This window comes from Panulirus ornatus, chromosome 12, assembly GCF_036320965.1.
Source record: "Panulirus ornatus isolate Po-2019 chromosome 12, ASM3632096v1, whole genome shotgun sequence".
In the NCBI taxonomy this organism is placed as follows: Eukaryota; Metazoa; Arthropoda; class Malacostraca; order Decapoda; family Palinuridae; genus Panulirus; species Panulirus ornatus.
Genome location: NC_092235.1, coordinates 18,759,897 through 18,831,985, shown reverse-complemented (window position 1 = coordinate 18,831,985; position 72,089 = coordinate 18,759,897).

Below are 72,089 nucleotides of genomic sequence, written 5' to 3'. Positions count from 1 at the left end.
ATAGAGGTAGTATTAGCAGTAGTACTACTACCAACAATGATAAATAATAATAATAATAACTGTTATTACTACTAACATTATTATCATAATTATCATTATCATCATTATTATCATTATTATCATTATTATTATTCTTATTATCATTATTAGTATTATTACTATTATTATTATTATTATTATTATTATTATTATTATTATTATTATTATTATCATTACTATTATCATTAGTATTACAATTATTATCATCGATATTATTATTATCATTACTGTCTTCATGGGTCGGCCTTGAACCTTCCAAGCGTCCAACATTTTGGCCACTTTCGTGTCCACACCACAACATTTCCTCCACAATATGACCCCGACCCCCGAAGCGGCCCTATTCCCCCCACCCACACCGACCTCCCTTCCTCGTACTGCCCTCCTCCCCCTCCCCAGACCCCTGCAAGGTCCTCCCCTACCCAGATCCCCCCTACTTAGCGGTGGCCTATCCGGTCGCTGTGTGCGTGGTGGCCCGTGTGGTCTCTTGACTGTGGTGGTCCGTGCCGGTCATATCACATACAGACCAAAACAAAAAAAGTAGTTTTATTGGAAGCCATGCTCGAACTGTACAACTCTAGCTATAACAATCATTTGTAACAAGTTCAAAACCCTTTCTGTAACAGTACACTCCAGTTACATCAATCATTTGTAACAAGTTCAAAACCCTTTCTGTAACTGTATACTCCAGTTATAACAATCATTGGTAACAAGTTCAAAACCCTTCCTGTAACAGTACACTCCAGTTATATCAATCATTGGTAACAAGTTCAAAACCCTTCCTGTAACAGTACACTCCAGTTATATCAATCATTGGTAACAAGTTCAAAACCCTTCCTGTAACAGTACACTCCAGTTATATCAATCATTCGTAACAAGTTGAAAACCCTTTCTGTAATGCCATTTCGTAACATTCGTAACAAGGTTAAAACCCTTTCTGTAATGCCATTTCGTAACATTCGTAACAAGGTTAAAACCCTTTCTGTAATGCCATTTCGTAACATTCGTAACAAGGTTAAAACCCTTTCTGTAATGCCATTTCGTAACATTCGTAACAAGGTTAAAACCCTTTCTGTAATGCCATTTCGTAACATTCGTAACAAGGTTAAAACCCTTTCTGTAATGCCATTTCGTAACATTCGTAACAAGGTTAAAACCCTTTCTGTAATGCCATTTCGTAACATTCGTAACAAGGTTAAAACCCTTTCTGTAATGCCATTTCGTAACATTCGTAACAAGGTTAAAACCCTTTCTGTAATGCCATTTCGTAACATTCGTAACAAGGTTAAAACCCTTTCTGTAATGCCATTTCGTAACATTCGTAACAAGGTTAAAACCCTTTCTGTAATGCCATTTCGTAACATTCGTAACAAGGTTAAAACCCTTTCTGTAATGCCATTTCGTAACATTCGTAACAAGGTTAAAACCCTTTCTGTAATGCCATTTCGTAACATTCGTAACAAGGTTAAAACCCTTTCTGTAATGCCATTTCGTAACATTCGTAACAAGGTTAAAACCCTTTCTGTAATGCCATTTCGTAACAAAGAAACTTCGAAAAAGAACATTGCACACAAGGCGGGAAGAAAGGGCGAGACCTTCCCATCAGTTGACCAGGAGTCAGTCGGTTGCCAATCAACGAGCAGCTGAGGAAACAACGATGGGACTGTAACGATGGGACTCAAGAGGATGGGACTGCTGAGGATGAGGTGAGGATAGGCGAGGGACTGAGTAAACTCGTTCATACAGTGTTTCCACAGTGGAAGACGCCATAGCCCCAACACCAGTGGGGTGGGATCGGGAGAAGGGATTTTCTTCTTTTCTTTTTTAGCAAACATTAAGGTACGTACAAAAGGCTTTTAAGAAAATTACTTACAAGGTCTTGACCCATATGAGGCTCGAAGACCATATGAAATGCCACCTCACGTGCTGAGAAAGTGTGCAGGGATGCGCTGGACTAACCTCTCCAAATACTGTTCAAGATGTCGCCTGAGAGAGGCCGAGTGCCAGGGGGACGGCAAAAACGCAAACGTCGAGCCCATTTATGACAAAGGAGACGTGGGAGAGGCGCTGAACCTACAGACCGGCGTCACTGATGTGTATGACGATGTGTATGACGATGTTTATGACTCGTAAGGTTATATATGATCAAGACAGCGAATAATGGAATGACAAATTACCTGGGAAACTGTACGGGTTTAGGGTAAAGAGAAGCTGTGAGCTTTGTCTTAGACGCAATGGAAAGCTGGATGGATGGCCTGGCAGCAGAAGTAAGTGGGCTAAGTTATGGGATAAGGCGAAAAGCTTTAAAGTGGAACCCCCTCTGAAGACAGAAGAGTAAAGTGGTGACCTGATCACAACCTTTAATCAAAGTTTTTTAAAAGAGTTCGATGACGTAGACAGTATAATCAGGTCTTCGAAAGCTGTTGGGATACAGCAACCAGAGGACACGAACACGAAATTACGTACGAAATTTGTTACAGAAGATGTGTAGAAGTAACTCTATAGTACAAGACAAGGGACGGATGTAACATAGACCGACACAGAACATGGTTAACACAGACACCGGACATAAACAATGATGTATGACAGCAGAGAATGTGCAACAGACAGGGACCCTACGAGTGTACAACTCCCTCCCCGAACAGTACAAATAGGGGAAAAGAATATAACAAATAGGCAATTTACACACACACACACACACACACACACACACACACACACACACACGCTTTCCATCCCAGGCCTGACAGACAGACAGACAGACAGACAGACAATGGCCCATCGCGTCCACGGTGTTGGGGAGAGACGAGTGTCATTTAGAGCTGTAGGAGCGGGTGCTAACTGCTGGGCTGGCGCGACATATTGCACTGAGGCAGGGGCGCACACAGGCTGGGTGGAGGGGAGAGAGAGAGAGTGGGTGGATGGGTTGACGGGAGAAAGAGTGGGTGGATGGGTGGAAGGCACACACAGTAGGTTGGCGGGTGGACGGAGGCTAGACAGAGTAGACAGGAGGTGGATGGGGTGATGACGGTCAGTGGTAAGACGGCCAGTGGGTGGAGGGCCAGACAGAGTTGGAGGTGAGATGAGAGAGTGGGTATGGTGGGGAGACATAGTGGGTGGGGGCGGGGAGACAGAATGGGCGGAGGGGAGAGATAGTGGGTGGGGAGGGGAAGAAAAGATGGTAAAATATTCCCCACCCCCCCTCCACACACACACACATACACACACACACACACATATAAATGAATGAATAAATAAATAAATGCATGCATACATACAAACATACATACATACATACATACATACATACATACATACATACATACATACATACAATACATACATATGCACATACATTCTCAATAATGTAATTATAAATACATCACATACAAATTCATCCCTATAAACATGCATATATATACATTCACACAATCACACACACCTTCTACAGCATCACAAAACAAAATGACAACCACAAATAATCAGGAATGATTCCATGTCCTTTGAAGAAGAAAACAGCTCAGAACTATGACTGTGTGAGACGTGGGGACGCCAGCCTTCCGTGTGTGTGTGTGTGTGTGTGTGTGTGTGTGTGTGTGTGTGTGTGCGTGTGTGTGTCTTACATCCTACAATCCACCTGCGCCGCCAGCCACTTTCCCTCACGCTGCTATAAACCAGTTACAAAAGATGAAATGAACGTCCCAGAGACGGGAGCACCGCCTCGCCCCCAGCTACCGTACTGCGCCCGGACCTTCTGCTGCGCCACACACACACACACACACACACCACACACACGGTCTATGACCTCCCGTCTGTGTGTGTGGGAAGGCAATTCAATCACCCCACGAAGATGACCCAAGGTTACAACACCCAAGGCTCAGCGAAACTCTAAGTGACGGACGGTGGGGAGGTGGTAAGCTGGCCACAGATATACAGACGAGTCGAGTGCAAAGTTAATATACCTCATCATGACCAGGTATGAACAGGTCATATAACCTTTTCATAACTTGCGCGATCACCGACGGACATACATATACAGCGACATCCGTCCAACGACGTATAGACACGATTTGTTTATATCCTGACCTCTTGAGCGGGACGGTACGACAAATACGACCCTTGTGCCTGACGTACGACCTTTGTGCCTGACGTACGATCCTTTAGACGTGTGTGGCCTGCCGTCTGACCTGACCCTCCAGGGGTTACGTCAAGGGCCTCGGGCCATCGCAAGCGAGGGATCGTACCGTGGTGCTCTGGAGGGTCGAGGGTCGTACCGTCGTGCTCACCGTTTCGCATCGGTCGTGCTCAAGGGGCCGTACTGACGCCGAGGTGTTGGGTCGTACCGTTGAATGATGCTGAAAAGGTATTAACAGACACCATCCCCCGCTGGTTACGTCCACCCTCCACGTGTGGGGGTGAGGCGCCCCTGGCGAACCACAAGCTCGACCCACTCCTCACCTCAAGGCTAGGGGGCAACAGACGACTCCACACCTCCATCCCCTCAACATGACGACCACCTCTGTCTTGGCAACACAGCAGCCCACGCGGGGCATCGCTTGCGTGCACAACGCCAAAAATAAAAGCTATAACATCGCCTATTACATATTATCAGATCCGGAGTGAGGGTGTCGTGTGTGTGGCACGGTTGCAGGCCCTCGCGCCCCTACAGTGGGGGGTCATACGGACCCTCTCTGGCCGTCGCCTCACGGACCACGGTGAGGTCTTCACGGGAGGAAGGGGGGCAGAAGGAGGACCTGAGGAGGGAACGGCAAAGGAATTTAGCTCGCGTCTGTGGTGGGTGATAAGGGCGAGGGGCATGGTGGCCGGGGATGTAGATACTGCACGGTCCACCCACACCAGCACCCTGCCAACCACAGTCCTTCCACCCTCCCTCCTACCTCTACCTGCAGGGGGTCGTGTATAGCTACCACCCTCCCTCTTACCTCTACCTACAGGGGGTCGTGTATAGCTACCACCCTCCCTCTTACCTCTACCTACAGGGGGTCGTGTATAGCTACCACCCTCCCTCCTACCTCTACCTACAGAGGGGTCGTGTATAGCTACCACCCACCCTCTTACCTCTACCTACAGGGGGTCGTGTATAGCTACCACCCTCCCTCTTACCTCTACCTACAGAGGGTCGTGTATAGCTACTACCCTCCCTCTTACCTCTACCTACAGGGGGTCGTGTATAGCTACTACCCTCCCTCCTACCTCTACCTACAGGGGGTCGTGTATAGCTACTACCCTCCCTCTTACCTCTACCTACAGGGGGTCGTGTATAGCTACCACCCTCCCTCTTACCTCTACCTACAGGGGGTCGTGTATAATGATATCTGTGACCCAGCCTCAGAAGACTTTAAGAAGCACTTTGCACTGCTAATCACACTTGAGGTTGACCCTACGAGTCTCCACCAGGCGTGTGAAGCATACATATGGAGTCCCCCAGGTACAGATGTCCCTCCCTGGACTGTAGATATAAGGTAATTCAATACTGTACGTGGCAAGGAAGTAAGGTAATCACATACAGTACGTGGCAAGGAAGTAAGGTAATCACATACAGTACGTGGCAAGGAAGTAAGGTAATCACATACATCACGTGGCAGGTAAGGTAATCACATACAGCACGTGGCAGGTAAGGTAATCACATACAGTACGTGGCAGGTAAGTAAGGTAATTACACATAGTACGTGGCAGGTAAATAAGGTAATCACATACAGTACGTGGCAGAAAGGTAAGGTAATTACACATAGTACGTGGTAGATAAGGTAATTACATACAGTATGTGTCTGATAAAGTAATCACATACAGCACGTGGCACGTAAGTAATCACATAATGCACGTGGCAGGTAAGTAAAGTAATCCCATACAGCACGTGGCAAGTAAGTAAAGTAATCCCACACAGCACGTGGCAGGTAAGTAAAGTAATCCCATACAGCACGTGGCAGGTAAGTAAAGTAATCCCATACAGCACGTGGCAGGTAAGTAAAGTAATCCCATACAGCACGTGGCAGGTAAGTAAAGTAATCCCATACAGCACGTGGCAGGTAAGTAAAGTAATCCCATACAGCACGTGGCAGGTAAGTAAAGTAATCCCATACAGCACGTGGCAGGTAAGTAAAGTAATCCCACACAGCACGTGGCAGGTAAGTAAAGTAATCCCATACAGCATGTGGCAGGTAAGTAAAGTAATCCCATACAGCAAGTGACAGGTAAGTAAAGTAATCCCATACAGCACGTGGCAGGTAAGTAAAGTCATCCCATACAGCACGTGGCAGGTAAGTAAAGTAATCCCATACAGCACGTGGCAGGTAAGTAAAGTAATCCCATACAGCACGTGGCAGGTAAGTAAAGTAATCCCACACAGCACGTGGCAGGTAAGTAAAGTAATCCCATACAGCACGTGGCAGGTAAGTAAAGTAATCCCATACAGCAAGTGACAGGTAAGTAAAGTAATCCCATACAGCACGTGGCAGGTAAGTAAAGTCATCCCATACAGCACGTGGCAGGTAAGTAAAGTAATCCCATACAGCACGTGGCAGGTAAGTAAAGTCATCCCATACAGCACGTGGCAGGTAAGTAAAGTAATCCCATACAGCACGTGGCAGGTAAGTAAAGTAATCCCATACAGCACGTGGCAGGTAAGTAATCCCATACAGCACGTGGCAGGTAAGTAATCCCATAGCACGTGGCAGGTTCCACGCTAACCACGTCCCCTGGTGACTACGTACACATGACGTAAACTTAGCCAGAGGGACACGTGGTTTCATACGTGGTCGGGAGGCGAATGCGAGATACGGCAGCGTGACACACGACACATTTCCTGGTCGCCTTCGTGCACAGCGGCCCCGAAGGAGGGACCCAGCGCTCCTCCTGCTGGTCGCATTCCCCTATGCTCCGTTGTACACCCTCACGTCCCCCATCCAACTTGATGCAGTCTACCCAGAAATACATGAAAGAAAACGAAGGTAATAACATTCGATGACGTCAGTATGTGACCCTCCTGCCGCGCACCCTGTACGTTTCCCTCGCTTAATCCTTTCGCTTTATTGACAATTCGGCAATACACGATATCTTAATGTACTGATACATAATCGCTGTTTCCCCGGTCAGCGAGGTAGCGCAAGGAAACAGACGAAGAATGGCCCGTCCACTGATGTACACATAGATATTTACATAAACGCCCATACACATAACATATACATGTACACACACGCAGACATATATATATATATATATATATATATATATATATATATATATATATATATATAATATATATATATATATATATATATATATATATATATATATATATATATATATATATATATATATAAAAGAAAGAGACAGGAGGTCAAGAGAAAGGTGCAAGAGGTGAAAAAAAGGGCAAATGAGAGTTGGGGTGAGAGACTATCAGTAAATTTTAGGGAGAATAAAAAGATGTTCTGGAAGGAGGTAAATAGGGTGCGTAAGACAAGGGAGCAAATGGGAACTTCAGTAAAGGGCGTAAATGGGGAGGTGATAACAAGTAGTGGTGATGTGAGAAGGAGATGGAATGAGTATTTTGAAGGTTTGTTGAATGTGTCTGATGACAGAGTGGCAGATATAGGGTGTTTGGGTCGAGGTGGTGTGCAAAGTGAGAGGTTAGGGAAAATGATTTGGTAAACAGAGAAGAGGTAGTAAAAGCTTTGCGGAAGATGAAAGCCGGCAAGGCAGCAGGTTTGGATGGTATTGCAGTGGAATTTATTAAAAAAGGGGGTGACTGTATTGTTGACTGGTTGGTAAGGTTATTTAATGTATGTATGACTCATGGTGAGGTGCCTGAGGATTGGCGGAATGCTTGCATAGTGCCATTGTACAAAGGCAAAGGGGATAAGAGTGAGTGCTCAAATTACAGAGGTATAAGTTTGTTGAGTATTCCTGGTAAATTATATGGGAGGGTATTGATTGAGAGGGTGAAGGCATGTACAGAGCATCAGATTGGGGAAGAGCAGTGTGGTTTCAGAAGTGGTAGAGGATGTGTGGATCAGGTGTTTGCTTTGAAGAATGTATGTGAGAAATACTTAGAAAAGCAAATGGATTTGTATGTAGCATTTATGGATCTGGAGAAGGCATATGATAGAGTTGATAGAGATGCTCTGTGGAAGGTATTAAGAATATATGGTGTGGGAGGCAAGTTGTTAGAAGCAGTGAAAAGTTTTTATCGAGGATGTAAGGCATGTGTACGTGTAGGAAGAGAGGAAAGTGATTGGTTCTCAGTGAATGTAGGTTTGCGGCAGGGGTGTGTGATGTCTCCATGGTTGTTTAATTTGTTTATGGATGGGGTTGTTAGGGAGGTAAATGCAAGAGTTTTGGAAAGAGGGGCAAGTATGAAGTCTGTTGGGGATGAGAGAGCTTGGGAAGTGAGTCAGTTGTTGTTCGCTGATGATACAGCGCTGGTGGCGGATTCATGTGAGAAACTGCAGAAGCTGGTGACGGAGTTTGGTAAAGTGTGTGGAAGAAGAAAGTTAAGAGTAAATGTCAATAAGAGCAAGGTTATTAGGTACAGTAGGGTTGAGGGTCAAGTCAATTGGGAGGTGAGTTTGAATGGTGAGAGGCTGGAGGAAGTGAAGTGTTTTAGATATCTGAGAGTGGATCTGTCAGCGGATGGAACCATGGAAGCGGAAGTGGATCATAGGGTGGGGGAGGGGGCGAAAATTTTGGGAGCCTTGAAAAATGTGTGGAAGTCGAGAACATTATCCCGGAAAGCAAAAATGGGTATGTTTGAAGGAATAGTGGTTCCAACAATGTTGTATGGTTGCGAGGCGTGGGCTATGGATAGAGTTGTGCGCAGGAGGATGGATGTGCTGGAAATGAGATGTTTGAGGACAATGTGTGGTGTGAGGTGGTTTGATCGAGTAAGTAACGTAAGGGTAAGAGGGATGTGTGGAAATAAAAAGAGCGTGGTTGAGAGAGCAGAAGAGGGTGTTTTGAAGTGGTTTGGGCACATGGAGAGAATGAGTGAGGAAAGATTGACCAAGAGGATATATGTGTCGGAGGTGGAGGGAACGAGGAGAAGAGGGAGACCAAATTGGAGGTGGAAAGATGGAGTGAAAAGGATTTTGTGTGATCGGGGCCTGAACATGCAGGAGGGTGAAAGGAGGGCAAGGAATAGAGTGAATTGGAGCGATGTGGTATACAGGGGTTGACGTGCTGTCAGTGGATTGAATCAAGGCATGTGAAGCGTCTGGGGTAAACCATGGAAAGCTGTGTAGGTATGTATATTTGCGTGTCTGGACGTGTGTATGTACATGGGTATGGGGGATGGGGGGTTGGGCCATTTCTTTCGTCTGTTTCCTTGCGCTACCTCGCAAACGCGGGAGACAGCGACAAAGTATAAAAAAAAAAAAAAAAAAAAAAAAAAAAAAAAAAAAAATATATATATATATATATATATATATATATATATATATATATATATATATATATATCCTCTGGGACTGCTTCTCTCTAAGGATCCTCCTTAACAAGTCTCCCCTGTAAACCACAGATGAAGAAAAATGGGAGTAAACCATACCTTCCCCTTCCTTCCTCCCATCTCGAAAGCCCTGGCCGCAAGGGAAGGGGGGGGGGAGGTAAAGCTCCCTCCACCAAACAACATATACAGACGTATTGGAAAATATATTCCATTTGCGTCACTTTTAAGAGACGCGTCGGACGTCGGAGGGTAAAAATAGATGGCCAGGGCGCGTGCCAGGGTTCGAGGCCCCCAATACCAGCATCAGAGGAAAGGGCGAGTTCTGCAGCTGGCCAAGCTGACCCACCACAAAAACCTCCTGGATATATACATATAAATATATTAATATATATATATATATGTATATTTTTTTTTTTTTTTGCCGCTGTCTCCCGCGTTTGCGAGGTAGCGCAAGGAAACAGACGAAAGAAATGGCCCAACCCACCCCCATACACATGTATATACATACGTCCACACACGCAAATATACATACATATATATATATATATATATATATATATATATATATATATATATATATATATTTTTTTTTTTTTATACCTCGTCGCTGTCTCCCGCGGTTGCGAGGTAGCGCAAGGAAACAGACGAAAGAAATGGCCCAAACCCCCCCCCATACACATGTACATACACACGTCCACACACGCAAAATACATACCTACACAGCTTTCCATGGTTTACCCCAGACGCTTCACATGCCTTGATTCAATCCACTGACAGCACGTCAACCCCTGTATACCACATCGCTCCAATTCACTCTATTCCTTGCCCTCCTTTCACCCTCCTGCATGTTCAGGCCCCGATCACACAAAATCCTTTTCACTCCATCTTTCCACCTCCAATTTGGTCTCCCTCTTCTCCTCGTTCCCTCCACCTCCGACACATATATCCTCTTGGTCAATCTTTCCTCACTCATTCTCTCCATGTGCCCAAACCATTTCAAAACACCCTCTTCTGCTCTCTCAACCACGCTCTTTTTATTTCCACACATCTCTCTTACCGTTACGTTACTTACTCGATCAAACCACCTCACACCACACATTGTCCTCAAACATCTCATTTCCAGCACATCCATCCTCCTGCGCACAACTCTATCCATAGCCCACGCCTCGCAACCATACAACATTGTTGGAACCACTATTCCTTCAAACATACCCATTTTTGCTTTCCGAGATAATGTTCTCGACTTCCACACATTTTTCAAGGCTCCCAAAATTTTCGCCCCCTCCCCCACCCTATGATCCACTTCCGCTTCCATGGTTCCATCCGCTGACAGATCCACTCCCAGATATCTAAAACACTTCACTTCCTCCAGTTTTTCTCCATTCAAACTCACCTCCCAATTGACTTGACCCTCAACCCTACTGTACCTAATATAAATTGGAAAGGATCACAATTTTGCGCGTGATCAAGATATTCCCATGAGTCCACGGGGAAAATGAAACACGATAAGTTCCCAAGTGCACTTTCGTGTAATAATCACATCATCAGGGGAGACACAAGAGTGAAATATAAAAGTCAGTTGATATACAACGAAGAGACGAAGCTAGGACGCCATTTGGTAAACATGTGATTAGCCACAATGGCGTCATAGCTTCGTCTCTTCGATGTATATCAACTGACTGTTATATTTCGCTCCTGTGCCTCCCCTGATGATGTGACTATTACACGAAAGCGCACTTAGGAACTTTTCGTGTTTCATTTTCCCCGTGGACTCATAGGAATATATATATATATATATATATATATATATATATATATATATATATATATATATATATATATATATATATATATATATATATATATATCGACTCGCTATATCTATCTCCAGGACTGGAACAGTCGTCAGAGAGAGACACAGGCAAGTGCACTAACTGTGGAGCCACACCACACCACACCACACCACACCACACCACACCACACCAGCGTCACACCACACCCCACCACACCAGCGTCACACCACACCACACCACACCACACTAGCGTCACATACGCTCTATACGGTGTCAAAAAAAAAAAAGACATCCCATCATATCACCATTGCGTACGACATCCCATCATATCACCAGTGCGTACGCCACGCCGATATACGCCGTGACAAACACACGGACTCAAAAAAAAACAAAAAACCTTTCGAAGGAGACAAGGAAAACTCGAAAACGTATATCGATGAACGATGAAATAAAAGTACGAGCATATCAAGAAATACAGGAAACACGTGGAAAAAAAAATAACTGGTGGACGAGCACATCAAGAAATACAGGAAACACGTGGAAAAAAAATAACAGTGGCAAACAGTGATGAAACACTGTATAGAAGCGGAGATCACGACGGGAGAGCGTGGCTTCCGGGCCACCACATACATCACAAGAGGCGGTACATCTTCATACTCTCTCACTGACCCAACACTGCACACCCATACCCGTCCAAACATCTGAACTCCTTCTTGCTCCGCGAACCCTACACAGCTACAGAAAGACTAGCCACAGTGGTCAGTAATGATAGCCACAGTGGTCAGCAATGATAGCCACAGTGGTCAGTAATGATAGCCACAGTGGTCAGTAATGCAAATATACAATGGTAAAATGAAGTAGCCAATATTACATCATATCATAAGAGGACATGAGCGTGAAAATGAACTCCCACTTCCCATGAGAAAACACTGCAATGAATTGAAGAAAAAAAAAACATTTGCGATATAAAATGTAAGTTTGGTTCCCTCTCTGCCTTCATCATTATGGAAATGTATGCACCGCCCGTGTCACAAACTCCACTCACTCACCAGTGTACATGTGTAAAAATAAGTACTTATCGTGTGATGTTCTTGTGTTAAACTGATAACAGGGGTTCACACACACACACACACACACACACACACACACACACACACACACACACACACACACAAACATACACACACACAGGCTACCTGGCATAGGCTACGGTATGTGTACATACATACATACATACATACATACAAACATACACAGGATGTAAAACCAGATACATATATATATACAAGGTTGAGAGACGGGGGTCACACGAGGGAAACTTACATAGAAATCACACACATACACACACACACACACACACACACACACACACAGACACACACACACAGATATATGCATGACTGACCACGTAATGTGAACAAACATATTTAGGGCAGCGACATATCCAAAAAAGTCATTTCCAAATCAAACCCCCCCCAAAAAAAAGGAAAAAAAAATACGTTACTGTCGTTGATAAATACATGGCGGAAGATAACTTTTATCATGAGGTTGTGATGTGCCAAAGCCCCTGGTTGTGGCAGGTTGTAAATAATCATAACATTTTTTGGGGGGTAAACCCTAACTGTGGCAAGATATAATAGATGTTATAATCCCCTCATGTTACTGTAAACCTTCACTATATTCGTGGAAGCCTCCAGTCTCACGTTACTGTAAACCTCACAATATTCGTGGAAGCCTCCAGTCTCACGTTACTGTAAACCTCACTATATTCGTGGAAGCCTCCAGTCTCACGTTCCTGTAAACCTCACAATATTCGTGGAAGCCTCCAGTCTCACGTTCTTATGAACATGAATGACTTCCGTGGAAGCCCCGTGTCTGGCCTGCCCATTAACCGCCCATGACTTCCATTAACCCCAATCACAACATATTATCACAACCCTTAATGTGATGTGTCACAAGCACAAGGGTTGTAGCACTGATTTACCGTTCCCTGACACACTCGTAATTCCCTTATTACCTTCATATATATTCATATTTTTTTTTCATACGATTCGCCATTTCCCGCATTAGCGAGGCAGCGTTAAGAACAGAGGACTGAGCCTTTGAGGGAATATCCTCACCTGGCCCCCTTCTCTGTTCCTTCTTTTTGGGGGAAAAAAAAAAGGAGAGGGAAGGATTTCCAGCCCTCCGCTCCCTTCCCTTTTAGTCGCCTTCTACGACACGCAGGAAATACGTGGGAAGTATTCTTTCTCCCTATCCCCAGGGATAATATATATGTATATATATATATATATATATATATATATATATATATATATATATATATATATATATATATATATATATATATAATAACCAGATTGTAAGTTTATCAAGACCTGATTGATATACGCCCCTTGTACCATGCTTCCAAACACCCTAATTGGCCCTAATTATATCGTATAACTCATTTATCGTTTTCTAATCCTGAGAAAATCATTGACCGTAAACCCAGACTAACGCACTTTATCAGCCCCAATTGTAACGCCTCGTTAAAACCTTTAAACAAGACCTGAGCACAATCATGTTTTTTTCTCGTTGAACCCTTCGTTAATACTAAGTATATACGAGGTAATTCTTCGTTAATAGGTATATATACGAGGTAACCCTTCGTTGATATGTATACATACGCGGTAACCCTTCGTTAATATGTATATATACGAGGTAACTCTTCGTTGATATGTATATATGCAAGGTAACTCTTCGTTAATATGTATACATACGCGGTAACCCTTCGTTAATATGTATACATACGCGGTAAACCTTCGTTAATATGTATATATACGAGGTAAAACTTCGTCAATATGTGTACATACGAGGTCACTCTTCGTTACTAGGTATATACACATGGCAACTCTTAGCTGATATGTACATATATACGAAGTAACCCTTCGTTAACATATATATATATATATATATATATATATATATATATATATATATATATATATATATATATATATATATACACGAGGTATGCATAGCGTTTAAGGTAAGCTTGCTGCTGCTGCCCATACCTTTGCGTCGCACGGAAACCCTAAAAAAAAGAAAAAAAAAATGGCACGGGCTCTTTTGAATAAAAAGGTTGTGATAAGCTCTTTTTAACAAGGGTCAGGCCAGCCATGGCGGACTTCTTGTTCGCTCAGAATATAATAAACCACTAGGCAAAAGCCCTCATTAAAACTTTTTTTTCTGTCAACCTAAAATTTTCATTTATATCTTTATCATCTAATTTTTGTTCGGTCCCGATTACGGGCATCTGCGAGCCCAGAGCGGGGCGGGGGGCGTTCGGATGTGTCCCTCGTCCCAATAAATATCTCAAACCCAGCCCTAAAGCTGCGCAAAATCCCGATTATTGATGTCCCTGTCAGCCACACAAGCCCAACGATTACCGAGCTACGATTACAAACATTTTTTTTCCCTCCCTCTTCCCTCCCTCTCCTCTGACGTTTTCTCTTCACCTTTAGGACGAGCTGTTATCATTCGGGAGGGGGAGAGGGAGAGGGGGGGGGCGTTTGAATGCCCCGTTTGGGACGTCGTGGGCTGAAACTACTGTACCCCCGTATGCAAATCGGGATTTACACGATTTCCCGCAAGGCGTTGCGTGGTCACCACCACCTTCGACAAATCCCACAGCTTTTGTGATACCTGATCACAATCCCCTGGCCAAACCTGATATCAACATGCTTTCGAATCCTAATTCATATATACATCTTGATCACCCTTCACTATCTAATCCTGTATATCTATTTTCCCCTATATCTTAAAGATTCTTTCCCTTTCCAACGTCCTTTTCTATACAAATATATACTATTTCTATGATTAATCATCTCATAATCAAAGACTTTCTAGGTATTAATCATATAATTATATTCGGGTTAATCGATACTACATGATTAATGAACTGTGTTAATCTTAACTGTCTGATTATGGAGCGCTCGAGTCTTACAATCATCTAATCAAATCGTTAGCGCCAATCTGAGTTTATCTGATTATAACGCTTTCCTTCAATCTAATTATCCCAAGATGAGGCCTTCCTGCTAATTACCTGATCTGGTCGTTATTGTCCGGCCTAATTTTCCTTCATTAAGAGCGTTTCATCGGTCGAAAATATCGTACACATTTTTTTTTCTTTTTTTGCAACATCCGGTAGGATGTTTTTGCGTAGTCTCCTGCAACGGTTTTCTTTTTCTTTCAGCAGCTGCGGAGAAATCATTGCAACATCTGCAGCGACATTTTTTGGCAGCGTCTGCACCAAGGACGCTTATCTCTACCATATGCTGAGGCATTTTTGGTGCAAATGCTGCAAGATCTTTTTTTTCAGCATATGCCTGAGCATCTGTGCAGCATAGGCACTGCTGTTCTCTTCATTATAGTGCTTTATATATGCGGTGGTTACTATAAGTCCTGATCATGACGGTATAAGCCGCTAGTATATATATATATATATATATATATATATATATATATATATATATATATATATATATATATATATATATATATATACTATTTATGACCTATCGTAATACATATGTTATCCCTTTGTTTTAATAATCCTAACCTTTAGCAAGCCTTAATTACAACCACAGGCAAGCCCTAATCACAACCATTTACAAGACCTAATTATGAGTTTTCGTATACCCTAACAATAACGATATCCTGCAGTGCTAATCATGACGCTAATCAAGCCCTAATTACAACACCCTTATGTGTCAGCCCCTCACAACGACCTGTCCAAAACGCGTAACACAACCTTCTCGTGAACTCTCTTGACCTCGACTCACCCTGGTCACGTGGACCACTTGTCCACGTGTACAACACTTGCACAACACAGTGTGCATGTGTGTGTGTGTGTGTGTGTGTGTGTGTGTGTGTGTGTGTGTGTGTGTCTTCCCCCTTCTACGTACAAACACCTACATCCTCCTAGTCAAAAAAAATAGCGAGGGGCGTCATGTGTTTAATAACTACCTGGGGATAATGTATGTTGTGAGGAGGGTCCAGCACGTTAGGAATAATAATAATAATAATAATAATAATAATAATAATAATAATAATAATAATAATAATAATGATTATTATTATAATAATAATAATAATAAATATAATAGTAATAATTATAATAATAATAATAATAATAATAATAATAATAATAATAATAATAATAATAATGATACTACTACTCATAATAAATATAATAATAGTAATAATTATAATAATAATAATAAATAATAATAAATAATAATAATAACAATAATAATAATAATAATAATAATAATAATAATAATGACAATGATAAATGATAATAAAGGCACAGAAATGACGGGAATATGATAGATGATGATGATGATGATGATAATGATCATCCAATGTGGAGGACAGCGCTGGGTGAGGGAGCGTTTAAGGACCTTTAAATGACGGATGGCCGAGGCCAGTAATGAGAGAGAGAGAGAGAGAGAGAGAGAGAGAGAGAGAGAGAGAGAGAGAGAGAGAGAGAGAGAGAGCGGCACGCAACAGCTGGCCAGCAGGTGTGGTCGACCGTCCCATAATGAATGTTCACAAGTTTCGCCATAAATGCCATTTGGGTACAAGCAGGAGAGGGCGGCTTGCCGGGCTACGTGAGTGCAGGACACTGTAAATGGCGGGGCCCTGTGGCGCACACACACACACACACAGGGGAGGAATAAGGGGAAGGAGGAGACCCTCCGTGGAAAGAGAGAAAGAGAGAGAGAGTGAGAGAGAGAGAGAGAGAGAGAGAGAGAGAGAGAGAGAGAGAGAGAGAGAGAGAGAGAGAGAGAGATTATCCTGGTTCTTCTCTGGGACCCATTATTTTTCTTCACTTCCCTCCATGACCTGACAGAAAGGTATGGGATCTCCCGCCTGGATACGTGTGCAGAGGATGCCGAGGTCATGGTGGAGGGGTGTGCAAGACAGAGAGCGTGGAGGACTGCATCCACTCGCAAGGGGACCTTTAGCAGAGTCCAAAGTTGGGTAGCACACGGCTGATGAGGAAGTCCAACTCGAGCGAAAATGTAAAGTGATGAAGATGGGTCGCAGCGGAAGGTCGACACGCTGCGATGATGATCATGTGTATAAACTGCAGGAATGTGTCTGTGTGTGTGTGTGTGTGTGTGTGTGTGTGTGTGTGTGTGTGTGTGTGTGAAGGACCTGAGAGTGGATAATGGACCTTATCTTGTCATCAGACCTCCACATTGACAGAACACCTAAGGACACAATACGTATGATGGGGAAATATCAAAATACCATTCGAGTACAGAGATGAGGAAATATCTACCAAAGTACAATTCACGTTTTGTCAAATCCAATTAAGAAAGACAATGAACTACAAGAGAAGGAGTTGATGAAGGTGAGAAAGATGTTACCAAAATGAATAGATTCACGTTACGCCGAGAGATTCCAGGCCATAACATTGCCCATCCAGAAAGAGAGAAGAGTAAGGGGTGTGACTTGAACCCGACGCTCAAGTGTCTGATCCAGTCTGGTGATCTTGAAAGTGAACAGGTCTTCCAAAGGTGCCAAGATAGAACAACCAGAGACCAGAACATGAAACTAGGGAACAAAAAGGTGCCAAGACAGAACAACCAGAGACCAGAACATGAAACGAGGGAACAAAAAGGTGCCAAGACAGAACAACCAGAGACCAGAACATGAAACGAGGAAACAAAATGGTGCCAAGATAGAACAACCAGAGACCAGAACATGAAACGAGGGAACAAAAGAAAAAGAATCAATAACTCTGTCGAAAACATATGACTCATTACATTCAAACCAGCACAGTACTGGAGGAATGGAACATGACGCTACAATCCCTAATTCACTTTTTTCTTTCTTTCTCTTGAGAATAAACATTTACGACATTTGAATGTCATGATCGGAGAGAAGGTTAGGAAGAGATGCATCCCTATGGATGTGTGATCCCGCTCCCCCTACCATACAAATTGGTTATTACACACGAGTAACGAGGTTCAAGTGGTGTTTAACACTCCCTTCCCGTACAACACACACACACACACACACACACACACACGCACACGTCTTCACACACATACACAGACAAATGTCTCCACACACACACACACACACACACACACACACACACACTACACACATGCCTCATATCCCGGACGGACCCGCTGAGTTCATAATGAGTTTCCACCCTCTCTCTCTCTCTCTCTCTCTCTCTCTCTCTCTCTCTCTCTCTCTCTCTCTCTCTCTCTCTCTCTCTCTCTCCCTCTCTCTCTCTCTCTCTCATTCTCCCTCTCTCTCTCTCTCTCTCTCTTCGACATTCCCCCTAACACGGGCCTTCACTCTCACGTAATCACATCATGCCGTTCTACGCCCTCCTTATTCCCCTTGTTTCCCCTCTGTCTCCTCCCCCCCCCGCCCTCTTCCTCCCCCTCCCCCCCCCCACTTTGTCCTCTCCACCAGCAGAAGCAAAACACTCGGAATATATTCATGTCCTCAGCTGCTGCTTGTCTGCTGGGTGTGTGTGTGTGTGTGTGTGTGTGTGTGTGTGTGTGTAGTGTGTGTGTGTGTGTGTGTGTGTATGTGTGTGTGTGTGTGTGTTCCCAGGAAAACGTTCACTCGTGATTTCTTTACCAAAAAGTAGTCAGCCACTTTCCAATACAAACATCTATGCTTCTCTCAGGGAAAAATAATCCTCAGCTCTCAGGGAAATAATCCTCAGCTCTCACGGAAAATAATCCTCAGCTCTCAGGGAAATAATCCTCAGCTCTCAGGGAAATAATCCTCAGCCCTCAGGGAAAATAATCCTCAGCTCTCAGGGAAAATAATCCTCAGCTCTCAGGGAAAATAATCCTCAGCTCTCAGGGAAATAATCCTCAGCTCTCAGGGAAAATAATCCTCAGCTCTCAGGAAAATAATCCTCAGCTCTCAGGGAAAATAATCCTCAGCTCTCAGGGAAATAATCCTCAGCTCTCAGGGAAATAACCCTCAGCTCTCAGGGAAATAATCCTCAGCTCTCAGGGAAATAATCCTCAGCTCTCAGGGAAATAATCCTCAGCTCTCAGGGAAATAATCCTCAGCTCTCAGGGAAATAACCCTCAGCTCTCAGGGAAAATAATCCTCAGCTCTCAGGGAAAATAATCCTCAGCTCTCAGGGAAAATAATCCTCAGCTCTCAGGGAAATAATCCTCAGCTCTCAGGGAAAATAATCCTCAGCTCTCAGGGAAATAATCCTCAGCTCTCAGGGAAAATAATCCTCAGCTCTCAGGGAAATAATCCTCAGCTCTCAGGGAAAATAATCCTCAGCTCTCAGGGAAATAATCCTCAGCTCTCAGGGAAAATAATCCTCAGCTCTCAGGGAAATAATCCTCAGCTCTCAGGGAAAATAATCCTCAGCTCTCAGGGAAATAATCCTCAGCTCTCAGGGAAATAATCCTCAGCTCTCAGGGAAAATAATCCTCAGCTCTCAGGGAAAATAATCCTCAGCTCTCAGGGAAATAATCCTCAGCTCTCAGGGAAAAGAAGATATATAATAATCTGTCGCTCTAACAAAAATACGCCGGCCTGACCCATCTCCGGCTTACTTCCCCCCCAGTGGCCACTCTCTCTCTCTCTCTCTCGACGGTGAGCACGACGAGCCTCGGCGGGAATGTAATATCAAGAAGGTGAGGACCACGTCCCTCCACCACACCAACCCCTCCCTACGTAGCGAGTCATGGAGGGCAGGGGCGACGTGAGAGTGAATCCACCCGGGAAAAATCTTATCTATTCCAAGGTAATGGTCGTCCTGATCGTGCCGTGTCTCTACGTAAGAGATTGAACCCTTAAAACAAATGTAATCTAAGGTAAAAAAAAAATGTAATTTATGAACAAACTGTAATTTAGGGAAAAAATGTAATTTAGGGTAAAATATTAATTAGGGTAAAAAAATGTAATTCAGGGAAAAATGTAACTTAAGGTAAACAAATTGTAATTTAAGTAAAAAAAAAAAATGTAATTTGAGTAAAAAATGTAATTTAGGTTTAAGAAAAATGTAATTTAGGGTAAAAATGTAATTCGGGGTAAAAAAAAAAAATGTAATTCAAGGAAAGAGTAGCGAGGAAATGCAGATACTTCGTTCACCACCGCCTGCGACGTAAGTAACCCAGGGAGACCTGACACTGACGGAGGTGATGTGGATCCAAACGAGGACGAAGACGAGCGTGTTAACACCGCCTCCTGACGAAGATGACGAGCGCCCCACCACCCACTCCCACACACGGTGGCCACAGCCTCCTGACGAAGAAGACAAGCGCCCCCACCACCCACTCCCACACACGGTGGCCACAGCCTCCTGACGAAGAAGACAAGTGACCCCACCACCCACTCCCACACACGGTGGCCACAGCCTCCTGACGAAGATGACGAGCGCCCCCACCACCCACTCCCACACACGGTGGCACCACTATACACGCGGCTACGTCCTTATGACCACAACCTGTCTTACGGAACACTCAACACCTGTCCTCACACAAGTGTTACACCTGCTGCTGGAGAGGTGGAGCGCTCCTAACAACCTGTCCTCACACAGGTGTTACACCTGCTGCTGGAGATGTGGGGCCCCCTTAACACCTGTCTTGAACAAGTGGTACAACTGCCTCTAACACCTGTCCTGACACAGATGGTACAACTGTCTCTAACACCTGTCCTAAAGATACAATGCAACTGTTTACACTTCTTACGAGAAGGCAGGTGCTAACAAGTAAACGGTCCTCCTGGGCTACACATAACGTGTGTGTGTGTGTGTGTGTGTGTGTGTGTGTGTGTGTAGGTCTTAAAATCACCCTGACACCTCAAGCGAACGAGCAGGGGGGGCGGGGGGGACCTGACTAGCTTAATCCTTCCTGTACAACCAGCCAACAGCCAATATACTCTTCGTCCTTGATGATCAACACGTATGGCACGGGTCCCGACCGCTTTCAAGACCCCCTCCCCTTCAACCCCTTAAACATCCCTAAAATACAGATCCTTTAAATGCGTTGATGATCACCGCTGAGGGACATCAGAAGAGATGTCCCTCAGTACACACACGAGGGGGCGAGGCCGACCCACGAGAGCGGGGTAAACAACACACCTCATCCACACGGCGGCCAACCCCACAATCCCCCGCACGCTAACCACACAACCCCAGCTACTCTGTACGCTCACGAGGAAGACACGGAGAGAGAGAGAGAGAGAGAGAGAGAGAGAGAGAGAGAGAGAGAGAAAGAGAGAGAGAGAGAGAGAGAGGCATATGCAGCGTAATCCGGATGTAGCATTCATCATGTTCACTCGCCGGGCGGGCCCGGCAGCCGCTGACGAGGTCCGTGACGTCAAACCCATACCTTCCCACCACGGCGCATGACGAACACCCCACTTCCCCTCCTCACCCTCTGGAGGACTAGGGGCGACGGGCGGGGAGGGCGCCTCTCTCTCTCTCTCTCTCTCTCTCTCTCTCTCTCTCTCTCTCTCTCTCTCTCTCTCTCTCTGTGTAAACGGCAATTTTACAGTGTAAATATGTGAAGAACATCACGGAGAACATTCCTGCAAATTACCTCCTCCGATTCCTCGTGTGCAGTGAGGGACTTCCGCCGCTGTTCACCGCCGCGAGACACGTCTTGCATACAAATGATTCTGGTGGGGCGGGTCTGTTGTGGCAGAGTGCGTGGTGCGTGTCTGTTGTGGCAGAGAGCGCGGTACGTGTCTGTTGTGGCAGAGTGCGTGGTGCGTGTCTGTTGTGGCACAGTGCGTGGTCCGTGTCTGTTGTGACAGAGTGCGCGGTACGTGTCTGTTGTGGCAGAGAGGGCGCGGTACGTGTCTGTTGCGGCAGAGTGCGTGGTGCGTGTCTGTTGTGGCACAGTGCGTGGTCCGTGTCTGTTGTGACAGAGTGCGCGGTACGTGTCTGTTGTGGCAGAGGGAGCGGTACGTGTCTGTGGCATGGGCTGGCGCAGGGAGGGCCTGGCTGACTACGATATGACCACCTGCAGCGGTGCACCACGCCCCAAACCCACCCGGGTAATGACGCTCCCTCACACGCCCACTCTCAGCATCACCGCTGCCCTAGGAGTTCGCGTATCTCTCCCTCCGCTCAAAGCACGGCAACACGCTCTGATGGAGGGCTCCACGTAATCCAATGACAAGCGCTTTCTGGTGTAGCGCAACATCCCTCCCCCTTACCTCCTACCTCCAGTGACCAAAAATACGAGAAAAATGAAATAATAAAGAACAAATAAAAACGCAAAAGAGGTTGGACACACCACTGATAAAAGTGCCCGAGGATGATACCTGGCTTGAGGTGGGTTGATCTGAGAGGAATGAAGGTGTAAGAGAATTGTAATGTGCGTTGTCTGTACGGCCGACCACGGTGTGCTGAAATGGTTTGGACAAATGGAGAGGATGAGCGACGAGAGATGGACCGAGGGGATCTGTGTGTCATACAGAGGAAAGGAATGGAAGAGGACGACCAAGAACGACATAAAAAAATATGTATATGAAGCAAAGGAAGCTACGGGTTATCAGAGACTTAACATTCAGGATGGTGAGATGTCTGCATGGGATATAACGAATCGAATCGATGTGGTGTATAAGGGGCGACGTGCAGTCAATGGGCTGTAGCTATGCACATGAAGCGGTCAAAGTACACCATGGAGTAGTTTATAAAGTTTAGCTGTGGATGATGTGCAACGGGTTACGTAATATCTTGCAGTTACAATTTCATTTCTCCTCAGGTTTTATCTTCAACTGGTACACACAAGATTATGTATGTGTATATATACATATATATATTTCTCTCTCTCTCTCTCTCTCTCTCTCTCTCTCTCTCTCTCTCTCTCTCTCTCTCTCTAAATCGCCGTTTCCCACGTCATCGAGGAAGCGCCGGGGGGTTGTAGTAGGTCCTGGCCTTGATAAAGAGAACGTAACAATGCCTTTGGGTTAAAAGGCATCGAATCGACATCCAACCGTCCCAAAACTGTAAGTGTACATAAAGCTCATTTACAATTTCCCGGAAAGCGTGAGGTCGCCCTTGCTGCTTCCCGTACCTGAGGCGCTATGGCCATCAGAAACCACCTACCTTCCTCTCCGCTGTGCGTCAACTGAGGGAACAGAAATCTGCTGGAGAGCCAGCGAAACCATCAATATCAACAGCTCTTCTCTGTAGGAGTTCTTGAATTGCCGTAATATAGTCAGTCATACCAGTCACAGCTGGTCACCCAGTCGACCAGACTATCAACCAGAAAGTCAGTCAGTCAGCTAGATTTTCAACCAGAGTTAGTCAGTCAGCCAACCAGACAGTCAGTTAGACTATCAACCAGACAGTCAATCAGTCATCAAGATTTTCAACCAATTAGTCAGTCAGCCAACCAGACAGTCAGTTAGTCAGCCAGACAGCCAACCAGGCAGTCAGTCAGTCAGCCAGACAATCAACCAGACATTCAGTCAGTCAAACAGCCAACCAGACAGTCAGTCAGTCAGTCAAACAGCCAGTCAGTCAGTCAGTCAAACAGCCAACCAGTCAGTCAGTCAGTCAAACAGCCAACCAGACAGTCAGTCAGTCAAACAGCCAACCAGATTGTCAGTCAATCATCCAGACAATCAACCAGACAGTCGGTCAGTCAAACAGCCAACCAGATTGTCAGTCAATCATCCAGACAATCAACCAGACAGTCGGTCAGTCAGCCAGCCAATCAAAAAGTCAGTTAGCCAGTCAAACACACAGCCAACCAGACAGTCAGTCAGTCACTCAGTATGAGAGCAAGTGGACACACTCCTCCAGGAACATCTTCGCCAGTGACATAGTGTGGGACGTGGTGCCCGAGCAAGGACCTGGCTACCTCCACCTGTCTCTCTGCAGACGTACCTCCCACAGATGTTGGTCCCCACCACCCGATGGCTGCCAAATACCTACCACATACATACACACACACACACACACACACACACACACAACACACACACACTATATATATATATATATATATATATATATATATATATATATATATATATATATATATATTGCTTTGAGTCCACGGGCAAATAAAACACAATAAGTTCCCAAGTGCACTTTCGTGTAATAATCACATCATCCGGGGAGATACAAGAAAAAGTATAACGGTCAACTGATATACAACGAAGACATGTATATATACATACATACATACATACATATATATATATATATATATATATATATATATATATATATATATATATATATATATATATATATACACACGTTTTAAGCGCGGCTTCACTCAACACCTCTTCACTTCAAACACGGGATTCAATCCAGGAAAGATTACTACCAACACTGAGCGCAAATTTTCGAATTACCGGATCCTGCATTGGAAAGCACATCACACAAACACGAGACGTGGGAGGGGAAAAAAAAAAAATAATCCAGCGTATGGATCAAGGTGTAATCTTCAGGCTCTGAGGGCGTATTACCCTAGACCACTGGCCCAGGTCGGTCGGGAAAGAAAGGCAGAGAGAGAGAGAGAGAGAGAGAGAGAGAGAGAGAGAGAGAGAGAGAGAGAGAGAGAGAGAGAGAGAGAGAGAGAGGACGAGCCAACGAACGACCCCAGGAACGCGACTAAGACGACGTCAAGTACGCCATTAATTGGAGATTCGCGGGATGAAACAATCCCGCTCGGAGCTCCGGCTGGAGCAAGGGAGGGAGATGCATACAGCTCTCACGAGAACACATGTTTTTTTTCTCTCTCTCTCTCTCTCTCTCTCTCTCTCTCTCTCTCTCTCTCTCTCTCTCTGCAGTCTGGGTCCAAAATTTCCCCCTCCCTCCTTGAATGATAAGTGTCATTCTTTCCTCGGTTGTTTCCGGTCGAAATTATTATCAATTACTTTATTTTCCCCTGGTTTGTATGACATTTTGGTTCGAGAGGTGGACAAAGAAGTTCTCTTGTTCCGTCATTACTGATGTTTCAATTCATTTTACGGTAACTAAGACAAGACAGGCAAAGGGAAAGACCTAGTTATGGCTGTCTGACACACGCACGCACACACACACACGCACAACACACACACACACACACACACACACACAAACATACACACACACACACACACACACACACACAACATACACATAAAGTAAGTTACATGATACGTGTCTAAAGTATTTCCTTATTCATGGCCATCTTGGATGAATTATAAAAATACGAAGATAAACGAAAAAGATAAATCACAGAACCTAAAGTATTTGTAGATCTGATTCTTAAAGATGGAAAAGGTGTGGGAAGGAGGCCAGACAAAAGATGGAAAAGGTGTTGGAAAAGAGACAGACAAAAGGAGGAAAAGAGATGAAAACCGTTGCCTGTGTGATGAAAAAGGTGGGGATAGGCATCATAACGGTCCATCCTCGTGTGGCTGGCGTGCACCAAACCAATCCATTCTCTCTCTCTCTCTCTCTCTCTCTCTCTCTCTCTCTCTCTCTCTCTCTCTCTCTCTCTCTCTCTCTCGTACCGACAGTGCCCTAATGTCCCGTGTCGCAACGCTCTCTCAATCCGTCGATACCACCTTCCACGCTCACGGCAAAAGACAAATGATACTTTCCCCTGGTTCTAATATGGATCTCTTTCCTATATGCAATAACTCGAGCAACCAGCCATGTCTTGTGAGCTCTTGCATCTGCATCTTTTTCCTCTTAACTAGTGAGGTTATCCTACGCGTTTATCTAAAGTCCGAGTTAGAAAAAAAAATAATACATTACTATACATTACTATCAAGTGTTCATTCAGCCTGGGCAAGATCCGTTTACCAAGCCGTTCATCCTACTTTGAAAAGCACGTATAGATCTCGCATGCTCAAAAGTCTCGTCGTCAACCCAACGACGGAGATTTCACACACACACAATCACAGCTTATTCTCGGGAGGGAACTGAATTCCTTTCTTTTTTTCTCTTTCTGGCGCACACACAAAGAAAGACAAAGCAAAATCAGCAGCAAATTAACAGCAAAGACAGATCATTGCTACTTTCACACATACATACCCCAACATCTGTGCTGGAAACATCATATAATGATATACCAACTGTAAAAAAAGTGATCATACAATGTTTACCATCATGTGGTAAATGAGGAACTTCAGAGAAAAACAGAGATGATTCAAGACTTTTTAAAACTGAGGCGTAACCGTGGGGAACTATACACAAAACTGAACAACCTGTACAATATATTACGAACAGGGAATCTAAGCTTGACTCCAGTGACCAGGGACCTGGGTATTGTGGTGTGAGAGATTCTGCGAAATATTAAGGAAGGATTCGGGAAATGGGTACCTCTGGCCTCAAGTATACTGAGGGAAGGTTGAGAAAAGAGGGAGGAATGGATCAAGATGTCAGAGAGCAAAAAGGAGCTTCAAGATGTCCAGCGACGAAGATGTAGGCAGATCTGCAAACAGCCAGCAGTTCGTAAGATAAGACAGGTAAAGGAGCGAGTACAGCAGAATGCGACAGGTGGAACCGAGGAACTTAGTGAAACAAAGGAAAACTTCTGAAGAGAATGTTGTACACAGGACACGGGAAGGGGGGGAAAAAATATTCCAAACTTTTCCGATAAATTCATCAGCAGTAAATTGTGTCAGAGCAGCTGTTCACACAGGGAAGAGCTGCAGAGGGCGGGTGTTAGGATATGTGAAGAGGTGAACGAGATGGGTCGTCAAGAAGGAATACACAACGCCAACACCAACCGAGACGGAGTGGGAGCGAGATCTCCGAGGGCATCGAGATGTCTCGAGAGATGTGAACCGAGTACGGGAGGGTCTCGACCCGTGCATGGTTCATGGTCCTGGTGGCATTTCACAACATGGGTCGGCAGACGCCTCTTGTGTACAGCGCCGTCTCACGGAGCGTAATTACTGGCTGTACAACGCCTCATTACCCTGTGGGGCAAGACAATGAGGGAGACGCAGGCCGCGCGATCAATGCTTAACTTTAAAAAAAAAAAGAAAAACTGAAAAAACTAAACAGCCACTGAAACGCCTGAGCATGTTTACCTTTCGCTGTCTGGCAGCCCAGGAGGAAGAGCCACTAACACCTTGTCTCGGACTGAGTGATATGAACTCATTCGTGGACGCTTCCCCGAGACCAACTCTGTTTGCTCGGCAATGTTGGAGGACAATACGAGACAGGCTGGTCGATCCCGGGTCCACGGAGCAAGATCTTGGCCCAGGTGAAGACGGCAGCTGCTTATAAGGCGGTGGTAAAGTTCAACCTGCTGCAAGAACTCGCTGAGAGAGGATCAGCAACGTGTCTGGCGAATACAGAAGTACAGTTCGCATTTACAGCCTCACGGGTTAGCCAGTTACAGCCGCGCAGGACCAGATAGACCATTATGTTTCAGAAAAGGTCGCAGCAGCCGGGAGGATAATTCAAAGTCAGAAGAGATATAAGGCGACCAAAACGATACTACAATGATCCACTGTGGACCAGGCGGTTCGAGAGATTGCCACAAGCACTGAGGGCAGGGAGGATGATTGAGACTCTGAGGACGACCTCACTAGCAACGAGGTGGTTCTCTTACTTGGCAGGAGAGGTGGCAGGACCAGTGAGGGAGAACACTTTGTGATATTCCAAACATCGGGCGGACGTTCCGGGACCAATAAACTGTTACGGGTGTCAGATGCCAGGCCGTGTGCGAGCCGGGTTGCACACACTCAGAGCGAGGCGCGGGCTCTGTTTTTAAAGCAACACCCGACGGGAACACTGGATGGTCAAGATGTCCGGCGCTGGGAAGCGATACGTGATGTGCTCAAGAGATCATTAGGCGCTGAGTCGGTCGTGCGTCTATTGAGACCTCGAACAAAGCTTCACGGACAAAGCGAGACTTCGTAAGTTCATCCCCTGCTTCGCAGCTTCGAAACTCGGCCTGGATCGAACCACACCGACAGCTTCATGTGGACTCACAAGGATAAACAGGCTCTCCGCGCCCTCCAGCAAGGACATAAAGATCCTCTTTGAGGAGGACGAGTTTACACAAACGATACTCCGGCTCGAAATTTTGGCCGGGCTATGGAACGTATGGGAACTTGTACGGCGAAGTTCGTCCAGAAACGAACAGTCCTCGATGACACCTTTATTGACTGTACAGTTCAGCTGATAGACCGACTGTCAGACAGTATAAATGGCCAACTCTCACAACCAGTCCGCCAGGTTCGGACCCCGTGCTTACAGCGCAGGAGAAGACTGGTACAAGATACAGAGAAGGAACACATCACCAAGACACCAGGAGACCATCTACACAGGAGGAAGACCGACTGTTGCAAGATCCCACGGCTCAAGGAGAGACACTCGCACCTGTATCGTGAGGAAGCCACATTTTAAACCAGCCAGGAGGCTCACCTCGCCCGCCCGCGTCCCAACGAAAAAAGCTCAACTTTCACGGAGCTTTTGGAACTTCCACTGAGACTACAGCAGACACTGGAAGTCAGTCATTCACGAGGAACAAGACAAAAGAAAAAATCACTTCGTAAATATGACCAATGAACTTGAAAGTCATAGAGCACAAGTTTTTGAGTATTTTGAGATGCAACAAGCTGTACTTATGAGCACACAGCCCACAGCAGTTACAACCAGATGACAACACCAGTATCAATCAACTGTCCAGCACTTATACCACCCGGCAACCTCCGCTCAGACGCAAACAGCACAACCACAAACAACAGAAAACATTCCTCATCCAGTGAGTGGTGCAGGGTCGTCAGAACCAGCCACTGCAGGTTCTAGCGGATACCAAATATTGAACACATGACACAGTGGGCGACAAGGGAGGAAAGAACTTGAGAGAGTTACGACGTCGCAACTCATATACCTGGGGGCCCACACTCAGTCTTGATCATGTTAAATTTCCTAATATCTGTGCCACACCCGAGTATGTTAAATTCCTAATATCTGTGCCACACTCAAGCATGTTAAATTCCTAATACCTGTCCCACACTAGATGATGTTAAATTCCCTGCGTCGTAACTGTATATGATCCGCTGTCACCCTTACACCTGTTCTGATGTGTTCACACAAGACCGACTACATACACCTGTTCTGATGTGTTCACACAAGACCGACTACATACACCTGTTCTGATGTGTTCACACAAGACCGACTACATACACCTGTTCTGATGTGTTCACACAAGACCGACTACATACACCTGTTCTGATGTGTTCACACAAGACCGACTACATACACCTGTTCTGATGTGTTCACACAAGACCGACTACATACACCTGTTCTGATGTGTTCACACAAGACCGACTACATACACCTGAAAGACTCTACATACACCTGAAAGAACTGGGAGCTGCGTGTTTTGTGGCCCTCCTTGCTGAACGTACACGTGCGTTTGAAAGAAAAAAAAAAATGCCGACCATGTGGGGCAGGCCCATCCTTCCTTCGTCAGTACCTGTCGAAGGAGGACTCGCTCACATACCAAAATATCTTACGTTAATGCACGCACCGACATTCTTGAGATCATGTCGTAGTGCTCAGGGAACCACGGTCGCGCACGCAACGTATATAAACATGATTTAGTACGATAATCCCACTAGTCCCCCCCATGACAATTACGAAGGCAATTATGATACTTATGAAGGTGAAACAGCAATTTGGTAGTTCAGATAATTTCAGTTATCATGCACCGATGAAAAAAAAAAAATCATATGTTAAATACATAGTATCAGAGCTCCGAAATCGCGATTTCACCTTCAAACTTCCGTTCAATATCTGCTTTACGTCTATGACACGAGAGGCGAACTACTACCCCACCCCCCGACTCTTCTGAACGAGTGGCCATCCCCCAGACCAATCACGAGTCTTCTCCACCAATCAGATATGATGTCAGCTATAATGGAAATGACTTAGAGAGGGTTAGGTCAGGGATTTGAGGCTAATTTAGGCTTACGGGCCTTAGACGTGTGAGGGGGATGTGAGGAGAGGAAGGGAGGGAGGGCTGGTGTGGCTAATGATTGTAGCTGGGCGCGCGGTAATGTCTGGCGAGGATACATACCCTGGTGTGCATGGGCAAGTCTCCGCGAGCCTCCACACCCCAGCTATGACGTGTTCTGGACCCACCTGGTGCCATACCAAGACGACCCTCCTGACTGTCGAGAGACAGAACCACTGCACGGGAGGGGAAGGAGGGCATGACTGTGCTACGGCACGATGGTCGATCATCTCCTGCGGTAGTGAGATCGCCACGACCTTAAATGGTGTTTCCGAACCATACAGTCTCTCTCTCTCTCTCTCTCTCTCTCTCTCTCTCTCTCTGGTAGGCAACCACCGACCAGGGTGGTATATCGTACGGGTCCTACGTATAGGGACGGTCAGTGGCGGCTGCGCAGTGATCCACCACTTCAGTGTGGCTGTCAAGCGTCACTCCTTTTGCTCCAGGTAGCTGTCTTCGCTTTCTGCTTCACCCACACGTAGAGCTGCTGGCCTTCGCTCCACACACACACACACACACACACACACACACACACACACACAGTCTCTGCACCTCACACCTGACCAACATGTCACTTACACGACCCGTTCCTCAAGTATATATTCCCGCGGTGAACGCTACGCGCTTGCCCTCGGCCATTTGGCAAACAAAAGCAAAATAAAAAAAAAAAATCGAGGCATGTGTCCTATGCCTTTATATCTCTATTGCTCTCCCAAGTCTACTACCTCCATCTTCGCCACCATCAGCTGCCTCTCCACCACTCCCTCTCCTCCACCGCTGCCTGCACATCCCTATCCGCCAGCTGCTCTCGCCAATATTACAACTTGCAGCAACTTGTTATTTCAGCCGCGGTTCCTCCCGCCGCCTGGCTGACGGAGGGGCCTGACACATCCTGGCATTTCTTATTACCTTTTCCATCTGAATGTCATGTGTGGGTATCAAAGGCCATAATATTGGTTGCCATCGCCTGGAACCAAGGTTCCTGCTCTCTCTCTCTCTCTCTCTCTCTCTCTCTCTCTCTCTCTCTCTCTCTCTCTCTCTCTCTCTCTCTCGACGTCATGTGCGCCCTCTGAACCTTGCTTGTACAGTACAACCGTACACTTATGTATGTCGTCTGTACTTATTTGTGCTACGTGGGGAGGGAGGTTTAAGCTCGTAGGAGCGGGCCCAACATCTCTTGACCATTCTTTACCATCAGACAACTTTCTAAACATCTGTGCGTTGTCTGCACTAACCGTGACCTGCATTCATTCACAACCCTTACACTAATAAAAGTACAACTTTCCTTCTTCTTTAAATAAGCTTGCTGTTTACTCTCATATTATATCCTCTGGTTGTTGCATTCTCATACATCTCGAAGAGTGTCCACTCCAACTACATCAGTCTGTCATGAAAACTTAAAAACGCTCTGATCAAGTCACCCCTTGCTCTTCTCACTTCCCTTGTGACTCAGTTCTCTTAGCATTGGTACGATCTTTGCTGCCCTGTGAATAAAGCTCATAACTTGAGAGATATTATAGTGATGTGAGGGTGTGGGAGGAAAAGTTTCTGAGTAGAAAATATGCGTTGAACAATGGAATAATTCAACCATCCAACGCTCTCAATGCGAAGACGATAAATAGCTTCAAAACTAAGTTGGGAAAATAGTTCATCAGTGCCGCTATACACTGAACGTCCACGGAAACAAAATCATTTTCTAATTTCACATTCCAGACAGTACGATTACAGCGAAGGGTGGGAGAGTGCGTGAAGTTCCGTGTTTAAAGACTTCCTCCTGGTTTTAATCATGTTACAATCCACGAAATCTTCCATCCTTCCATCATCCACTCGTCTGTTTAAGATCTAAGTCTGAACATAACCACGCAGACATGGAGGGCAAAGGGCTCGCCTGTTGCCAGTCCTTCCCATACACTCCAGGGTCCTCATCTGGACCTTCTCCATTAGCTCTTTGCTGCGCTTCTTTAGCTGCGGTGACCAAACCAGAGGAGCATATTCTCGTTCTGTCCTCACACAGCACGTGAAGAGCAAGCTAAAAACAGTTTCTCAGCCATAGCATACATGCTAATTCTATATGCTAGCAGACAGCTGGTCTGTTAAAATTCAAATGGTAACAACCTGTAATGAGACGTTTTGAGTATAAATCTCTCTCATATTCATGCCTTTCGCCTACACAGCCATGGGACGTTCCTCCTAGCCTACGAAGTAAACAAATTTACCACGGACCCTCCGCTCCACCTGGGTGCGAACTTCACCAACACCGCTACCAACCTAACCTCCAAACTGTCGACATAAACCGGATATAATCATGATCAAACCTGCTCAGGACCTGTGATGGAGTAATGTTAAGGGCCGGGTGAGGCGGGCGAGGTGAGGTGGCGGGAAGACGTCGTCGTCAGATACGAGGTCCTACTGCTACAGGAAGTGCTAGGCCCTCCCTTAACCAGGTCTTGTTGGCGAGAGAGGTGAAGCTCTTCTGACTTGGGGGTCACACCACACGACGACTACACCACACGGCTACACCACACGGCTCCACCACACGACAACTCTACCACACCACACGACCCCACCACACCACACGACTACACCACACGGCTCCACAACACTACACGACATCTTCACCACACCACACCACACGACTACACCACACTACACGTCGTATTCCCACCACACTTGCCACTACTATCTTACTCCACGACACCTGCTACTATCTCACTCCAAGACACCTGCTACTATCTCACTCCATGACACCTGCTACTACCTTACCCCACGACACCTGCTACTATCTTACTCCACAACACTTGCAACTATCTACTCCAACGACACCTGCTACTATCTCACTCCAAGACACCTGCTACTGCCTTACTCCACATCTGCCACTATCTTGCTCCACAACACCTGCAACTATCTTACTCAATGGCACCTGCTACTGTCTCACTCCACGACACCTGCTACTATCTTACTCCATGGCACCTGCTACTATCTTACTCCATGACACCTGCCACTACCTTACTCCACAACACCCGCCACTATCTTACTCCTACGACACCTGCTACTATCTTACTCCATGACACCTGCTACTATCTTACTCCACAAAATCAGCTATCTTACTCCACGACACCAGCTACTATCTTACTCCAAGACACGGCCAATATCTTTCTTATTCATTCACTCATAAAAAATTTCATTCGCTGAATTTTGCGACGACGAAAAAAAAAAAATAAAAGAGGCGGGCTAGCTGGCGGAGGAAGGGCATTACCCAAGCTAACACCAAACATAAACTGTTTATATGAACCATTTGTAACATGAATGCGAAAAACCGAAACTCCGGCAGAAGAAACGGACGCAGCAGCAACGTGTGCTACATAACGAATCCAGTTCCTTTTCCCCCGTACGTCGGTATGGTGACGATCTATACAGGATGGAAGACCATTTGTTTTGTATGGATTACATGTGAGTTCTGACGGGTTAACATTACGCCATACCTCATATATATATATATATATATATATATATATATATATATATATATATATATATATATATATATATATAATTACCTGGTATATATATCTCATATACTGATATGAATAATCTCGTTTATATCAGCTACTATATACGAGACGAAAGAGACGAAAGACGAGATTCTGTAACCCCCACCTGACCTCTGACCTTAGTGGTAAGGCGACAGGAAAATGAGGAAAAGATATGAGAAGCAGCAGCATCAGCTGTGCCGCCCGCCCTGTGGCAGCATCAGCTGTGCCGTCCACCCTGTGGCAGCAGCTGTGCCGCCCGCCCTGTGGCAGCAGCAGCTGTGCCGCCCGCCCTGTGGCAGCAGCTGAGCCGCCCGCCCTGTGGCAGCAGCTGTGCCGCCCGCCCTGTGGCAGCAGCATCAGCTGTGCCGCCCGCCCTGTGGCAGCATCAGCTGTGCCGCCCGCCCTGTGGCAGCAGCAGCTGTGCCGCCCGCCCTGTGGCAGCAGCAGCTGTGCCGCCCGCCCTGTGGCAGCAGCAGCTGTGCCGCCCGCCCTGTGGCAGCAGCAGCTGTGCCGCCCGCCCTGTGGCAGCAGCAGCTGTGCCGCCCGCCCTGTGGCAGCAGCTGTGCCGCCCGCCCTGTGGCAGCAGCTGTGCCGCCCGCCCTGTGGACACAGACACGACACAGTGGCACATGTCTGGGCATTAATGACTTATATGTGACGCAAGTGGGTTTCTTTATTACTATCCTCTGTAATTGCTGTAAGCTGAGGGATACGACGGACTAGGGGAACACAAGGGCCTCCAAGAATAATGTAAGAATGAAGGAAGGGAACACAAGGGCCTCCAAGAATGATGTAAGAATGAAGGAAGGAACCACAAGGGCCTCCAAGAATGATGTAAGAATGAAGGAAGGGAACCACAAGACCTCCAAGAATGATGTAAGAATGGAAGGGAACACAAGGCCTCCAAGAATGATGCAAGAATGAAGGAAGGGAACACAAGACCTCCAAGATTGATGCAAGAATGAAGGAAGGAACCACAAGGCCTCCAAGAATGATGCAAGAATGAAGTAAGGAAACCACAAGACCTCCAAGAATGATGTAAGAATGAAGGAAGGAACCACAAGGCCTCCAAGAATGATGCAAGAATGATGGAAGGGACCACAAAACCTCCAATGAGACAACGAATGAGACAGAGAAACAGACAGACAGATGGCTTGAGACGGAGACACACAGATGGCTGGAGACATACAGATGGCTTGAGACGGAGACACACAGATGGCTGGAGACATCGAAGTGGCCAGAAGTGACAAAAGGGGGAAAATATTCTGTGGACAAATTTTCTGGATTTGCTGCCTGGATGGTGTTGAGACGCAGCAGGAGGCGCTGCAGGAGGAGGAGGAGGAGGAGGAGCAAATGTGACAAGCTACTGAGGAGCGGGACTGGCAGCTCGGTGAACGAGGTTTGGAGCTGTGGGATTAAAAGACTCCCAAGTTTTGAAATATTGGACGTGGGATACCATTGGTGCTGGTTGATGTGGTGGGTTATTGCAGATCTGGTCCCTCCCTCCCTCCCTCATGTGTCATGATGACAGACTAACGTTAATCTGGACTGATGTATATTGATCATAATGATGATGATCAGAGGGATTATGATGATAATAATCATTAAGGATGGATTATATTGATCATAATGATGATGATCAGAGGGATTATGATGATAATAATCATTAATGATGGATTATATTGATCATGATGATGATGATCAGAGGGATTACGATTATCATAGTCATTAATGATGGATTATATTGATCATAATGATGATGATAGGGATTATGATGATAACAGTCATGAATGAGTATGATTATAATAGTCATTTAATGATGAATGATTATATTGATCATAATGATGATAAGAGGTTATCAGTATGATTATAACCGTAGTGATCAATGATGATCATAAGACCTGTGCGAGGGGAAGAAGGCATCGCAACGTTGCTGAAGAAACACATCAGCTTCACCGGGCGACATCAAAACCCACACTTCCCTCTCTCTCAGGCAAACGATCAACAATGAAGAATGGAAATCCATCAAACCCCACTTTCTCCTCCTCTCTCTTCCTTCATGTATTCTTTCTTCTTCTTCTTCTTGTCATATATCTTATACTATTTCTCTGTCGTTTATCTTATCCTATTTATCTATCTATTTATTTTGCTTTGTCGCTGTCTCCCGCGTTTGCGTGGCAGCGCAAGGAAACAGACGAATACTATATGATATTTATCTTATACTATTACATGCAAGGAGCGGCGCGCTTGTAGGCGGGCACAGCAGCAAGGGCGCCGCCCCAGACGGGACTGCGGTGGTGGAGGCCGCACCCTGGGCCGGGGGGGGGGGGGGTGTTAGAGCAACAGCTCAGAGACGGAGAATATGACACGAGAACTGGTAATAAGAAGCGCGAGCAGGTGCCTCTGCCCGCCTGCATGTATACTGTATGGTACAGGTGTGTGTGTGTGTGTGTGTGTGTGTGTGTGTGTGTGTGTGTGTGTGTGTGTGTGTGTGTGTCTGTGTGATTATATCATTATAAATGCTAAGGGACGGAGTAAGTCTGACAGAGGGGCATCCCCATCTCTCGCCCATTCTTTACTATCATACAACTTATTTACGTATGTTGTCCGCATTAACCAAGTCCTCGGTTATTCTATATCAATTATCCAATCTTGCCCATCCTCAATTATCGTATGATTTACCAAATTTACGTTATGTTCTCCACATCAACCCAGTTCTGTGTTATTTACACCATTTATCCATCACTTTTCTGCCAGAACAGTATAGTTCATGTCCTTGGTTGTTCTATCCTTACTTCACTTTTAAGAACTGTTCATTGTGTTAGCATCTGTTCTTCCGGCTTAAAACGTTGTGATCAGGTCACCCACTCACTCTTCTCTCTTCCAAGGAAGGTCAAAATCGAAAGCTTTTCATATTTTTTCCCCCCAGAGTGCCTCATCTCTCTCCATTCTGGTCCCATCTTCGCTGCCCTCCTCTGGACCTTCTCTAGCAACTCTTCGTGCTCCTCCTCTGGGTACAGCGGCCAAATCTGAGAGAAGGACATTTTGTCTCTGATTCTCTGAAGGATATGAACAGCAGCTCGCTCAACATTTCCTTCTTCGTAGACCTGAGGGATAACCCGATATAGGCAGACGACAATGTGTCTATCAAATCACCTGGTGTGGGGCTCTGGCCACAGGTTAGGGACGATGTCCACTTCCAAGTCCCCGTCTCTCTCACACACACACACACACACACACCTTCCTTCCCCCCTCCACAAGTCCACCTCCAAAACCTACAAATTCCAGCTGAAACTTTAATTTTTTTTTTTTTTTGCCCCAAAGTTTTCAAAGTTAGATTGGCGGTGTTGTGAGAACAGAAACGAAATCTTAAACCCGGATTCTGGGGGAAGGGTGATCAAGGGAGGGAGGGAGAGAGGGAGGGAGGGGTCGTGGCCTGGAGGGGTGAGGGAAGGGAGTCACTTGTTACTACCTGGGATCGAATCGCTGTTGTGAGGGAGGGAGGGAGTTGTGTGGTCGTTGTCAGTGCGTGACATGGAACCCTCAGTACACACACACATACACACACACACATAGAGAGAGAGAGAGAGAGAGAGAGAGAGAGAGAGAGAGAGAGAGAGAGAGAGAGAGAGAGAGAGAGTTACACAGACCACACAGACCCAAGGTCCAAGCGAGCTGGTCTGGCCTCAGACAGACAGACAGGGAATCTCGTTAATTTCTTTGGAATCCATAAAGCGCGTTTGAGCACGAGAGAAACGAAAACCTTAAACACTCATCTAAAAACGGAAATACTATCTCCGTGATAAGAGTCTAACATATTTGACCTTCCTGCACGAGATTAAAATAAACTTACACAAGCGGAAGAAGAATATGAGGTGAGGACCGGAATATATATATATATATATATATATATATATATATATATATATATATATATATATATATATATATATATATATAATTTTCTTTTATTTCATACTATTCGCCATTTCCCTCGTAACCAAGGTAACGTTAAGAACAGAGGACTGGGCCTTTGAGGGAATATCCTCACCTGGCCCCCTTCTCTGTTCCTTCTTTTGGGAAGAGTTAAATTACTTAACAAAAGTAAAAGGCAAAGAAAAGTAAAGGCACTGGCAAGGCAAAGGGATGAAGATAACTGGAAGAACTCGAAACGAGAGGGGAAGAGGACCGTTAACAGACAAGGGGATATATCATCATTACTGACACAGAAGACATGAAGATAAGGGTAGATAAAGAGGGGATAAATAGGTTACACGTCACATAGTACTACAAGCGAAAAGGAGAGATAAAGAAGAATTATGGAGACATAGGAAAGAAAAAGAAAGAAGAAAAGACACACGATAATGAGACGTAAGAAATAGACAGACCAAGAGAATGAGACGTAAGAAATAGACAGACCCAGAGAATGAGACGTAAGAAATAGACAGACCCAGAGAATGAGACGTAAGAAATAGACAGACCCAGAGAATGAGACGTAAGAAATAGACAGACCCAGAGAATGATACGTAAGAAATAGACGCACCAAGAGAATGAGACGTAAGAAATAGACAGACGAAGAGCGAGAAGGCATTGAACGAGAGAGGTGGGAGTGAGACACTTGTGTAGAGCATGGACACACCAGAGGCAAATAAAAAAGGGAAAAGAGAAATATTAGAAACAAGACAGATGAACACAACACGAAGATGAGGGAGGGAGGGATGACACACATGTGAGGAAGATCAGGTGAGAGTGAAGGAAGACTGTGAGGAGGTAAGACATTGGGGTGGGGGGGGGACAACAGGTGGAAAAGACATGGGTGGAGTGAGTAAGAGGAGGAAGGAGGGTGAGTAAAGGGAAACAAGATAAGTAAGAGGAAGAAGGAAGGTGAGTAAGCGGAGAGAGGGTGAGTAAGAGTAGGCAGGCGTGAGGAGAAGAGGTAGGGAGTGAGGAGAGGAGGTAAGACGTGAGGGGAGGAGGTAGGGCGTGAGGAGTGGAGGTGGGGCGTGAGGAGAGGAGGTAGGGCGTGAGGAGAGGAGGTAAGGCGAGAGGAGTGGAGTTGGGGCGTGAGGAGAGTGGGTCATCATGCTCGAGCGCCAGGTTCAGGTGGTAATATCCGTAGACCATGAGAGAGGCAGACCCTCACCCACCTCCTACTGCTATGTAAACACCTCCCTCACCATGCTACCCCCTACCCTACCTTCTACCATACTACCCCCTACCCTATTTTCTACCATACTACCTACCCTACCTTCTACCATACTACCCCCTACCCTATTTTCTACCATACTACCTACCCTACCTTCTACCATACTACCCCCTACCCTATTTTCTACCATACTACCTACCCTACCTTCTACCATACTACCCCCTACCCTATTTTCTACCATACTACCTACCCTACCTTCTACCATACTACCCCCTACCCTATTTTCTACCATACTACCTACCCTACCTTCTACCATACTACCCCCTACCCTATTTTCTACCATACTACCTCCTGCTTACCTTCTACCATACTACCCCCTACCCTATTTTCTACCATACTACCTACCCTACCTTCTACCATACTACCCCCTACCCTATTTTCTACCATACTACCTCCTGCTTACCTTCTACCATACTACCCCCCACCCTACCCTTCAAAACACTAACTCCAGTCTCCCTTCTCCCATGCCAAGCCTAGAGGAACAGACACAGACACACACAGACACACACACACACACACAGACGCACACACAGACACACACAGACACACACACACACAGACACAGGGCCTCCTTGGTGTATATATATATATATATATATATATATATATATATATATATATATATATATATACAATAGCTCAGATCCCCGACATTTCACCGGAAAAAATGGCTTTCGTTAAAAAAAAAAAAAAAAGGATTTTCTATGAATGTGAAAGGTTGTCTGGCCTTTATTGTCTTTTTTAACTTGGGGTTCCTGCACCACCACCATCACCACCAGACCCTTAGATCCTGGCCTTTGATCCTGGCTGGGGGGGGGCTAATAGGTGCGCCTCCCCCCCATGAATGAGGGCAGTGGACCAAGTGGCGCGCATGGGGCTCCTACGACACACACACGGCCGCCGGCCTGAACGTGTGGTCCTCCCACACCGGCTGTGAGGGGACGTCCACCCACAGCCGGTGTGAGGGGACGTCCACCCACACCGGCTGTGAGGGGACGTCCACCCACAGCCGCTGTGAGGGGACGTCCACCCACAGCCGGTGTGAGGGGACGTCCACCCACACCGGCTGTGAGGGGACGTCCACCCACAGCCGGTGTGAGGGGACGTCCACCCACACCGGCTGTGAGGGGACGTCCACCCACAGCCGGTGTGAGGGGACGTCCACCCACACCGGCTGTGAGGGGACGTCCACCCACACCGGCTGTGAGGGGACGTCCACCCACAGCCGCTGTGAGGGGACGTCCACCCACACCGGCTGTGAGGGGACGTCCCCTCGCTAACCTAACCTCCTCAAGGTTCTGGCGTACCCATGTACACACGGTACCTGCTGGCCTCTGTGTGCTACCGTGAGGGAGAAACGTATATATATATATATATATATATATATATATATATATATATATATATATATATATATATATATATATAAGGGAGCCGGGGGCTGGAAATCCTCCCCTCTCAATTTTAGTTTTCCAAAAGAAGGAACAGAGAAGGTGGCCAAGTGAGGATATTCCCTCAAAGGCTCAGCCCTCTGTTCTTAACGCTACCTCGGTAATGGGGGAAATGGCGAATATGCAGTAGCAGGACAAGGTTAGACCCACTGGAAGCGGGGAGTCCGGACGATACAGCCTCGCCAAAGGTAACTTCTCACCCGCGGCGTCACCACAGTCATGTGGAGTCCGGTAACACCTATATGTATACGAAAGACTACACGTACATGCACACACGTACACATACGCACACGTCCATCACAAGGAAAACCTACACAGGGGCGCGAGTGTCCCCCTAGCCCGAGGCTGATGACAACACTGCCACCTTGACAACACTGGCCCTACTGATAACACACACACACACACACACACACACACACACACACACACACACACACACACCACGCACTCTTCCCTCCCTCAACTCTCTCTCTCTCTCTCTCTCTCTCTCTCTCTCTCTCTCTCTCTCTCTCTCTCCCAGCTTCTTCACAATATTCACGCATCATTAACTCTCCAGAAATAGCGTCAGAAGCGAGTCTCGTGTGTGTGTGTGTGTGTGTGTGTGTGTGTGTGTGTGTGTGTGTGTGTGTGTGTGTGTGTGTGTGCGTGTGTGTGTGTGTGACGCGATTCTCCTGCCCTGGAAACGGACACACCCCCTTCCCTCCCCATACACACACCATCGCCAAAAGAAGACGTCATGTGGGTCTGTAATGAAGTGCTTGAGGTGAGAGAAGGAGGAGAAGAAGGGGGAGAAGGAGGAGAAGAAGGGGGAGAAAGAAGAAGGGGGAGAAGGAGGAGAAGAAGGGGGAGAAAGAAGAAGGGGGAGAAGGAGGAGAAGAAGGGGGAGAAAGAAGAAGGGGGAGAAAGAAGAAGGGGGAGAAGGAGGAGAAGAAGGGGGAGAAAGAAGAAGGGGGAGAAAGGAGAAGGGGGAGAAGGAGGAGAAGAAGGGGGAGAAAGAAGAAGGGGGAGAAGGAGGAGAAGAAGGGGGAGAAAGAAGAAGGGGGAGAAGGAGGGGGAGAAGGGGGAGAAAAAAGAAGGGGGAGAAGGGAGATGGGGAGGGGGTGGGGGGTTAAATATGCTGATCTGTTTTCCCCAACAATGTAGACCACAAGTACGGGGGGGAGAGGGAACGTAATGCACGGATGTGCTGCACATATAGACAACGGTTTGTACATATACAACAGTGTTGGAGATCTGGGGGGTTGGCCCTGGTGTGGTGTTGGTGGTGTTGGCGAGAGCAGCGACGGCTGACGACACCATTCCCACACACACACACACACACACATCTCCAACACTCCTCTAACATTCTCCACACACACACACACACACAGACATCTCCAACACTCCTCCAACATTCTCCACACACACACACACAAACACACACACATCTCCAACACTCCTCCAATATTCTCCACACACACACACACACACACACACACACATCTCCAACACTCCTCCAACATTCTCCACCACGGTCATGAAAGAACAGATCGGATATGTAAACCATCCAGAGGCCAATGTCATCTGGGTTCCTCCAGCCTGCCCGTGGTCCTCCCCCCAACCCAGGCCATCCCTCTTTATCTATCCCTCTTCATCTCCTTCACTCCCTCCTTATCTCTCTCTCTCTCTCTCTCTCTCTCTCTCTCTCTCTCTCTCTCTCTCTCTCTCTCTCTCTCTCTCTCTCTCTTACTCTCTCTCAGACACAAGACACACGTTCTCTTTTTCTTTCTTATTTTCTTCTCTCTGTTTTTTTTTCTCTTTTTCTCCTCCTGTCAATGACATACATAGTCTATTGCCGCTTCAGCTCTCTCTCTCTCTCTCTCTCTCTCTCTCTCTCTCTCTCTCTCTTACTCTCTCTCAAACACAAGACACACGTTCTCTTTTTCTTTCTTATTTTCTTCTCTCTGTTTTTTTCTCTTTTTCTCCTCCTGTCAATGACATACATAGTCTATTGCCGCTTCAGCTCTCTCTCTCTCTCTCTCTCTCTCTCTCTCTCTCTCTCTCTCTCTCTCTCTCTCTCTCTCTCTTACTCTCTCTCAAACACAAGACACACGTTCTCTTTTTCTTTCTTATTTTCTTCTCTCTGTTTTTTTCTCTTTTTCTCCTCCTGTCAATGACATACATAGTCTATTGCCGCTTCAGCTCTCTCTCTCTCTCTCTCTCTCTCTCTCTCTCTCTCTCTCTCTCTCTCTCTCTCTCTCTCTGCCTCTGGTCCGCGCGCTACGTCTCCTCACCAGAGGGAGAAGCCTGCCCGTGACAGCGAGGGTATCTCCTCCGGCAGCTCCGGGAACCGGCAGGAGACGCGCCCGGGGTCATGACATGCGGGGCAAGGCATGGTGGGGGGTAGGTGAGTGGGGCAAGGCATGGTGAAGTAGGTAGGTAAGTGGGGCTAGGGATGATGGGGGAGGATAGTGGGGCAAGGGATGGTGGGAGTAGTGGGGCAAGGGATGATGGTGGGTTGTGGGGCAAGGGATAATGAGGGAGAGGGTAGTGGGGCAGGAGATGGCGGGGGGTAGCGGGGCAAGGGATGATGGGAGGGTTGTGGGGCAAGGGATAATGGGGGAGAGGGTAGTGGGGCAAGGGCCGCCACGATCCCCCAGTACACACACAGTCCCAAGGTCCTCACTACAAACAAGCCCCAGGTCCCTAGTACACAGGGGGACCCCACTAGGTCTCCCTAGGTCACAGGGGCCCCACTAGGTCTCCCTAGTACACAGGGGCCCCACTAGGTCTCCCTAGGTCACAGGGGCCCCACTAAGTCTCCCTAGTACACAGGGGACCCTACTAGGTCTCCCTAGGTCACAGGGGCCCCACTAGGTCTCCCTAGTACATAGGGGGCCCCACTAGGTCTCCCTAGTACACAGGGGGGCCCCACTAGGTCTCGCTAGGTCACAGGGGCCCCACTAAGTCTCCCTAGTACACAGGGGCCCCACCAGGTCTCCCTAGTACACAGGGGCCCCAACAGGTCTCCCTAGTACACAGGGGGCCACACTAAGTCTCCCTAGTACACAGGGGCCCCACTAGGTCTCCCTAATACACAGGGGGCCCCACTAGGTCTCCCTAGTACACAGGGGGCCCCACCAGGTTTCCCTAGTACACAGGGGCCCCAATAGGTCTCCCTAGTATACTGGGGGCCCCACTAGGTCTCCCTAGTACACAGGGGGCCCCACTAGGTCTCCCTAGTACATAGGGGCCCCTACCAGGTCTCCCAATACAGCGAGTCCAGGCCAGCACTACTAACCCCAGTACACACGGCCTCCAGTTCCGAGCGCCCCCCCCCCCTCACCTCTCACCCCCCCAACCCTCTTAGGGTCTAAGAACACTCCAGTACTTGTAAAAGTACCATACCAGTGTCATACCAGCATTAGCCTCCCCCAGTGTGTGTGTGTGTGTGTGTGTGCGCGCTACCGGACTCCGCTTCTGAAAACGCACCCGACTTTGACCCAGGACGAAGGTGCCGCGGGAGAGCCACGTAAAGGTCTGTGGGAGAGGCCTGGTTGTGGGTAGGGAGCGCTGTGCTCCTAGTGCAATAATACACTCAGCAATAAGAGAATGGATGCCAGTGGATCATAGACCTCTCTTTTTTCCCCTCCACACCTCCTGGCGCTACCTCGCTAACGCAGGAAACGGCGAACAAGTACTGGGGGACTGGGGAGGGGGAAGGACGGAGATGGAAATCACACATAATCCATCTATTCATTCGCACACACACACACACACACACACACACACACACACACACACACACATACACACAAACACACACACATACCATTTTCTTCCATTCTTCTTTTCCTTTTCCCACAGCTCGCACTTCACCCTAATCCCGTGTAGGGAAGACGCACTCTAATCCGACAAGGTGACCGGCGCGTATGCACGACATTCACCACAGGCTCTCTGGGCCCGTGGTGTAATTCCCCCCCCTTCCCCCCCACACAACCAACCCCCCATCTCCTCCCTCCCTTGGAGGTAAGCGCCAACCCTTCCCTCCTCCTCCCCCTCCCCCTCCCCTACCCCCCTTGGAGGTAAGCGCATACAGAAAGTTTAAAAATAGAGCCGAGCCACCCCCCCCCCCTCAAAAAAAAACAAGAAAAGAAAAGAAAAAAGTTAAAAAAAAAATATAAATGACCACGCTGCCTCCGAGCTGTCACAATTCCGTTACGAATTTCACGGTCGGACATATTTCAGGCCCGCGCGCGTGTGTGTGTGTTTATCCAAAGAGGATCACATTAATCAACGTAGAAATTTCCTCTCTAAGCTACGGGGGACTTTTTAACCAATTGAAAAATAACGAATTGGGGGGGGGGGGTGTGGGGGGTGTGGGGTGTGTGGGGGGGTGTGTGGGTGTGTGGGGGGTGTGGGGGGGTGTGGGTGTGGGGGGGTGTGGGTATGGGGGGTGTAGGGAACGTAATCTTCAAAAGCAGTTTGACCCCTGGGTTATAAAACTCGGGCGACCCCCCCAAATTAAAGAAACATTTTACAGAGTTTCATCCTGAATGAAACAGTGACCAGAGAAATACACTTGGGGGAACACAGACTATCGCTGAGACAATCTAAAGACTCCAGAACGTAGCAGAAAAAGGCTGGAGTATGTAGGTAGTATGTAGAATGTAGCAGGGAAAGGCTGGAGTATGTAGGTAGAATGTAGCAGGGAAAGGCTGGAGTATGTAGGTAGTATGTAGAATGGGGCAGGGAAAGGCTTGAGTATGTAAGTAGTATGTGGAACGTAGCAGCAAAATGCTTATGTAGGTAGTATGTAGAATGTAGCAGGGAAAGGCTTGAGTATGTAGGTAGTATGTAGAATGTAGCAGGGAAAGGCTTGAGTATGTAGGTAGTATGTAGAATGGAGCAGGGAAAGGCTTGAGTATGTAGGTAGTATGTAGAATGTAGCAGGGAAAGGCTTGAGTATGTAGGTAGTGTGTAGAATGTAGCAAGGAAAGGCTTGAGTACGTAAGTAGTATGTAGAACGTAGCAGGAAAATGCTTATGTAGGTAGTATGTAGAATGGAGCAGGGAAAGGCTTGAGTATGTAGGTAGTATGTAGCAGGGAAAGGCTTGAGTATGTAGGTAGTATGTAGAATGGAGCAGGGCAAGGCTTGAGAAGGTAGTCAGAGTCCAGAACGCAGATGGTGAAAGTATGACACGTGCATGTCTGAGGAACCTGGATCCCTATGTCTGGCCTCTTCTTCGTCCACTGACGGTGACAGCCACGTCCAAGGTGTCAAATGCCACCTGCGGTGTAACCACGCTGCAGGTGGAGTCCGGTGACACCTATCTATCTAATCTAACTATCTATCTATCTATAGCTTGCTACAAGACACACAGACAAGCAAGCATATAGAAAAAAATTACAGAGATAGAAATAGACACGTGTTTAAGCCCCCAAGCACACACCAGAAGACGCATACGCACACACACACACATAATAATAATAATAATAATAATAATAATAATAATAATTGTGATAATAATAATGATAATAATAATATCAATAATAATAATAATAATAATAATAATAATAATGAACCCGACAAACTAAACATGGACCTTAATAATTCCGACTTTGTATATACATGGAAAAATCACAACGCGATATGGCGGGCGAACAACTTTTACAGCCGCGGTGGAATACTGGAAAGAAAAATCATTCATTTTGGAGGGAGAGAAAATACTAAAACCGACAAGATGGTCGCCATTAACAACTCGTCTCTGGCAATCGCGTGATATGAAAGAGTCAGTGCCAGGAGGAGGAGGAGGAGGAGGCGCGCCGTCGTCGTCTTCCGCAAAATGGACAGGACCAAAATTTTTGCTCCAAAAAGCCTTTTTTTTTCTCTCTCTCTTTTTTTTTCACCATCTTTTTATGGCCTCTGATGACCCCTGGCAACCTCCTCCCGCCAAAACAATGCTGGATGGAGATGGTGGCGATGTCCTCTGGCAACATCAACACAATGCCGGTCCTGGCGACTCCCGACAACCCCGGAGAAGACTAAAATATCCACGAACTCTGGGGAATGTATATGCAATATGAGCGTTCATAACCCCTGGCAACCTTGCGTAATACTGGCGATTCCTGAGAGCCAAGAAAACAAATTATGACGACTTCCGGCAACCTAGGGCAATTTACTAGTGCTGGCGAACTTTAGCAACTTTTCTCATATTCCTAGTGGTGGTGTGGCCTCTGGCGAGCAATCTTTGACACTAGTGGTGCTAATGGCCTACGGCCATTCCTGTTAATACAAGAGATGGCCTCTAACAACCATACGTAATACCGGTGCTGATGAACTATGGCAACCCAATCACGACAAAAGTGGTGGTGGCCTCTGGCAACCATTAAAGCTGGTTCTGGTAACCTCTGGCAACCCCTCAGACTGGAGGTGGCGACCTCTGACAACACCGCGTTATACTGGGGCTGTTGACCTCTAACAACTCCAGACAATCGTTAACCACACTTAACGACTCAAAGAGATTGTTGATAATGACCTCTGTTGACCTCAAACCTCGAGAGACACGTTAAGAATTTCCCAACTTTTTCTTGCAACCCCTGGCAACTGAACACAAAAACAAGTGATAATTGACTGTTTTAAAGAATTTTAGGTACACTTAACTGACGCGTATTAACGACAGGCGACCCTAAAATAAGCAAATGACCAGAGGTTGTTGATGCCCGTTAACGACCATTAGTAATCACGAACTGCCTCTGGCGACAATGGTTGACCACGATGGTACGACCCTTTGAGCACGACGTTACGACCCTTCGAGCACGACGGTACGACCCTTTAAGCACGACGGTACAACCCTTTAAGCACGACGGTACGACCCATAAGCACGACGGTACGACCCATAAGCACGACGGTACGACCCTTGAGTACGTCAGCCTATGACCTGACTCAACTAAGGTCAAAGACTAGGTCATTAGAGAGGTCGTGTTCATGGGGTTCATGTTAATTCACGACCTCTCGTATCTAGGGAACTGCGTCCACTGGAGCGATCATTTTAACAACCTCGTTCCAACAACTCTTAACTACCATTCTGTGTCGTTGCTGATGAAAAGCCTCCCCTCCCCCATGATGTCTAGTTACACTCAACGAGTTACGACGCCATTTATGATGATTAACGAGCCATGTTAGCAGACTCACATAAACTTTCGTATATAATTACCCAAACTTTCAAAATAATAATAAAAATAGTTTTAGGTCACTTCAACCCCTTAAATAAAAGTGCTAGGCCTAACACCAGTAGTAGTTAAAGATGCAGTCATAACAGCCCTCCCCCCCCCCCCCCTCGGCGTGTGGGTGACGGTTCCGACGGCCCAAAGTCTAATCGAGACACGACGACACCCTCGCCCTTAACGACATCACTTGGGGGAAAATTACCTCTTCCAACCACCCTCGACTCCTTGACACGACCCACCTTCCCCCGCGTCGTAACGACGTGCTCCGCGGGGTCAACGTAAACTCCTGCTACTACTAAAGCAAACAGCAAACTTACAAACAAACAAAAAACAAAAAAATTAACAAAATGTGGTTGGGCACGTTCGTTACAAGGGGGGAAGGGGGGGCGGAGAAGGCGGGAGGGGAAGGGAATGGGTTAAGGAGGCAAGGAGGTGTGGTGTGGTGGTGTGGGAGGGAGGAGGGCGTTAAGGCAAGTTAGTGGCCCACGTAAATATTTCATTCAGCAGAGTTTATGGTTTGTGAGTACGTGCGACGAGGCTAGGACCCCAGCCAGCCAGAGGGAGCCCCACCGAGCCAGCCTCCCTCCATGATGGATGGCAACCCTGCCCCCCCCCACCCCAGGTGGACAGAACGTTGCCAAGACGTAATGACACGAGAAGTTATTATTATTATTATTATTATTATTACTATTATTATTATTATTATTATTATTATTATTATTATTATCATCATTATTATTATTATTATTATTATTATTATTATTATTATTATTATTATTATCATTATTATTATTATTATTATTATTATTATTATTATCATTATTATTATTATTATTACTATTAATATTATTATTCTATTATTATTATTATTATTATTATTATTATTATTATTATTATCATTATTATTATTATTTCTATTATCATTATTATTATTATCATTATTATCATTATTATTATTATTATCATTATTATTATTATTAAATAAATTATTATTATTAAATAAAATGCGTAAGACAAGGGAGCAAATGGGAACTTCAGTGAAGGGCGCAAATGGGGAGGTGATAACAAGTAGTGGTGATGTGAGAAGGAGATGGAGTGAGTATTTTGAAGGTTTGTTGAATGTGTTTGATGATAGAGTGGCAGATATAGGGTGTTTTGGTCGAGGTGGTGTGCAAAGTGAGAGGGTTAGGGAAAATGATTTGGTAAACAGAGAAGAGGTAGTGAAAGCTTTGCGGAAGATGAAAGCCGGCAAGGCAGCAGGTTTGGATGGTATTGCAGTGGAATCTATTAAAAAAGGGGGCGACTGTATTGTTGACTGGTTGGTAAGGTTATTTAATGTATGTATGACTCATGGTGAGGTGGCTGAGGATTGGCGGAATGCGTGCATAGTGCCAATTTACAAAGGCAAAGGGGATAAGAGTGAGTGCTCAAATTACAGAGGTATAAGTTTGTTGAGTATTCCTGGTAAATTATATGGGAGGGTATTGATTGAGAGGGTGAAGGCATGTACAGAGCATCAGATTGGGGAAGAGCAGTGTAGTTTCAGAAGTGGTAGAGGATGTGTGGATCAGGTGTTTGCTTTGAAGAATGTATGTGAGAAATACTTAGAAAAGCAAATGGATTTGTATGTAGCATTTATGGATCTGGAGAAGGCATATGATAGAGTTGATACAGATGCTCTGTGGAAGGTATTAAGAGTATATGGTGTGGGAGGAAAGTTGTTAGAAGCAGTGAAAAGTTTTTATCGAGGATGTAAGGCATGTGTACGTGTAGGAAGAGAGGAAAGTGATTGGTTCTCAGTGAATGTAGGTTTGCGGCAGGGGTGTGTGATGTCTCCATGGTTGTTTAATTTGTTTATGGATGGGGTTGTTAGGGAGGTAAATGCAAGAGTTTTGGAAAGAGGGGCAAGTATGAAGTCTGTTGGGGATGAGAGAGCTTGGGAAGTGAGTCAATTGTTGTTCGCTGATGATACAGCGCTGGTGGCTGATTCATGTGTGAAACTGCAGAAGCTGGTGACTGAGTTTGGTAAAGTGTGTGGAAGAAGAAAGTTAAGAGTAAATGTGAATAAGAGCAAGGTTATTAGGTACAGTAGGGTTGAGGGTCAAGTCAATTGGGAGGTGAGTTTGAATGGAGAAAAACTGGAGGAAGTGAAGTGTTTTAGATATCTGGGAGTGGATCTGGCAGCGGATGGAACCATGGAAGCGGAAGTGGATCATAGGGTGGGGGAGGGGGGCGAAAATTCTGGGGGCCTTGAAGAATGTGTGGAAGTAGAGAACATTATCTCGGAAAGCAAAAATGGGTATGTTTGAAGGAATAGTGGTTCCAACAATGTTGTATGGTTGCGAGGCGTGGGCTAGGGATAGAGTTGTGCGCAGGAGGATGGATGTGCTGGAAATGAGATGTTTGAGGACAATGTGTGGTGTGAGGTGGTTTGATCGAGTGAGTAACGTAAGGGTAAGAGAGATGTGTGGAAATAAAAAGAGCGTGGTTGAGAGAGCAGAAGAGGGTGTTTTGAAGTGGTTTGGGCACATGGAGAGAATGAGTGAGGAAAGATTGACCAAGAGGATATATGTGTCGGAGGTGGAGGGAACGAGGAGAAGAGGGAGACCAAATTGGAGGTGGAAAGATGGAGTGAAAAAGATTTTGTGTGATCGGGGCCTGAACATGCAGGAGGGTGAAAGGAGGGCAAGGAATAGAGTGAATTGGAGCGATGTGGTATACCGGGGTTGACGTGCTGTCAGTGGATTGAATCAAGGCATGTGAAGCGTCTGGGGTAAACCATGGAAAGCTGTGTAGGTATGTATATTTGCGTGTGTGGACGTATGTATATACATGTGTATGGGGGGGGGGCATTTCTTTCGTCTGTTTCCTTGCGCTACCTCGCAAACGCGGGAGACAGCGACAAAGTATAATAATATAAAATAATTATTATTATTATTATTATTATTATTATTATCATTATTATTATTATCATTATTATTACTATTATTATTAACATTATCATTATTATTATTATTACTATTATTATTATTATTATTATTATTATTATTATTATTATTACCTCGCAAACGCGGGAGACAGCGACAAAGCAAAAAAAAAAAAAATTATTAACATAACGTATTACATAACGTCATTTTGGTCTCCTGGTGTTCTTGTCCGAACCAAACTGTGCTATTCCGTGTTACGTAGCGAAAGTCCTGTGGGGCCTGGATGTGGAAAGGGAGCTGTGGTTTCGGTGCATTATACATGACAGCTAGAGAATGAGTGTAAGCGAATGTGGCCTTTGTTGTCTTTCCAGAGCGTTACCTCGCGCGCGTGCGGGGGGAGGGGTTTGTTATTTCATGTGTGGCGAGGTGGCGACGGTAATGAATAAAGGCAGACAGTATGAATTATGCACATGTGTATATATGTATATGTCTGTGTGCGTATACATATGCATACGTTGAGATGTATAGGTATGTATATTTGTGTGTGGACGTGTATGTATATACATGGGTATGTGGGTGGGTTGGGCCATTCTTTCGTCTGTTTCCTTGCGCTAACGCGGGAGACAGCGACAAAGCAAAATAAACAAATAAATAAATAAATGAATATATATATATATATATATATATATATATATATATATATATATATATATATATATATATATATATATATATATAGTGGAAAGGATCACAATTTTGCGCGTGATTAAGATATTCCTGAATCCACGGGGAAAATGAAACACGATAAGTTGCCAAGTGCACTTTCGTGTAATACTCACATCATCACGGGAGAAACAATAGACAAATATAACAGTCAGTTGATATACATCGAAGAGACGGAAGCGTCCTAGCTTCGTCTTCTCGACGTATATCAACTGACTGACATATTTCTCTCGTGTCTCCCCTGATGATGTGAATATTACACGAAAGTGCACTTGGGAACTTATCGTGTATCATTTTCCCCGTGGACTCATAGGAATATATATATATATATATATATATATATATATATATATATATATATATATATATATATATATATATATAAACGTTCAGTCATGTGTAACGAAAGGGAGACATTCTTGGTGGTGGACATATATACCAAAATGAGCCATCAAACGCTCACTTTAAATACCACCGAAACCTAATTATATTAGCGAAAGAAAACTTAGATAAAGAGCTAACGTGGCCCATACAACAGTTGGCTACAATTCTATCTTTCATTTCTTATTTTCTTTTTTTTTGTATGTGTTGATTGGCTTAAATCTATTGAAAACACTGAGGGCAAAAATTGGCCCCATCAAACACACACAGACACAGACACACCCACACACACACTCGTCCCCCCTCCATCAAACACATACACACACACAGACACACAACTGTGTTAAAAAAATATGTCACACACTAACTCACAGGAGGAAAGAAAAAAAAAGGATATACAAAATATATTTCCAGGCGGACGGACTGACGGACGGACAGACAGACGAGGCCCCCGAGCAACGCTTTCTATTCGGCAGACACACACACACACACACACACACACACACACACACACACACGACAACATTATCTCTCTGCGCGTTTGGTCTCTTGTTTGGAGACGCGTCGCCAACTACGAGATGCGGGAGGAGGGGGGGGGGGGAGTGAGGTGAACCCATTACGACGCGGAAATAAGAAAAGTCTCCCCTCACCAGCTGGCTCCCTCCAGCCACAGCAGGCGAAGGTGAATGACGAGGAAGTGGGGGAACAGAGAGCTTTTATTTTTCTTTTTTTTTTTTGAGGGAGGAAGGAGAGAGAGAGAGAGAGAGAGAGAGAGAGAGAGAGAGAGAGAGAGAGAGAGAGAGAGAGAGAGAGAGAGATAGCGACAAGGCGGAGAGACACACACGCGCGAGACAAGTCATACAAACCACGTCACGTTACACTCAACCCCCTGACCACGTCAAGTACGACCCTTGAGTACGACGGTACGAGACCTCCCCCACCCCCCCCGCCATAATGGCCTCGTATATCTATTCTTACATCATTGTTCTACGAGTCCCGTCCCCCCCTCCCCTCCCCCCTTTCTATTTTCGTGAGGTTCCCGCAGCGCTCAGGAAGCCGGCCACGTCCACCAGGGCGGAGCCACGGGTCATAAAATGTAGTGATGCTATGATTGTATCTACATAGTGAGGTGTGTGTGTGTGTGTGTGTGTGTGTGTATAAATTCGAATAGTCTTTTCCCTATTTAGAACGATCATAGCCTTGCGGTAGCGCTCCCGCCTGTTGCACAGGGGTACCGGGTTTGATCCTGGCTGTTAGTTTGTATGTTCTATGAAAGTGCGCGTTCATGTGCACTTTGTTCATATATATATATATATATATATATATATATATATATATGTGTGTGTGTGTGTGTGTGTGTGTGTGTGTGTGTGTGTGTGTGTGTTTCTTTTTTCCATACATATTCGTCATTTCCCGCGTTAGCGAGGTAGCGTTAAGAATAAAGGGCCGAGCCTAAGAGGGAATATCCTCACTTGGCCCCCTTCTCTGTCCCTTCTTTTGTGAAATTAGAAACGATAGGGGAGGGTTTCCAGCCCCCCGCTCCCTCCCCTTTTAGTCGCCTTCTAAGACACGCAGGGAATACGTGGGAAGTATTCTTTCTCTCCTATCCCTGGGATATATATATATATATATATATATATATATATATATATATATATATATATATATATATATATATATATAACGAATATATATATTGAAAGACATCACACTTAAGCGCGTGGTCAACTAAATTCCATACAGGAAAAATGACACACGATGATACGATCATTACACGAAAGTGCACTTGGGAACTTATCGCGTTATCATTTCCCTATGATAAGAAAGGAATATATATATATATATATATATATATATATATATATATATATATATATATATATATATATATATATATATATTCAATGTATTCTTTGTTTTTCGCAATGAAAATGAAGCCACACACTTATCCAGCACATACTATTATTCATAAGTAGCTTCATTTTAAATTCTTTACGTGAAAAAAAGAAGTGTTTCCACAAAACTGACGTTTTAAAATGACACTGAAAAATGTTCAGTAAATGGGACCGAGACAGAAGCGGTATTATAATGTTTTTCGTTTTTCTTTTAAATGCCACACACATGACGGAGACGAATCACATACCCAGCCTCCAAACGAATGATTAAACACTCTAACGAGCCTACCACCTCCAAAAAAGAAAAAAAAAATGCTTCATTACTCTTGAGAGTTTACCTTAATGAGTTTACATATACCCCCCCCCCCCGAAAAAAAAAAATTATATTTTTTTTCTTACAGACAAGCTCACTTCATCAAGTCACCAACCCACTTGGAGAAGTTTAGACTCACAAGGATAAAACGAACGGATTTACCCTCAAAAAGTTTACCTCACACATACGTTACATTACCAGTAATAGGTCTACATCTCCCTCGCCTCGTGGGGAAACACTGAGGAGTTTACCTCTCTTCCATGGAGTGGCACCCTGAACCAGCCCTGAGTCTTGCACGCATATCTCGCCTCTGTGTCTTCTCAAACCCCATATATCTTTTTTTTCCTTCCTTCTACAAGTTCGCTTGACGCGGCCCATCATCCCTATAAGAAAATAAGAGGCCTCTCTCTTACCCCCTCTCTCACTACAATCTCTTTTGCGCTCACTCCTACCATCTTCTGAGCCTTTGAAGCTCTCCTTAACTCTCACTTTCTCAAAGCGTTTGACTCAAGTCCTCTCACCACAGTCCCTTTTACTCTCACTCCAGCTATCTTCTGAGCCTTTGAAGCTCTCCTTAACTCTCACTTTCTCAAAGCGTTTGACTCTAGTCCTCTCACCACAGTCCCTTTTACTCTCACTCCGTCCATCTTTTGAGTCTCTCCTCCACTCTCACATTCTCAGACAGTTTGCATCGTTGGATCTCACAACGCAGGGTGTAACTGGTGATCTTTCCTGTGTGCTTCACTTCTGGTCATCTTAAAAAAAAAGGGGAAATCTTGGCCGAACTTTTCTCGTAGCTCTCAACATCCCCACAGCATTTGAAACGGTAAGGCATACGCTTTGCTTTCTAAACTCCATTCCTTCCATTCTAATCCCTTCTCTCTCTCTCTCTCTCTCTCTCTCTCTCTCTCTCTCTCTCTCTCTCTCTCTCTCTCTCTCTCTCTCTCTCTCTCTTCCCATATACATAGGTTCCTCTCTGGCCGTTTCACCGCAGTGGTCACAGAGGGAGAGACTTCCCTCACTCTACCCTATCAATACTGGTGTTCCTCAAGGTGCTGTCCTAACACCTACGCTCATTCTTCTCTCAATAAATCATCTTGAATTCTACTTCTGACTCTTATTCACTCTCACGCTGATGATCCCACTTGACAAAGCTCAGCTCACTTTCACCTCCCTTCCTCCTAATACTCGTTCTCTTTCTCGTACTGAACATTATTTCCAATCTCAGTTTGGTCCTACGTAGCATCTCAGAACTGAGAAGCAGGAGCCTAGATAAATCATATCAACTTAGAAACGCAATTTTCTCTCTCTCTCTCTCTCTCTCTCTCTCTCTCTCTCTCTCTCTCTCTCTCTCTCTCTAATCGACAGGTCTCATTCAGGCCACTGTTCTCGTCGAGGCGCCTGCAAACGTCCCGGGCCCCCCAAGGGATTTGGACCCTACACGGCCCGCCTCTGGCTGCTGCTTCCCACAGTTTCTGTGCGCTGGTCGTACACATGAGGACTGACCGTTATATAACCTCCTTACTCCATCGAACGGCCAAGTTTTAGATTTTCACCTCCATTCGTCCTTTCCTCCTCCCATGAACTATTTACTACAATAGTTCATCTACCATAAATTCAATAAAGTGAACACATCGTAGCCGAACAAGGCATTTTCTTCATTGAAGCACAAGAGCAACACAATTTGATCACACCAATATATACACCCTCCTTACGGCTAGTGACGTCACATACCATTAACCAATCATATCACGCTGCCGCGGCAGGGGATGCGAGACGTCACAAACACCTAGCCAATCACATCACGTCGCCGCGGAAGGAGAGCCGTGACGTCATATGCATCCAGCCAATCACATCACGCTAAAGCGGTAGGAGGGACACGATTCGCTCATACCCAGCCAATAGCATCACGCCGCCGCGGTGGGTGAGCATGACGTCACTCCCCGGGGCCCACGGTGAATAATCCCCTCGCATATTTTTTGATCGTTCCTACACTCCCGGAGCCAAATATCGACCACTCCCAGACCTCCTAACGTCACAAACACTTACATATCTCACGAAAAAAAAAGAAAACGGTCGTCTGAAGCCGTTGATTACTGCCGATCCGACAGGGGAAATTAACGGGACAGAAACTCGGGCGGATAGGAGGAGCGTGAGCGCTTAATAACGCGCGCTAATAACTTGGCACCACCGTCTGAAACGCAACCCGGGCTTATTATAGCTCAGCTCAGCACGCCTGATTGTGTCTTTGATGTCCGGGGGGCGCGGGCGGGCCCCACCGGCGGGGTAAGGGGGCAGCAACAGGAGACGGCGGAGGAGGCGACCTGGACGGTGAGAGAGAGAGAGAGAGAGAGAGAGAGAGAGAGAGAGAGAGAGAGAGAGAGAGAGAGAGAGAGAGAGAGAGAGATCGTGGAAAAGGGATTATATATAAAAGAACGTAACAGAAGTGAGAAAGACTTACATCAGATAGGAGGAGGAGGAGGAGGAGGAAGGAGGAGGTGGAGGAGGAGGAGGAGGAGCAGAAGGAGGAGGAGGAAGAGGAGGAGGAGGAGGAGGAGGAGGAGCAGAAGGAGGAGGAGGAAGAGGAGGAGGAGGAGGAGGAGGAGGAAGGGTGAGGACCAGACCACATAGCAGGGGGAGGTGAGGCTACACACGTGTGTCCGGCCGGACTGTAGCAGGTACGAACCCGGGTTAGACGGTACGACCCTTCGAGTACGACTGTAGGGCACGACGGTACGACCCTTCGAGTACGACTGTAGGGCACGACGGTACGACACTTCGAGTACGACTGTAGGGCACGACGGTGCGACATTTCGAGTACGACTGTAGGGCACGACGGTACGACACTTCGAGTACGATTATAGGGCACGACGGTACGACCCCTGAGTACAACGGTACGACCCTTCGAGCACGATGGTATACGACCCCCGGGCACGTCAGTACGACTGTAGGGCACGACGGTACGACCAGTAGCTAACTCCAGCGCATTCGTTTCAGAGCCGTGTGTTGCCCGCCGCTCGCCCGCTCAAGACTTCCGAACTTCATGCAGCAAAATCGTTTTCCAGCATGTATTTTTTCCCCCCCTCCTCCCTGCCTGCCTTCTCTTCCTCTCACCGAGCGGGGGAGCGCCCCAGCCTCCTTCACGAATTTTTCTCGCCAAAATTTGAGTGGCATCGACCCCAGCAGGAGAACTTCCCCTCCCTCACCAAGCCACTCTCCCTCACCCTCTCTCCCTCACCAAGCCACTCTCCCTCACCCTCCCTCCCTCACCCAGCCACTCTCCCTCACCCTCCCTCCCTCACCAAGCCACTCTCCCTCACCCACCCTCCCTCACCCAGCCACTCTCCCCCACACCAGCCGACGACACTCTGCGAATATTCGCTCGGAGAACGCGACACCACACACCTCTCTACAGCCACAGGAAACACTACACACACACACACTACATGTGAAGACCGACAGAGGCCACCACTCCCTAACTCCTTTCTTTTTTAAGCGAATGTTATTCGCATAGCAAAACGCACTCAACACTCAAAGCAGATGAGAGAGACACATGATATGGTCCGGGATACAGAGAAGAAGAAAAGAGAGAGAGAGAGAGAGAGAGAGAGAGAGAGAGAGAGAGAGAGAGAGAGAGAGAGAGAGAGAGAGAGAGAGAGAGAGAGAGATCCAAGGACAATACATACGCGGGTGTGTGTGTAATGTCTGTGTATGCGTAGTGTGTGTGTGTGTGTGTGTGTGTGTGTGTGTGTGTGTGTGTGTGTGTGTGTGTGTGTGTGCGTGTGTGTGTATGTGTGTGTGTGTGTGTGTATGTAATGTGTGTGTGTGTGTGTGTGTGTGTGTGTATGTAATGTGTGTGTGTATGTAATGTGTGTGTGTGTGTGTGTGTGTGTGTGTGTGTAATGTGTGATGTGTGTGTGTGTGTGTGTGTGTGATCAGCCGCCACTCCTCACCGGCTACAGTGATGTGTAATCAGTGTCAGAGACTCGCTCAGCCGGAGGGAAAATTGCAACAGATTCGAGTGTGAAAACACGTCACCTTCCGTGACACGATGGGCGTGTTGACACCGCGCTCTGCCTCCCTATAAATGGTATCTATCTATCTATCTACCTATCTATCCATCTATCTATAATCCCCCCCCCCCTCCACCACTTGAACCTCTTTCTTTTCATCATCATCCCCCACAGGACCCCTTTCTAAGACAGAGAGTCCTGGTGTTACCCAGGACGTCTTTCTGAAGACTCCCTCAGTTCAAAATGCGCTCTTTCCGGTAGGAGGGAAGCGTGGACTCCCTTAGGAGCGAGAAGATCTTTGAGGATGCTGTGCTCCCAGTGAGACACCCTCGCCGAAGGTGCCTTTTCAATCGAGGTGTAACCTCAAGCAGGGGGAGTCCAATATTGCCCTTCACACACACACACACACACACACACAAACAAACACATATATCCCAAGTGCACTTTCGTGTAATAATCACATCATCAGGGGAGACACAAGAGAGAAATATAACAAGTCAGTTGACATACAACGAAGAGACGAAGCTACATCTCTCTCTAGGGATCACTCGGGGCAAAATCCACTCCACACTCGGCGGAAGGGAAACGTTTCTGTGGCAGCCAAATCAGGGTTCGCTCCTTTCCAGGTGTCCATAAAACCCTACGAAAACATATCTCCCCCCCCCACGACAAAGGCCGACTCCGTCCAGCGTCACAATGGCGAGGTAGGCCACTCACCTCCACCGCAAAGCATCACTCCCTTCTCCCAGAACCCGAACTGAATCACGCTCTCGGGAGTTCGCAAGCCGCTGTTGCCACAGCTACCGGGCAATGCTCCGTGCGCTCTCAAACCCGGGAGGTTATCTCGCGTGAAGACAACACTGCACGTGTGTGTACGGACGTACCCAGGTCACGTCAAGAGTTGCATTATAATATGATAAGAAGAGACTGTGATGACGGCCGTCAAAATGCTTTTCGTGGCTCAATCTTTCCCCTTACATCACTCTCTTGAAGATGAGGGTGCTACCCTTAGCAATAACGGTACGACACTTGAGCACGATGGTACGACCCTTGAGCACGACGGTACCACCCTTGAGCACGACGGTACGACCCTTGAGCACGACGGTACGACCCTTGAGCACGACGGTACCACCCTTGAGCACGACGGTACCACCCTTGAGCACGACGGTACGACCCTTGAGCACGACGGTACGACCCTTGAGCACGACAGTAAGACCCTTGAGCACGACGGTACGACCCTTGAGCACGACGGTACGACCCTTGAGCACGACGGTACCACCCTTGAGCACGACGGTACGACCCTTGAGCACGACGGTACGACCCTTGAGCACGACGGTACGACCCTTGAGCACGACGGTACGACCCTTGAGCACGACGGTAAGACCCTTGAGCACGACGGTACGACCCTTGAGCACGACGGTACCACCCTTGAGCACGACGGTACCACCCTTGAGCACGACGGTACGACCCTTGAGCACGACGGTACGACCCTTGAGCACGACGGTAAGACCCTTGAGCACGACGGTACGACCCTTGAGCACGACGGTACCACCCTTGAGCACGACGCCTGACCTTCGACCTAACCTAACCCAACCAAGTCACACAGTCGTGTGCAAGAGGTCGAGACATCCTGTCTCCGCCGACCCAAGGACCAGCGGGAGAGGAGCGGAGGTCCCTGCACTGGCCGGACCCAGCCCCTCCCCCATTGGTCACATGACTTGTCTCGTTCATTACACACACTCTGGGCCCCCGGGGGCGCGGCGGGGCGGGCCTCCTCCGCTCTGCTCGTCGCACCTCGACAATGTATTGACGATAAAAACTTTGGTGCGGGAGCCAATGCCACTTTAATGAGCGCGTCAGGCCGGCCAAGTTCAGCAATAGCTGGGACCCTAGATCCGCCTGCTGGAGCGGGTACTATTCTGCTACAAGGGAGAAGGGGAGCCGTTACTATCACGCTGCGACGCTCCTTCCATCTGGTGGCGTAAACGAACACTAACCCGATCCCCATTAATCACACACACACACACACACACACACACACACACACACACACCATCACCATCTAACAGATCTATGACGAGCGACATGAAAGCGTGGCGGGTTAAAGGAATCGTGCGATCACTCACTTCACGAGAGTGTACACACAACAAGGTTTTGCCAGGGGCTGATCAGCGCGTGGCGCTCACCGCAGGAGAAGCTCGAGTTAGGGAGGAACGAGTCGTGAGATGGGGGTACGTTTGTGGACTGGAATGCCATCAGCCCAAGTGTGGCTGAGGCAGAGAGAAAGAGACAGGTGTCTGTGCCACAGGAGTGAATCCCGATAGCCACTGAAGGGCTGATAAGAGGGATAAGGAGAGAGACAAAATAATGAAGGTAAGGAGGAGAAAGAAGGAGAAAGACAGAGCCAAAAATTAAAGCCTCTTTTACCCCAAAGAACATGTAACTCGCCGGCATATATAGCATCATTCCTCCATATATATATATATATATGAAAGCCGGCAAGGCAGCAGGTTTGGATGGTATTGCAGTGGAATTTATTAAAAAAGGGGGTGACTGTATTGTTGACTGGTTGGTAAGGTTATTTAATGTATGTATGACTCATGGTGAGGTGCCTGAGGATTGGCGGAATGCGTGCATAGTGCCATTGTACAAAGGCAAAGGGGATAAGAGTGAGTGCTCAAATTACAGAGGTATAAGTTTGTTGAGTATTCCTGGTAAATTATATGGGAGGGTATTGATTGAAAGGGTGAAGGCATGTACAGAGCATCAGATTGGGGAAGAGCAGTGTGGTTTCAGAAGTGGTAGAGGATGTGTGGATCAGGTGTTTGCTTTGAAGAATGTATGTGAGAAATACTTAGAAAAGCAAATGGATTTGTATGTAGCATTTATGGATCTGGAGAAGGCATATGATAGAGTTGATAGAGATGCTCTGTGGAAGGTATTAAGAATATATGGTGTGGGAGGCAAGTTGTTAGAAGCAGTGAAAAGTTTTTATCGAGGATGTAAGGCATGTGTACGTGTAGGAAGAGAGGAAAGTGATTGGTTCTCAGTGAATGTAGGTTTGCGGCAGGGGTGTGTGATGTCTCCATGGTTGTTTAATTTGTTTATGGATGGGGTTGTTAGGGAGGTAAATGCAAGAGTCTTGGAAAGAGGGGCAAGTATGAAGTCTGTTGGGGATGAGAGAGCTTGGGAAGTGAGTCAGTTGTTGTTCGCTGATGATACAGCGCTGGTGGCGGATTCATGTGAGAAACTGCAGAAGCTGGTGACGGAGTTTGGTAAAGTGTGTGGAAGAAGAAAGTTAAGAGTAAATGTGAATAAGAGCAAGGTTATTAGGTACAGTAGGGTTGAGGGTCAAGTCAATTGGGAGGTGAGTTTGAATGGTGAAAAACTGGAGGAAGTGAAGTGTTTTAGATATCTGGGAGTGGATCTGTCAGCGGATGGAACCATGGAAGCGGAAGTGGATCATAGGGTGGGGGAGGGGGCGAAAATTTTGGGAGCCTTGAAAAATGTGTGGAAGTCGAGAACATTATCCCGGAAAGCAAAAATGGGTATGTTTGAAGGAATAGTAGTTTCAACAATGTTGTATGGTTGCGAGGCGTGGGCTATGGATAGAGTTGTGCGCAGGAGGATGGATGTGCTGGAAATGAGATGTTTGAGGACAATGTGTGGTGTGAGGTGGTTTGATCGAGTAAGTAACGTAAGGGTAAGAGAGATGTGTGGAAATAAAAAGAGCGTGGTTGAGAGAGCAGAAGAGGGTGTTTTAAAATGGTTTGGGCACATGGAGAGAATGAGTGAGGAAAGATTGACCAAGAGGATATATGTGTCGGAGGTGGAGGGAACGAGGAGAAGAGGGAGACCAAATTGGAGGTGGAAAGATGGAGTGAAAAAGATTTTGTGTGATCGGGGCCTGAACATGCAGGAGGGTGAAAGGAGGGCAAGGAATAGAGTGAATTGGAGCGATGTGGTATACAGGGGTTGACGTGCTGTCAGTGGATTGAATCAAGGCATGTGAAGCGTCCGGGGTAAACCATGGAAAGCTGTGTAGGTATGTATATTTGCGTGTGTGGACGTATGTATATACATGTGTATGGGGGGGGGTTGGGCCATTTCTTTCGTCTGTTTCCTTGCGCTACCTCGCAAACGCGGGAGACAGCGACAAAGTATAAAAAAAAAAAAAAAAAAAAAAAATATATATATATATATATATATATATATATATATATATATATATATATATATACACACACACACAAGAACGCATCTGAAATAAAAATATCGAGAGAAGGTCTGCAGCAGCGGAAGCAACCGTAAACCTGGTCACCGAAACGAGGAAAAGAATTTCAATATGAAAGTTGAGGAATGTCCGAATATGGCAAGACGCTCCAAGATATATATATATATATATATATATATATATATATATATATATATATATATATATATATATATATATATATATATATCCCTCCTTCCCTACGAACCTGTGATGGCTGCGTGATTTCGAATTTGGCGGACAAAGACATGCGAATACACACACCCAGTCATTTTCCGTGCATTTTCCTCCCTCCTCCTCCTCCTCCACCACCTCAAGATACCTTCGGCCAATTAACGAATGGATCGGCGATGGTTCATGCGCGTCGGCGTGTCTTCCCGATGAGTGATGGATGAGCCGACAAGGAGGAGGAGGAGGAGGGAGAGGTGCTTCCTCCTTCCTCGCGTCATTACCTGTCGTGGGATGGGGAGGGCTGTTGCTTCGAGCCTCGCCCACAAAACCCCGAAGAGCTCATTAGCGAAATGCCAAACCGGCGCGCGCAAGAGCACACAGGGCGACGCCTCTCTCTCTCTCTCTCTCTCTCTCTCTCTCTCTCTCTCTCTCTCTCTCTCTCTCTCTCTCTCTCTCACTGACGAACAACACACTAGCCCTCCTGAAAGTGCCTCATACTTCCTGAACGACGGCCGCAGGTGAACATATGAGGAGCTTAATGCTTGCCCTTATGAGGGACCTCCCCCCCTAAGACGTGAGGCGGAAGTCGAGGACGCTCACAGGGTCGTCTGTGGTGTGCTCATGGCTTGTGTCTGGCTCGTCTGTGGCAGCCACAGCTTGTACATGACAGCCACAGCTTATACTATGATCTGTGGTAGGCGATGGTAGCCACATCTTGTATCATGATCTGTAGTAGCCACAGCTTGTACTGTGATCTTTGGCAGCCACAGCTTGTACTCTAATCTGTGGCAGCCACAGCTTGTACTGTGATCTGTGGTAGCCACAGCCCATGTTAGTAGTTTCTGTGGTAGTAAAAGACAACATTAGGATCTTCTGTGGTGGTAAACACAGCTGGCACTGGGATTTAGTGTGGTATCCAAATCTTGTGGTCCAGATCCTTTTTGGCATTAAACGCTTGTATCAAGATGTCACGTAAAGGATACAGGAACTCTGTCGTGAATCCACTGTTGTAAAAACGATTCCCCAAGTGGACAATCCAACACTGCTCAGTGTAAGTCTGTGACCACTACGTCAACTCAAAAAGAAAAACAACGAAAAAAAAAACGACTTTTTAACTAACTCAAAAGAACTCAGAAAGGCTTCTCATAGGAATTAGAAAGCTAGTTTGAGAGTGTCTCAATAGAATCAAAAGTCAGTATGAGATTTGAGATTACCTGCAGGGAATCAAAACCCGTACGAGAATATCTGATAAAAAGTCGAAGCCTGAAATGGTCACCAGGTGAGAAAAGCCAACATTCACATGGAACTTTCGAGGACAAGTTCACAAAAGTTCGTCCGGATTCCTTAATAAGTCGACAGATAGAAAAAAAAAAAAGTTCGCATGGGGGTCTAGATTAGGTTTCGAACCCCCGGTTGTTTCTACGGAGCCGAAACTCGTGCCGGACGTTTGGCAGAGCTGAAAGCTTGCACACACGATCGCTAGGGGAAGCCAAGGGCGTGTCACCGACCTTTATTTGGAAGGTCAGTGTTTTCAGCTGCTGAGGAACTCCAAGATGGCTCTCATCTACGGTGGAGGTCCAGGGTCACTCCACCTGTCGTGGATGTCGAGGTCCACTCCCCATCTCCCGTGGAAGCCCTCGATTGCTTAATCCTATCTGGGCTATGTCCACGGTCGCTCTATCAACGCCTTGAAGGTCGAAGACCGAGCCGTCTACCCCGTGGAAGCCAAGTAAAACCATCTACTGAGGAAGTCAAAAAAAAAAAAATCTATATTCACCGCGGAATTCAAAACTCACATTGAGGCCAACCCTCTGAAGCCAAAAGTCGTTGCGATACTAGCTGGGCATCCCTGGTGGAATCCAAGGAGGGGGCTCGACCTCAGTTGTGAATTCACCTTACTGAACATCTACCGAGCTTACCATTCCCGTGTCGCAAGCCAGATACAACCCAAGTCAACCGACCCACCACTCTGGCTCCAACCCACGGACCCGGCCACGCAGGCCGACTTGTGACGTCATGCGGCCCTGAAACCCTGAGTTGCAAGGAAAGTGTGAGGGAAGGTATGGATACTGTGAGGGAAGGTATGGATACTGTGAGGGAAGGTATGGGCACTGTGAGGGAAGGCATGTGCACCGTGAGGGAAGGTATGGATACTGTGAGGGAAGGTATGGGCACTGTGAGGGAAGGTAGGATACTGTGAGGGAAGGTATGGGCACTGTGAGGGAAGGTATGGATACTGTGAGGGAAGATATGGGCACTGTGAGGGAAGGTAGGATACTGTGAGGGAAGGTATAGATACTGTCAGGGAAGGTATAGAAAGTGTGAGCAGCAGCGTGTAGAAGAATCTACGTTTTCGTTAGCCCTGTACCAGCACGTTTTCTTTGTTTAGGGCCAATGACGTATCACACAGGCTCCACCCACATGCGTATGGGTCGACTTGGTATATATACGGGCTTAGCTTTCGTCCGTCCGTTGCTCGTTCAACCGTCGGGAACCAGCTAGAACGTTCGACGCAAAACCTTAGCTATACCTTCACATTCCTCCATCAGAAATACGTGTAACGTAATCCTGTGGTTTCCAGGCTAACAGAGAACCGGATGGCACACGGGGCCCATAACTCCAGCTTAGGGCATGGCCTGAGTTACCGCCGTGTATGACGATGCTTTATCCTCGAACATAACCCAGCTCATGGAGGAAATATACCACCACTTGTGGCCACGGCAACTTGAGCCGGATGTTTTTGACATTTCCTAAATACTCCCATTCATATCAAGCTTTCTTTCGTTAACCGTGTGGTACCGAAGACGAGACACGAGCGTTCCAGAGAACACCTTTCTCGTATCCAGTAAATGATGGTCTGTACCTGGAGAAATGACCAGCCAATAAACGGTTGCAAACTTCCTTCATCATCCCTTTCTCTCTTCTCGTCTGTCCGTTCGTAAATGAGTGTGTTGCTGGGTAACATTCGAGTCGAGACCCTGTAATCCCACCCTCATTTCTTGGTACTTAACTCTTGGGTCGAATCTCATCAACAACGTATCGGACCCACTTTGGAGTCTTAAGACTCGATCCCCTAATAAAGTGAGGTAATCCCCCCTCTCCCTCACACTTTACATCCCTCATGATAGCGGCAACACCCGCGGACGTATCCAGCTATGAAACCCAGCCTTCTGGCGAGTCATTTACATACATGAAGAAGAGCAACGGTCGCCAGGAGTGGACCCCTGCAACATGCTGATGGCGACACCACCCGCGCTAACCCTAAGGCTCTCCCAACCCCACTCACAAGTTCCTTATGATCCCTTCCCACTGTGGTGTGTGTGTGTGTGTGTGTGTGTGTGTGTGTGTGTGTGTGTGTGTGTGTGTGTGTGTGTGTGTGTGTGTGTGTCAGACGTACAGTGCCTCAATGCAATTACACTCAAGCTCCCTCCCTCACCTTTGAACATCCACCTATATGGACTCCTCTGCGAATCTCTACTTGTTGACGAGACACTCGGGAGAAAATATACCGAGGATTCCCCTCTCTCTCTCTCTCTCTCTGCTGAGTACATATCATAGACACCTACACTCGTCGGGGGCCAAAGGGCATCGCTGAGCGACTCCCTCGACTAACAGGCTCGGAGCTGCACCTCCTCCCACCCGACCATCCTCCTCCTCCTCCTCCATTGACGCGACAAGAGAAGTGTCCCTCCCTCCCCCACGACCTGCCAACACACTCCACACTTCCACTTCAGTGATTGATTACAGCTTTCCCCTCCTCACCTCCTCAACCCCATCACCCATCCACCGTCCACCTCACACATTAACAGGTGAGGCACGACCCCCCCCCTCCCACCACTAGTCTTTGACCCCGGTCTTTAAGAGGTCAGGCCGAATCACCTCGATCGGGAGGAGGTCATGCTGCCGTCGTGCTCAATGGACGCCCATATCAAACACGTCTCCGAAGCCTTCACGCACACTTGACCTACCTTCTGTACACTTCCAATGTCATTAAAACGTAACTTCTGCCGCAGTATTTACGGCCTCTCTTCATCCTCCGACGCCGTCACTTACAGAATCATTTACGTCCGAATGTGTAAATGGTCCCGGAATATCATATCTTTCGCTCAGGTCACACACAAAAAAAATGTAAATGAGAGATAAATGTTAACTACCTCATCCGTACAATCGTCTTACAAGACTGAACTACCCAATAACAATAAAAAAAAAGACGGGTAATCCCGCAGTTGGCAACTGAGGCAGCAGCATGTGTGGCAACCTTTGTGAAAATGTAACCCAGGCTTCCAAAACCGGTGACCACGAACCAGTTACCTTTCGAATCACTAATGTAATCAGTGACCACGAATCAGTTACCTTTCGAATCACTAATGTAATTCAGTGACCACGAATCAGTTACCTTTCGAATCACTAATGTAATTCAGTGACCACGAACCAATTACCTTTCGAATCAACTAATGTAATTCCGTGACCACGAACCAATTACCTTTCGAATCAACTAATGTAATTCCGTGGCCACGAACCAATTATCTTTAGAATCAACTAATTTAATTCAGTGACCACGAACCAGTTACCTTTCGAACTAATGTAATTCCGTGACCACGAACCAGTTACCTTTCGAATCAACTAATGTAATTCAATGACCAATGAACCAATTACCTTTCGAATCACTAATGCAATTCAGTAACCACGAACCAGTTACCTTTCGAATCAACTAATGTAATTCAGTGACCACTAACCAATTACCTTTCGAATCAACTAATGTAATTCAATGACCAATGAACCAATTACCTTTCGAATCATTAATGTAATCCACACCCACATCACGGAATCAAGAACATAATCACCGATTACTTTAAGGGTTAAATAGGCTAATACAAATAAACATCAAATCCAGCCCGGTTCAGAAACGTAGACCTTATGACCCGGTGATATAAAGCCTGTTCTTCCCCCGGGTCGGCAGGACGGCGCGTATACGCCCCTGTGGCCCGGCAAGCCCCCCCCCCCCCCCCCCCCCCCTTGCAAACAAGAGAGAAATGTTGGAGTGTTGGAGTGTTGGTGGAGGGAGGGAGGGAGGCCGACGGGGGATGTTGGACGCGCGCGCGCTCACTCGCCAGCACCAGCGCTTGCGACCATGATGAACGCATCGCGACCACGACGAACGCACATGCACGCGCACATTCGAACACCGGCACCATATGCACACACACGTACACGAACGGGCGCGCACACACACACACACACACACAGGCGCACCCATACACACACACAGGCGCACCCATACACACACACACACACACAGGCGCACCCACACACACACACACAGACGCACACACACACACACAGACGCACACACCCACACACACACACACACATCCACACACACACACACACAATAGTACGCAGACAGAGAGACACGTTCAGACCAAACGTCGCTTAATTTCTCGACTGTCTCAATTTGAATATCTACTACTACTCCCCACCCCCCCCCCCCCCCCGCCCGCCACAACAATCCAAATCAGGTGGAGTCATGTGACCTCCCCAAGTGGCTGACCTGGGCAGTGTGTGACCTCCCCAAGTGGCTGACCTAGGCAGTGTGTGACCTCCCCAAGTGGCTGACCTGGGCAGTGTGTGACCTCCCCAAGTGGCTGACCTGGGCAGTGTGTGACCTCCCCAAGTGGCTGACCTGGGCAGTGTGTGACCTCCCCAAGTGGCTGACCTGGGCAGTGTGTGACCTCCCCAAGTGGCTGACCTGGGCAGACTGCCAGCGAGGGGGCGACACTGCACGTTACCCCGGCAGCTACGGGAGCCGAATGGCTGAGGTCATCGGAGGGGCCCGTGTATAACGAGGGATGGGACCCCCCGTGTATAACGAGGGATGGTCCCCCCCGTGTATAACGAGGGATGGGACCCCTGTGTATAACGAGGGATGGGACCCTCGTGTATAACGAGGGATGGAACCCTCGTGTATAACGAGAGATGGTCTCCCCCGTGTATAACGAGGGATGGGACCCTCGTGTATAACGAGGGATGGGACCCCCCTGTGTATAACGAGAGATGGTCCCCCCCGTGTATAACGAGGGATGAGACCCCCGTGTATAACGAGGGATGGGACCCCCCTGTGTATAACGAGGGATGGAACCCTCGTGTATAACGAGGGTTGGTCCCCCCGTGTATAACGAGGAATGGACACCCGTGTATAACGAGGGATGGGACCCTCGTGTATAACGAGGGATGGGACCCCCCTGTGTATAACGAGAGATGGTCCCCCCCGTGTATAACGAGGGATGGTCCCCGCCGTGTATAACGAGGGATGGGCGAGGCTATGTTCCCAGTTTCCGGGCTCGTGGGAGGTAAACAACCGGCGAGCCAGCTGAGGACATGGTTGATGCATGGGAAACGCTGACCTCGTGAACATACATGATGAAGAGATTACAAGTATGTATATGTAAATACATACATTACAAGCTTAAAACGAGTATGTATATGCATATACATAGATTGCAAGCTTAATACAAACATGTATACATACATCTGAGCCCTACAATCATACATATACGAGGAGAGTATACAGATCTATGTATCTTTTGAGAGATACACAATACATGAAATGAGGGGCACACATACATACGAGGTAAGGAGTCATAGGAGGGACGAACAATACCTCATACTGTGAGGTGGCCTGTGAGGGGGGGCCAGTCCATCCCCTGGTGCTGATCCCTCCCTCAGGAGTTCCAGTGAGGGATCCCATCGCCTGCTGGCGGCCGTCCCTCACCAGGGGCCTGAGTTTCTCTCTCCCCCTCCTCCGCCTTCAGGAGTTCCAGTGAGGGGTCCCCTAATGCCTGCTGGCGGCCGTCCCTCACCAGGGGCCTGAGTTCCTCTCTCCCCCTCCTCCGCCTTCAGGAGTTCCAGTGAGGGGCCCCCTAACGCCTGCTGGCGGCCGTCCCTCACCAGGGGCCTGAGTTCCTCTCTCCCTCCTCCTCCCTCCTCCTCCTTCAGGAGTTGCAGTGAGGTCCCCTAACGCCTGCTGGCGGCCGTCCCTAACCAGGGGCCTGAGTTCCTCTCTCCCCCTCCTCCGCCTTCAGGAGTTGCAGTGAGGTCCCCTAATGCCTGCTGGCGGCCGTCCCTCACCAGGGGCCTGAGTTCCTCTCTCCCCCTCCTCCTCCTTCAGGAGTTCCAGTGAGGGACCCCAACGCCTGCTGGTGGCCGTCCCTCACCAGGGGCCTGAGTCCCTCTCTCCTCCTTCTCCTTCAGGAGTTCCAGTGAGGGATCCCCTAACGCCTGCTGCTGGCCGTCCCTCACCAGGGGCCTGAGTTCCTCCCTCCTCCTGTGGCTGCAGGAGGAGTGAGGAGGGCTGGGTGGGTGGGTGTGGGGGATTAGCTGACCACAGGCGGCCGGCAAGACAAACGACACACCTGAATAATGGATCTGAGGAAGGCACGGCAGCCCAGTGAGACGGCCACGGTGAAGGGAGCGCCCAGGCCGGGGGAAGGGGGGTCGTAATGAGGGAGTGAGGCCTGTGAGGTGTCGAGGGATCCCGAAAAAAAAAATGATAAAAAATGGTGTAAAAAAAAAAAGCCAAAAATAGTGTTGGGGCAAAGAGTGTCAAAAGAGAGAGAAAAAAAATGGTGTCACAAAAAAGCCAAAAATAGTGTCGGGTCAAAAAGTGTCAAAAGAGCAAAAAATAAATGGTCACAAAAAAAAACAAAAATAGTGTCGGGGCAAAAAGTGTCACGAGCCAAAAACATGGTGTCAACAGTATCAAACACCCTGTGTCAAACGAGACAAAAAATAATGTTCAAAAAAGAGCCAACAATGGTGTGTCGAGAGCCAAAAAAATAGCTCATCAGTGCCAAAAAAGAAAAAAAAAAAGACGTCAGGAGCCGAATTCCATCACGTGACAAAAAAGAATATAGAACTCAAATGAGCCAAAAAAGAATATAGAACTCAAATGAGCCAAAAAATAATATAAAACTCAAATGAGCCAAAAAAGAATATAAAACTCAAATGAGCCAAAAAAGAATATAAAACTCAAATGAGCCAAAAAAGAATATAGAACTCAAATGAGCCAAAAAAGAATATAGAACTCAAATGAGCCAAAAAATAATATAAAACTCAAATGAGCCAAAAAAGAATATAAAACTCAAATGAGCCAAAAAAGAATATAAAACTCAAATGAGCCAAAAAAGAATATAAAACTCAAATGAGCCAAAAAAGAATATAAAACTCAAATGAGCCAAAAAAGAATATAAAACTCAAATGAGCCAAAAAAGAATATAAAACTCAAATAAGCCAAAAAAGAATATAGAACTCAAATGAGCCAAAAAAGAATATAAAACTCAAATGAGCCAAAAAAAAAAAGAAAAGAAAAAAAGGTGTGTCAAGAGGCAAAAATATATTGGCGTGAGACGTGGGCGTGTGTGGAGTGGGACGGTGGAGTGATGGTGTGGCAACAGCCAATACGACACTGGGCGACGTACGGCGGTGCGTTCATCAGCGTCGGTCTATAACCACAACACCCGATTACCTGTACTGCAGGTTGTGACCTTCTATGATCACAACCTGTACTGCAGGTTGTGACCTTCTATGATCACAACCTGTACTGCAGGTTGTGATCTCGTATGATCACAACCTGTACTGCAGGCTGTGACCTTCTATGATCACAACCTGTACTGCAGGTTGTGATCTCGTATGATCACAACCTGTACTGCAGGCTGTGACCTTCTATGATCACAACCTGTACTGCAGGTTGTGATCTCGTATGATCACAACCTGTACTGCAGGTTGTGACCTCTTATGATCACAACCTGTACTGCAGGTTGTGATCTCGTATGATCATCTGTACTGCAGGTTGTGATCTCGTATGATCACAACCTGTACTGTAGGTTGTGATCTCGTATGATCACAACCTGTACTGCAGGTTGTGACCTCGTATGATCACAACCTGTACTGCAGGTTGTGATCTCGTATGATCACAACCTGTACTGCAGGTTGTGATCTCGTGTGATCACAACCTGTACTGCAGGCTGTGACCTTCTATGATCACAACCTGTACTGCAGGCTGTGACCTTCTATGATCACAACCTGTACTGCAGGCTGTGACCTTCTATGATCACAACCTGTACTGCAGGTTGTGATCTCGTACGATCAATCTAACCGCTGATCTCGCCATGTTTAATCCGGAGCGAAGCACTGATCATACGGTCGTGCTTGGCATGGATCATACGGTCGTACTTGGCACGGATCATACGGTCGTGCTTGGCACGGATCATACGATCGTACTTGGCACGGATCATACGGTCGTGCTTGGCAAGGATCATACGGTCGTGCTTGGCACGAATCATACGGTCGTGCTTGGCACGGATCATACGGTCGTGCTTGATACGTAGCATACGGTCGTGCTTGATACGTATCATACGGTCGTGCTTGGCAAGGATCATACGGTCGTGCTTGGCACGGATCATACGGTCGTGCTTGGCACGAATCATACGGTCGTGTTTGGGACGGATCATACGGTCGTGCTTGATACGTAGCATACGTTCGTGCTTGGCACTATCATACAATTCTTGGGTTGGCAATGTGCGTAAACACAGACGCGGATGACGCTTTGCGTAAGTATGGACGAGGTACGCCCGGATGTACGTGACACTGTACGTTAAACACGAACCTGCGTGACACTGTACGTAACGTACGGACACGCACGAGGCACGGTT